A 72,089-nucleotide genomic window follows, 5' to 3' on the forward strand; every position below is an offset into this window, starting at 1 on the left:
CAGGTTGTTCAAGAGAGTGTGGCCCAGCAAGAAGTTCTAAACAAGTAAGTTTATAAACGCTTGAGAAAGAATGGCCAACCAATTCCAAAGCGAACAATGACAACCACGGATCAGCCACCTCCAATAGTGACCGAAAATATCCAAACCCAAAATGAAGACGTACACAACCCGCAGGTAATATTATCGATTTCTAAAAATAATGTTAAAAATTGGTGAATTAATAGTTGTTAATTTATCATATTGTGATTATTTGTAAATGAACAGGTAGTTAACAAGGTCACGGATGATAATGGAAAGCAAAAAAAGATAGAAAGGTCATTGCCAAATCCACAGCCTGTCACACAGCGTCCAAAGCGGACATGTAGGAAATCGGTGTTCACTACCTCACCATACGCCACCGAAACTAGAAGTAAGAGGACTGAAGAAGAAGAACCTAACAAAGAACCCGATGGCGAGGACACAGATAACATGGCAGATGAAGAGAGCAGCCAACCATCTTTTGATATAGGAATTTGAAAATTTGTTATTTACTAAACTCTAGAATAATTGCTCTTAAGTTAGCTTTTGATGAACTTAGCTATTATGTGAGTGAGTGCTAATGCATGAATGTTAATTAGCACATGACACTCATTTTGGGTGTTAAGGTCGTTGGTAGATCCTCTTTTACGAATTAGATTGGAATATTTTGAGTATTAGCTACTATGTGGCCATATTCCAGCTTATTCAAATATGTTAATTGAAATCTTATTTACCAGCTATTTACATTAGTATATCGTGACAAGTTCTGTTAATGTACTTCTTATTTACCATCGAGTGGAGGCCGAGCTCGGGAGGCCGAGTGGAGGCCGAGCTCGGGAGGTCGAATGGAGGCCGAGCTCGGGAGGTCGAGCTCGGGAGGCCGAGTGGAGGCCGAGCTCGGGAGGTCGAATGGGGGCCGAGCTCGGGAGGCCGAGTGGAGGCCGAGCTCGGGAGGTCGAATGGAGGCCGAGCTCGGGAGGCCGAGTGGAGGCCGAGCTCGAGAGGTCGAATGGAGGCCGAGCTCGGGAGGCCGAGTGGAGGTCGAGCCCGGGCGGCCGAGTGGGGTCGAGCCCGGACGGCCGGTCTTTGGCTTCTCGGCCATGGCCCGGCCGTTGACCGGGGGAGGTTTCTTCGGGCCCCCGCGGGCGCTGTTGACCCGGGACGGACCAAGTTCTGTTAATGTACTTCTTATTTACCATCAATTTACATCATAAAACCAGTTTAGTTAAGTCTATTTGTTGAAAAGTAGTTCATAAAAAAGTTATTAAATGAATAAAATAACGTCATAACAACATATTCAAAACATACATGTCTGTGAAGCCTTCATTACATGAATACAAAATAATTCTCATGTACTCAAGATTAACAATATGAATAAAAACATAAAATGTTCAACAAATAAACAAGCAATTATTCAAAAATCTCGAAAATGTAAACAACACAAATTTCACCAGCAAAAATTAAAAATTATTAAAGGCATCTCAATAACCAACTATCTGAGGCAACCCCTTTTGTTATGACCAATCTGGCCACATTTGCCACATCTATGATTGTACGGGTGGAACTTTTCATGCTTCGACCGATACCTCTTCTCTTTTGGTCGCTCAGCTTGACGTTTATAAATGGGAGGCTTAATAACTCGAGCATCAATAGGCAGCTCCCAGTCGACTTCATGAGAAATTGGGAAAACATCTTTCAGATAGGTGACAGCAAAGTATTCTTGACTATAATATGCTGGCACAAAATCAATAGGACGTAAATTTTTCCTATATAAAGCCGCACACGCATGAGAACATGGAAAGTCTTCAAGCTGCCAATAACAACATGTGCAAGTTCTAAGAGAAACATCAACAACTCGACGAATTGCCCCATCAACCACTTCAAATTCATTGTCGTTAATGGCATTAACCTGCAGTTGCGTGTAAATAAATATTGTCAATAGGTTGTAAATTAAAAACAATAATATGCTGTTAATAGCTTGTAAATAATAAATATGCTGTTAATAGGTTGTAAATAATAATACAATTAACAGAAACTGGAAAAGTTTATAACTCACGTTCATGAATCGAGCAGCCTCCTGCGAGTCAAAAAGTATCTTGAACCCTGTTCCTGTAAGTCCTGATTGCATCTTTGGAATTAGCTCCCTCTTCTTGTTGATCCAATTTTGAATTAGACTTCTATAACTCAAAACAAGACATGCAACCGGCCAGCCTCTAGCTTCTCGCAAAACAACATTCAAACACTCAAAGATGTTTGTGGTCATTACATCGAACCTATTCCCCGGAAACTTGCTCCTAGCCCACAGCTCTGGATCGGCTTTGAGAAGATACTTTTTGATTTTTACTTTGTTGTTGGAGAGTATATTAAGCCAATATTCAAACTCTTTTACAGAATACGCTTTAGCACATCTATAGAAAAGTGGCTGAATGTATGTTTTACCAAATTTTGCCTTCACATTACCCCAAAGATGTTGCATGCATATAGCAAATTTCGCCTCCGGGAAAACATTGCCAACCGCCTTGTTAATTGACTTGTGCCTATCCGAAACAAAAACCAAGTCTTTTCGAACACCATACACAATTCGAAGATGATTCATAAACCAAGACCAAGATTTGTCATTTTCAGAATCCACAATACTAAAGGCTAATGGAAACAAATGATTATCACCATCTTGAGCAGTGGCCAAAAGTAATGTGCCACGAGATTTGCCTTTCAAGAAAGTATCATCAACAGATATTACTGGGCGGCAATATTGAAATCCTTGAACAGAAGCACCAAATGCCAAGAAGAAATACCTAAATGTCCCATCAGGTTCAATCTCGGTCACTGTATAAGACCCTACAATACATAACAGTTTGCTGTCTGTTAATAAGTCATTGATTTACAACAAGTTCAGTAAATAACAAAAAAAAATCGAATTCATATTGTAAATGTATATAGTATTTACAGACTATAATTATAGTAAATAAGCTGTAAATAAAAACCTGGATTTTTCTCTTTGATCATTTCACCAACTAGTGGTAAATGACTATATGACTCTTCAAAATCACCACGAAGATCCCTCAAAGCTTCTTTACGACACTTCCATGCCCGAAAATATGTTACCTCCACATTAAATCGGGTCCTCATAATTTCAGCCACAACGGAAGGCGTAATTTGATTTGCCAATGACCCGCGAAAATCATCTTTGACACATTTGCTAATAAGAACAGAGGATGCATGTTTATTCTTGTGCACAATAGATTTACCATAACAAGTATGGTCTTTAACATATGACCTTATGACCCATAATCCAGAATTCTTGCAAACCGATGCATTTAACTTCCAGGCACACTGCATATCCGAACAACCAATACTATAACGCGTTTTACTGGATCTCAACACCTTGAATTCAAAATTGTTGCGAACTGCAGTCATGCCAACAGCCATTTGAAGTACATCTTTGCGTCTAAATACGTTATTAACATTAATTTCAAAATTCATAGGAAAATTCTTCAAATCCGGTTCATCGTACAAAACAATTTCTGCCGGGGGTTCTTCATGACTAGAAAGAGGCAATAAAGCTTTGGACGATTCATGGCATTGTTGCTCAAATAAATTCACTGAAAAAAGGGTAAAATTGCATGAGGAAATTTTTATAAAAACTGCATAAAAAGATCAAAAGACACATACCTGAATCAATTAGAGAAAAGGACGACCATTCATCCATGCTTAGGGACGATTTATTTTCAGGGGATAATTTTTTTTCAAACGTTGAAACCTGGAAAATAAAAAAGTTGAATAAATTTGAATAAGCGTTCAACAAATATCAACTGTTAATATTTTCAATAACGTATAATTATTATTAACAGATATCCAGAATATATTTTGTAACAAAATTAGAAACTAAATTCCTAAAAATATGCGTTAATAAATAACTACATGCACGAATTCAAATTTAAAATTTTGAATCAGAACTTTCTAAAATCTCGCCAACTTGAATATTGAATAATTAAAAGTTGCCGAAATTTTTTTCAAATTTCAAACGAAAAAATTGCCTAAAAAAGAATTAACAAAATCGGTCAAATAAGTAAAAAAAATCTTTCTTAAATGAGCTGCCACGTAATCATCTAGGCTATTTACGGATTATTAACAAAACGTTGGCCAATTTTAAATCGTTACACATTCCGTGGCTTAAGCAACTAATTTTTTGTAAGAAAAAATCCAACAAATCTAGAGCAATTAATAGTTGTGCCTTTTTTTTTTTTATAAAACTTAGTACCTTTTTTTTTTTTTTTTTTTTTTTTTTTTTTTTTTTTTTACATATGTGTACACTAAATATAAATAAAGCATTGCGTTCTTGAAAAGTACCCACTTGAATTCTTGAAAACATTGCGTTCTTGAAAATTGGCTTAAGGTGTTACATTACTTTTTGTTACACAATGTGTACGCTAATGAGTGTTTTTTTATTTAAAAAAAGAAAAAGAAAAAAAAGGGTACATCACCTATTGCCTTCTTATGATTTCCAAGTCTCATGAGATAGAAGAAAAAAAAAAGGAAATCCAACAATATAAGTTTGTAAGCTTTATAATTATTAATAAAATTTACTAGTCGTATTGGTATCTATATATAGAGTTGAATACTCCATCATTAGTTGGACTATGAGTAGGATTAGTTTCTTAAAAAAATTAATACGTTTAAATTTTATTTTATTTTCTAAATGAAGTCTTTTTTTTTTTGCCTCACGTTGAGGAGAGTGAGAGAAAGAGGTTAGACAAATAAGAGCATCTTTAATTGTGCAAAAATAGGGACTTGCTAGCAATTATGAAAAATTTAAAGATTTGTAAGTAACTAGACCACTTTAAACATGTGATTTTAGATCTAGCCTATGTTTGACAATTTTTAGGAATATAGCCAAATGGCTTATGTGGCAGTAATTAAGGTCTGATTTACCCTTATTTATTAACAAATTCGTCACTTTCTCTCTCCTATTTTTTTCAAATAATTTTTTTTGCATAAAAACTTCAAAAATTCGTATCTTTCTCATACGAACTCGAAATTGAGTGATTTCAGATCTTACAAATTCGTGGCGTCGAGATCTTCAAAAATAGACCCATTGTGTTTGATGAAAAATTATGTTTAATGTATTATATTTACATTTCCATTTATTTTTTTTTTTATAAATTTCAATTATTTCCATATTTAAGGTAATAACATGATTTTTCTACATCTATGGTATTAAAAATGATTTTTCATCAAACACAATGGATCTATTTTTGAAGATCTTGGTGTCACGAATCCGTAGGATTTGGAATCACTCAATTTCGAGTTCGTATGAGAAAGATATGAATTTTTGAAATTTTGATGCAAAAAAAATTATTTGAAAAAAAATAAGAGAAAGAAAGTGACGACTTTGTTAATAAATAAGGGCAAATCAGACCTTAATTATTGTCACATAAACCATTTGGCTATATCCCTACAAAATTGTCAAACATAGGCTAGATCCAAATTTCATAGTTTCATTTTGGCTATTTTGCTACATTGCCCAAAAATTTAAGTTATTAGCTTAATCATTGTTGCACATTTTAGCTATTTGCTTGGTAGAGCAAATTAGCTCTATAGAGCAAATTGGTTCTAAACTAAGCTTATAGGTCCCACTTATTTTTCAACCAATGAGAATGCAATAAAATGTAAAAAAAAAAAAAAAAAATGATTAATGCTTAAGCAACAAGATGAAGATTGACTTACCACTAAAGAGCAATATTGCTTAAAAAAATTGTAGCTTAAAAAATTGATTTGACAAATTAAGCTAATATACCATTGAAGATGCTCTAAGAAATTTTGGTGGCGGTTATATAATATCATATAATACAATATCTTGATAACTATATTTACTTGATGATATATAATTCAAAATTGCTAACTATCCTGAGTTATTTATCGGGTTATTTTTTGAACGACTTGATGACATGGATATATTTAATAATTTTATTTTTTATTTTTTTGAGTTTACTAAATTAGTCAGAATATCAAAAGTTAGCTAAAAGACTTCACTTTAATTTATTTATTATAATGTATTATATGATATTATATACATCACCTATTGCCTGCAATACACGGTCACCATTCACCATTATTTTTTAAAAATGATTATGATAAAGTTAAAAAAAAAAATGAACCAGAGGGAATGATCTAGTCGCTGTCGTTGTTGCCGGAATCGTGGTCGTCCTTCTTCTTTCCGTCGTGGCCGTGGCCGTCAGACTTGGAGCTCTGCCGCCGGTGGCCTTGACCTTGCTTGATCTTCTCCATGAAGCCTTCGACGATGGATTCGGAGTAGTGCTTCCTCGGCGATGGCAGTGTGATGTGCTCACATTGTTTTTGCTTTTTATTTACATGTGATTGTTGTTGGTATTTCCATGGAATTATTGGTGTTTTTGTTGTTGGTGAATTTTTTTACATGGAATTGTCGTTGGTGTTTTTTTTTTTTTTTTAACAAGTCTTGGTTGGTGGTTATCAGAACTCGTGGTGGTTATGATTCATTTGTATTCTCTAATCGTGTTCTTGTCAAGCTTAGTTCTGGTGTTTAGTCTTTTATGTTTTATTCGTAGCTGAATAGGAAATATTAAGAGAGAGAGAGAGAGAGAGTATTATTTTTCTTTATAAAATAAAATAAAATATTTGTGTTGAGTTGTTGGGATTGGGATCAATCTTGGTGTACTCCAGACGCCAGAGTCTTCTTACCTTCTTGCTATAGTCTCTTTATAAATATTAGTATCATATATAAGGGCAACCCCAACCCAATTTCTATATTTGGTGTTAATTCAACACAATTTTTGTGTTGATTTAGCACCAAATTTTTTTTCAACTCCAATCACAACACCAAATTTCACACTAAAAATACTATTCACCATTATTATATTATTAAAATAAAACAATCTCTTTATTAAAAAATATTTCAATAAATAATTATAGTGGTGATATTTTTTAATTAAGTGATTAAAATTAGTACTTACCAATATTTAACAAAAATTAAGATAAATAAAAATAACATTACTAATTAAAATATTACATTTAAATGATTCAACATAAAAACATACATTTGAAAGATAGATTACATCGTACTAATTATCAGAATTAGTATATTCATTCCACAAGTGCTCAATTAATGCATTTCGAAGTTCAATATGAGCGTCTCTGTTCTTGATTTGTCGGTGTCGAGCTAAGAATTGTTGAAATCGAGCATCTTCATCGGCTGCCATCTCAACTTCAACATTTGGAACTTCGGCTTGTTCTTCAATGGTTGGATTAACATCGCGTTCATCTTCTATTATCATATTATGTAAAATAATACAAGATGTCATGATATCATGTAACACTTTCTTACTCCAAAAGCGGGATGGTCCGGCCACAATTGCAAATCTTGACTTCAACACTCCAAATGCACGCTCTACATCCTTTCTACATGCTTCTTGCTTCATTGCAAATAACTTTTTTTTTGGACCACGTGGATCGTGAATAGTTTGAACAAGGGTCGACCATTTTGGGTATATGCCATCAGCTAGATAATAACCCATATTATATTCTTTTCCATTAATGACATAATTGGCCGGTGGAGCAGTACCCTCAGCAAGATTAGCAAAAAGATGAGATGCCTCTAGCACATTAATATCATTATTAGATCCTGGTAGACCGAAGTATGCATGCCATATCCAAAGATCATAATCAGCTACAGCTTCTAGAATAATCTACAGCTTCTAGAATAACCCATATTATATTCTTTTCCATTAATGACATAATTGGCCGGTGGAGCAGTACCCTCAGCAAGATTAGCAAAAAGATGAGATGCCTCTAGCACATTAATATCATTATTAGATCCTGGTAGACCGAAGTATGCATGCAATATCCAAAGATCATAATCAGCTACAGCTTCTAGAATAATCGTAGGAGATCCACTACGTCCAGCATATTGACCTCCCTAAGCTGTTGGGCAGTTTTTCCACTTCCAATGCATACAATCTAAACTACCCAACATACCTGGAAATCCTCGACGCTCGTTAATGTGGAGAAGTCTTGCAACGTCATTAGCATTAGGTGCTCGAAGATAATGGCCTCCAAACACCTCGACAATAGCACGGCAAAATCTCTTCAAGCATTCCAAAGTTGCGGACTCGCCTATTTTGATATACTCATCGGTGGAGTCTGCCGGTGATCCATATGCCAACATTCGAAAAGCGGCTGTTAGTTTTTGCAAACTAGATAACCCGAGTTTACCGAGTCCATCTCTTCGTTGGACAAAGTAATTGTCATGCCTTTGCACAGCATCATGAATTTGAAGAAATAAAGCTCGGCTCATTCGATATCTTCGTCGGAACATTGTCTCTGGGAATCGAGGATTCTCTGCAAAATAGTCGTTGAAGAGATTGCGAGCGGCTTGTTCCCGATCACGGTTGATAACGATATGACCAGGAGTAAATCCACGATGAGAGCCTTCGGTATTTAGCATACGATTTAGCATGAAATTGTTGTTTTCAGTAATTTGAGATATGACTTTGTTTTCTAGATCTTCATAATATTCATTATCTGAAGAAGAAGAGGAAGACGAAGAAGAGGAAGAAGATGGTATGTAAGATGAACTACCATATTGAAAATTCATCGTTTTTTATGAGGAGAAGTATACGGTAAAGAAGGAGGTGATATTTTTCCAAGTATGAAACTCATCATTTATAGAAAGAAATAAATAGATCCGGAAACAAATAAATAGATCCGGACCGTTGAATTTTAGATCTAAAATCTAGCCGTTCAATATCTGTCACATCTTGTCTCTGAGCATTATCAGAAACAAACAAATAGATCCGGACCGTTGAATTTTAGATCTAAAATCTAGCCGTTCAATATCTGTCACATCTTGTCTCTGAGCATTATCAGAAACAAACAAATAGATCCGGACCGTTGAATTTTAGATCTAAAATCTAGCCGTTCAATATCTGTCACATCTTGTCTCTGAGCATTATCAGAAACAAACAAATAGATCCGGACCGTTGAATTTTAGATCTAAAATCTAGCCGTTCAATATCTGTCACATCTTGTCTCTGAGCATTATCAGAAACAAACAAATAGATCCGGACCGTTGAATTTTAGATCTAAAATCTAGCCGTTCAATATCTGTCACATCTTGTCTCTGAGCATTATCAGAAACAAACAAATAGATCCGGACCGTTGAATTTTAGATCTAAAATCTAGCCGTTCAATATCTGTCACATCTTGTCTCTGAGCATTATCAGAAACAAACAAATAGATCCGGACCGTTGAATATTAGATCTAAAATCTAGCCGTTAAATGTAGCCGTTCAATTTCTATAAATAAGACTTACTCCTCAACTCATTTCCTCACGAATTCATTATTCACCTCATTTCTTCAAACATGACTTCAAGTCGCAGTTCTTCATACTCTGTTCAAGAAGATATACTCTTGTGTCAAACCTATATTGATATTTCTCAAAACCCAATCATAGGGATTTCCCAAAAAAAAGATCAATTTTGGGCAAGAATTGAAACAGAGTATCACTCAAATGGAATCCAAAAAGTTAGACCAAGAAGATCTTTAGAAACTAGAATGGCAACCATTCTTTCTGCTGTTTCGAAACTAAGGGGATGTATTAACCAGATTGAAAATAAGAATCCCAGCGGTGCTTCGGAACAAGACATTGTAAGTATTTATTTTGTCGATAAATGTATACATTATATTTATTTTTTATTTGTACTAACTAACTTTTTATCATCATTCTTTTATCAATATGTAATAGTTAACTCAAGCGAAGATGTTATTGGTAGAGGATGCCAAATACAAGAGGGGCTTCAAATTCGACCATGTGTGGCCTATTCTTAAGGGAATTGAGAAATTTGCTGGTAACAGCTCAAATACCGAGTCCCCGGGTCTTAACCATCCATCATCGTCATCATTTTCTACCGAGTCACCTGTAACCCCCGGTATGAATTCATTTGATCTTAACATGAACGATCAAGAAGGCACTTGCAATTTATCTGGAAGACCAATGGGTGTAAAAAAAGCAAAGAAACAACAAAAAGATGCTGAAGAATTTAAAAAAATGATGGACAAAAATGAGAGTCTTGTCCGAACTATTAAAGATTCTAATATTGATAGAATTGAAGTTCAGAGACAAAAAAATGAACTTCGAAAGAAAAAAATTGAGCTAGCTCAAATGAAAGAAGAGAATAAAATTTTATTCATGAATTTGGATACTATATCCGACCCAAATATGCGTGAATTTCTAGTAAAAGAAAAAGAAAAAATTATGCAAAAAAGAGCACAGACGAACCAATATGAAGAACAAGGAGAAGGTTCTGAATATTATGGATCTCAATATCGAGCATCTAATTATCAACAAAATCGAGCTCAGGAAGATCAAGCTCAGGGAGATCAAACTCAGGGAGATCAAACTCAAGGAGATCAAAATCAAGATTACACTCAGTATTATAATTATCTTGACGGAACTGGAAATAATTTTCCCCGTTTTTAAATTGTGTTTTAAGTTCTTACTATGTCTTTTAAAATTATGTTATTGTTTTTAGTTTTTATTTTATTTTGTGTGTTTAATTTAAACTTTGTAATCTATGTTTAAATTTTTTATGTTTTACTTGAAGTTTATTTTAATGTATTTTTTGTTGTCAATTTATGAGTTTTGGTGTTTTATAAATAATTATAGGGTTAATATATACATATATATATATATATATATATAATTAATGTTTAATGTGTTATTAAAAGGATTTTTTTTAAAAAAAAAAAAAAAAACTTTGCCGTGTGATACAGTGTCACTGCAAATATAGCGTGGCACTGTATCAAACACTATATTTGGTGATACAATTGCAGTATGGTTGGAGCATATCACACGGCAAATATAGTGATTTGCCGTGTGATAGGAGAAGCTCTAATACAGTCTTTTTATTTTTATATGTTTAAGATTTTGTTTTATATTATAATTAAATAACGAATCTTTTTAGGAGGGTTAGAGAAAGAGTACCACATCTACATCGGTTAAACTTTTTTATTTTCGACATTAATTTATATAATATCATATAATACATTATAATAAATAAATTAAATAAATAATGTTGGTGGCGTTTATGAGTGTCATCTTTTTCAATGATTTAACAGCGTTTGATTTATGAATGTCTTTTTTTGGTAGGTTAATGTTTTGGATGGCAGTTTGAATATAATTGTCATTGAAAATATAAAATAGATGGCAGTCTTTCAGCAAAACGCTACATTTCAAGTGCCACTAAATTAACATTTTTCTAGTAGTGACTTCTAAGTGAGATGGGAATAAAACAACGTTTGGGAATGAAAAGATTAGATGTCGCGATCGTTTGGCTAAAAATGAAAAGGAAATAGTGTATGAATTGTAAATTTGCATTAATTGTGGCTTATTATATTATATAGATATATAATGTTGTTTATCGCACTGTGTTCTTCGACTCATTGTTACTCTTGATGGTTGATGGTGACGATGTTATTGATTGTGAACCAATATTAAAATATTTACACTGAGGTGGAAAAATATATAGATATATCTAACGTTGTTTATCTTAAAATCTTTATCATGTGAAATCAGCAAGATCAGGAAATGTATATGCCGAAAGATTTTATTTCCCCGAAATAAGAACGTTATTCCATACAACACCTAATTCTATATATTCCCTTGAACCTTGATGCTTCATGCATGTCCTTAGCTGTGAAAATACGCCAATCTCCTAGTGAGATTCATGTACCAGAAATTATTATTAATTATTGACATAACCCAACAAAATTTTCGGAACTGACAATATGGCTAATTTTATATTTTCATAACAATTATATGGTCTTGACATAATTGAGATAAGAGAAAATAACCAAGTTTAAAGAGTCAATTGCGACTTAGTTAATTCTCATTACAATTTGGGTGGTCTTTAGCGGACTAGGATCTCAGGATTTTGTGGATATATTCAAGAAATTGTCACGTCAACTTAGGTATCGTAGTCGAATTTTTAAGAGTTAGTATATTCAAACGTGCAGGTCGTGAGATCAGATATTTGGACAAGTTCGAATCAGGGATTTGAGTTTAAAAAAAATATAATCACACAAGATAGTTGCATCAGAGACCTAACACTACTATAAAATTGAGATCTTACAACGTTAAAATACAATTGTAAAATAATTTTACGACGCTTAGTATTCTAGAAGGAATCATCAAATATTGTGGTGCCAAGGACAATGTGGAAATTTATGGCCACGATGATAACAGCATGAAAGAGACCATGGTCCCGTTTGACATAGTTTTGTTTTAAAAAAAAGTGTTTTTAGCTGTTTTTTTTCTTCAAAAACTGACAAGGTGTTTGATAAACTGCTTATAAAACAGTTGTTGCTGTTAACAAAAACTGATTTAGCATTTGGTAAAATAAATATATTATAGTAAAAACACTAAAATAGACATGTTCTTAATAATTAAATAATAATTATTAATATGTTTATTTATATACATATATATGAATAATATTTTGTACGAGGATATTACAGTAATTTATATAGCAAACTTAAAAGCACTTTTTCTAAAAGCTAAAAATCCTAGCTTTTTCATCTCATGTACAAAATCTAAAATCACTTTTAAAGTATTTTGTAGAAACAATTTTATCAAACACCAGATAAACAGATTAGTTTTTTTTTTAAAACAAAAACAGAATTTTTTAATCTCAACCAAACGCAGTCCATATACGCGTAATGCATTGTATTGGACAGGAATAAAATTTTATCATCTTAAATAAGGAAAGAAAACAAATCATCATTCCCAATATTCAAACTCTTTAGAATAAAAATACGTTGGGAATATTAATATTGTAAGAATGTTTTTACTTGCTGGGGATGTTAATATTGAAGATTATTAGCTCCAAATACGACAATTAAGTGGATTTGATGGTCCCCTGGTTTAGAGGGATGAAACAGTAAAATCACATGAGCTTGTGTCCTAACGTGCATGACACGTGCCTTCCTATGGCCACTACTAAACCGACGTGTGTTTATCCTCGTGCTAACTACCGGTCTTATGTTGTATTAGATATGAAGAGATCTTAATCATCCTATAAATGAAAAACAACTCATACTCTAACCTATATTCTTACCTTTTACTCGATGGATAAAAAAAAAAAAAACCTTTCACTCTCATTTTCATTATTTACTTTGTACTTTTCTTATTTCTTCTAAACTTGATGTTTAAGCAGTGAAAAATTTCTTTAGTCGGAATATTCATATATGTAAGCAATAACAAGCATGTTGTAAGATAAAATTGTGACATCAATCTAGTCTGTAAGGACGAGATTTTAGTTTACCATGCAAGATATCAATGACAATACATCGACTTGAACATTGATTAAGCAGCTATATAGAATAAATTTTGTTAATGTTAACCTCGAGAGGACGAAGGTTGAGGAAAATGGAATAAATTGTTATATATTGAATAAGTTAAATGGAAATAAGATTCAAATGTTATATTGTTCATTTTGAAAAATTAAAAAAAGTGCAAAAACTAGTTTTCACTCAAATTGCCAAAGAGTCAAAATGTAATTTTAAGATTTATTATACGATGATAAATTAAATAAATATTATAGATTAAAATTTAATTCTTAGCCATGTATATTAATAAGATAAATGTCAAGTTTATCAATTGATTTTACACATGTCATTTTTCTATTAGTCTTAAACTAATTAATATAGATTAATAAAACATAAAATTGTGATTGGTGGATAACCAAACCACACAGATTCAAGCGTGTGCCTTATGTGGCTCTACGAATTCGGTCAAGAAAGACTATTGGCACTTGGGATTTTGTATATATAAATGCCACTTGGTGATAATTTAAATGACATAGATGTGTACTTAATTGTTATTGATTCATTTTCTCTCAAAAGGATTTGAATTGTTAGCCATGTGACTCTTAAGAGAGAAATTTGTTTTCAGCCATGATGAGGTGTCTCTAGTTGACTTCGTATTTTATAGATCAATGGACACATCTACCCGGCCCGATGAGCCTATATATAAAGAAGGTATCTCGGCCATAATACACAAATTTCACATTCAAAATTGAAACGCTATTTTCATAGACACACAACCACAACCCTTCTATTGAGTTGGCCGATGATTTCAAGTACCAATTTGACTAAGAAAAATGATTTCTAATCACGTAATTAACTTGTGCCGACACACAAACCTTTTGTAGATTCTTTTTGTTGTTGCTCATGCACATCTATATTCAAAACAGAGAGGAGGGTGTGCTCATATTTTGTAAGACTTCTACAATGTTCAAGCATGCTACAAAAGGTTGATACATTATTTATTTATTGCTTTACATATAGACTTTGAGAAATTTTTTTTTTAATTCCGTGTCAAATATTTGTCTAAAGCTTAAGTGTCATTTCTAACATCAATATACTCGGTCCAATGATTGTCCGACCTCAAAATTTCAGCCCAAAGAGGTGTCTAATCTCGGCTTAGTTTCTCAAATTTGCCATATAGTATTCAAAATTTATTGTAAAATATATCAAGGGAATTAGATATCACAAAAGTTTTGTGTAATCTTTCTTTCTTGCTTTCTTATTTTTTTTTCTTTTATTTTAGTTTGGTGTTTTCTTTTATTTATTTGTATTATTTTCAGTTCTATTGTTTGTGATCACGGTTTTCCTCCGTCATAAATTATGCCTATTAATAAAATTTTCATGGTACTGCCCATGGTTAAAAAAAAAAAAATCTCGAAACCTAGATGCATGACTCGCGATGAGGGATCATAAAAATACAGGTTATGACGGCTCATGGTAACACCCGAAGACGTGACTCTTGGGATCCAATAACGGTTAAGAGTGTCTAAGAGATTAGATGTGAGGATGAGAAGCCCTCTCTCTCTAAAAGGATGCAAACTTATCCTTATCAAGGTCCTCTTTGATAACTTAGTTCATATCATATTTTTAAGATGTCAAAAGTGTAATAAAACACATAAAGAAGCTCATGCGCGCTTTTTATAGGATGGGTTTGATGGTTCTCACTTCTCACTCAAATCGTTTGGTTTCTTGCCGCTAGTGTTGTTTCCACAAGTAGAAAAGTGAACTCGGTGCTGACTTGATCAAACGGTGGAAGAGAGGCAACATTAGAGTATGTAGTTTATGTGTTCTAAAAGACAATGATAAAAGAAATGTATTGAAGAAAGACCCGACCAAACATTGCTTGATTCTTTATTGCATCTTCTCTTAAGTCTTAATACACTTGATTAGCTTAAAAAATTAAAGCAAAATTTTGTTGTGAAAATGTTAGGTAAGATTCTTCATTATATACTATTCTGCTATTCGACTTAAGTGCACAAATCCACATACATTAAAGCAGTACGAGACATTAAAAAACAAACAATATTGCACAATTATAGAAAATACCTATAATGTTGTTCAAGTCTACCTTTGATTATTAACATTATTTTCCTACACGGCCGTTTATTTTATCATTCAAAATGATCATGAACACGAAAGCAAGAGAATATAAAAATAGAGAAAATTCATAGCTGGAAGTTTGGTGCACCATGGCGTTTGACTGACACGTGGCCAACTACAAGATGTCTCCTATTTTATCTATAATAATAATAAGCATATACGTATTCATATTTTCTTTATTTATTGTGCCTTCTTTTGCCCGCTTTATTTTTCTGTTTCCCTGGCAAGTCCACCAGACTCAATACTGTAACAGTAAAGAGGCAAGGATTTTGCCTCAATAAAACAAACAGCGCCGATCTCTCGAAAGCTGATGGAAATGGCGATTTAGGGTTCGAAACCACGGATTTCTCGATTTCCTGTCTAGTGATGGAGACTCCATTGCCGGTCGGAGGCGTCGCTGTAATGGCGGGCTCGGTGAGCCCGCTCGAAGCTTCGACGTCGCATTCGCGCGATTCTGATTCGTCGTCTCTGGAATCGCCGATCTTGATTTTCCTTCTGTTCCACAAAGCCATTCGCGCCGAGCTCGACGGCCTCCATCGCGCCGCCGTGGCGCTCGCCACTGACCGCGCCGGAGCCGACGACGACGAAGACGATGCCAAGCCGTTGCTCGAGCGCTACCGATTTCTTCGCGCCATCTACAAGCACCATTGCAATGCCGAGGATGAGGTAGTGATACTGTTCTTCCGAATTCTTATGAGCTTTCACGGATTTGGACTTTTAATTGTTTTGCACTGATTTTCAATTGGATTGCGGTTCTGTTCTTCTTTTTTTTGACAAATTTGAGACATTGAATTTTGATGAGATTAAGGGTTTATAGCTCAACACACATTCTCTTCTACTTACAGTTATTCGCTAGCTTATAGCTACTTCGTTTCAGCAGATTGGTTGCATGTTGAGAATTGTAGAGAGCATTTGCTGCAGAACGAAAGTCTTGAGCTATATGTGTTTTTTCTGTGCCAATGTTTTTCTATTTCCGTTCATATGCTCTGTAGAAGAATCCCTCATATACACGTTCTTATCGTCTTGCTTTTTATGTCAAATACGCGTCGCATGTGTATTTTAATGTGGTTTAAAATTGCAGGTCATCTTTGCAGCTCTGGATAAACGTGTGAAAAATGTTGCTGGAACGTACTCTCTTGAACACAAGGGAGAAGGTTTAATTTTTGATCATCTATTTGAGCTATTGAATTCTGATGTGGAAACTGAAGAAGGCTATTGGAGAGAACTAGCCTCATGTACTGGAGCACTACAGACATCGATCAGCCAGCACTTGTATAAGGAAGAGACACAGGTAGCGTTCTAATTTATATTAGTATGTGTAAGTTTGAGTTTACAATCATCATCTCCTATCATCTTCAAAGTAATAGCCCAGGACTTGTTGATAATATGCTATGGAAACTTCTGCGAGATTTAAGGGTATATTGCTTCACTAGTGCTATGACGACTGAGGAGTGATCTGGAATCCGACAAGGCTAGTTTAGTGAAAACTGGTCATTCTAGAACAATTTTCCATGACTGCCAGAAAATAATTTGTTAACACATGAGGCTTAGTTGAAGTGGTCTAACCCATGGTTCGCTGCCGTCTGGTTCATACCCACTAATGTAATTGAGTTTACTCCTAAAGATTGTAGGGTTCGGCAGATGGACAAAAAATAAAAACAAAAAAGAGAGAAAATAATTGTTTGGTGGATTTTAATGCCTCATTGTTTCATAGTATCTATCACACTTGCCAAGCCTCTTATGCTTATGACTATCATTCACAGGAGCTGGTCTTCAAATTCATACATTTTTTTCTTAACATCATTAACGATAGTCTGTTTACTGAAAATTGCTAATATACTTTGAATTAGCATAACAGCTTGTAATTGGATTTGGTAGGTCCTACCACTGCTCGTCGAAAATTTTTCGTTTGAGGAGCAGGCTTCCTTGGTTTGGCAGTTCTTGTGCAGTATTCCTGTCAATATGATGGCAGAATTTCTTCCATGGCTTTCATTGTCCTTATCATCTGATGAACATCAGGATATGTTAAAGTGCTTAGCCAAGGTAGTACCCAATGAGAAGCTACTGCAACAGGTAAGCCGGCTTTGGACACCATTTTTATTTTGTGTATAGATTTTTCAACAGAAACAGGCTGATATTTACATATATGTTTCTGCTACACAGGTTATCTTTTCCTGGATGCGAGGGGGTAAATCTTGCAATGCACGTAAGACTTGCATAGGCGGTTATAAAGACCAATGCAAGGATTCCAGGTCTAATGCCTCCGTCAGTCAGATGAAAAAGGGACTCTATGCATGTTCATCCTCCGAGATTGGTAAAAGGAAACATATGGAGCAGAATTGTGACCCAAGTCCTTCAATTGTTATAAGTCCAATTGATGAAATATTACTTTGGCATAGTGCTATAGAGAGAGAGTTGAAGGATATAGCCAAGGCCGCAGGGAATATACAACTCTCTGTAGATTCTGATTTGTCTGTATTCAATAAGAGAGTGCATTTTATTGCAGAAGTTTGCATCTTTCACAGGTGCAGTTTCAGTCATGTTTCTCAGTTGACTTCTTATCCTAATTCCATGAAAGAATACTTCTTTCTAAATCATATCGAAAAATAGGAAATCAAACATAACCTTTCCTCAAAGCATTTTTTAACGACGTTGAAGTTTTTGTAAACATTTTTTTCCGTGTTTTTAAAAGCTTGTTTCATATAACTCGGAGGTTCTTGAACTTCTTGTTAAAAGGTTCTTACATGGCTAATGCAAAACTACTTTTATTTTGACTAGCTTTCTCTTGGTTATATTTTTACACCATCAAAGAAAGTAGAGAATATGTGTTTATTTGTTGACGATGATTGCCTAAAACTTGTGAAAACTACTTTTATTTTGATTGTAGTGTTGCTGAAGATGAAGTTATATTTCCAGCTGTAGATGCTGAAATATCGTTTGTCCACGAGCATGCTGAAGAAGAAATTCAATTTGAAAAGCTTAGATGCCTACTAGACGGAATACAAAATGCAGAAGCCAACTTATCTTCTTCTGAATTTTGGATGAGCTTGTCTTCTCATGCTGATCAGATAACGAGTGACGTAGTGAGGCACTTTCAAAGTGAGGAAGCTCAGGTGAGGTCTCTCTTGATCAAATTATTTTTTGGACAAACAATTTAACTTGAATATGACACTGAGTTTAGCTTACCTTGTATGGTCCGTCCTTTCTTTAGCGTCCAAAGTGACCGCAGATGTGAGTAATTTATGTATGTTGCTTTTCATGCAGGAGCAGCAACTTAGCATGTTACATATTTGTTTTTTATTTGTATATAGAAATATTATAATTTATTGAAAGCTTATGGAAATAATCGGATGATTTTATTTCTTATGAGAAAGCCCCTTAAATAGAGGTTACATGGTACGTATGGTTACAAAGAGATATATGATATTAACTCCTAAATATATGCAAAAATCAGGAAACTAAGGAAACTAATTATCTACAGGATAATATCAAATCTTTGACCAAGTAAATGCTATAATAAAAAACCTAATCTGACCGATTCCTTCACTCCCCCTCAAGTTGGCAAGTATATATCATACATGCCTAACTTGGAAATCATCTTTTCAAACATTGGTCGAAACAGTCCTTTTGTGAGAACATCCACAGTTTGCTCGGTTGTTCCTACAAATGGGATACAAATGACGCCTGCGTCCAGTTTTTCCTTTATAAAATGCCGATCCACTTCAATATGCTTCGTCCGATCATGTTGAACCGGATTGTGAGCAATACTTATTGCAGCTTTGTTGTCACAGAATAACTTCATTGGCAATTTGATCTTTAGCTTCAATTCTTCAAGGACTTTTCTTATCCACAGCAACTCACACACTCCATTAGCCATTGATCGGTATTCGGCCTCAGCACTACTCCTTGCCACCACACTCTGCTTTTTGCTTCTCCATGTTACTAAGTTGCCCCAGACATGCGTACAATACCCGGAAGTAGATCTTCGATCCACATCCGACCCTGCATAGTCGGCATCGGTGAAGGCTTCAATTCCCCTGTCTTCTCCTTTTCTGAATAGGAGACCTTTCCCGGGCAGCTCTTTAGGTAGCGTAGTATTCTGTTGGCCGCTTCAAGATGTTCCTCAAATGGACAGTGCACGAACTGGCTTATCATACTTACCGCGAAGGCGATATCTGGCCTCGTGTGTGATAAGTAGATTAGCCTGCCTACCAGACGTTGATATTGCTGTGTGTTGACCGGAACCCCTTCCTTGATATTTCCCAGCTTCAAGTTCGGATCTATTGGTGTATCTGCAGGCTTGCACGCACTCATTCCAGTATCTTGAAGTAGGTCGAGGATGTACTTGCGCTGCGAAACTGAGATTCCCTTCTTTGACCGAGCAACTTCCATTCCCAGAAAGTATCGCATCTCTCCCAAGTCTTTTACTTCAAATTCTGTAGCAAGTTTCCTTTTCAAAGCCTCCATCTCGATCAAATCATTCCCTGTGAGAATTATATCGTCCACATAAACAATCAGAATTGACACTTTACCGTCATTTGAGTGTTTTATGAAGAGGGTATGATCCGATTGAGATTGCTTGTATCCTTGTCGTTTCACGAATTGAGTAAATCTGTCAAACCAGGCCCTCGGAGATTGCTTCAGCCCGTATAAGGCTTTCTCCAATTTGCATACTTTGGATCCGAACTCATCTTCAAATCCCGGAGGTGGACTCATATAGACTTCTTCTTCTAGCTTCCCATTGAGGAAAGCGTTTTTTACATCTAGCTGTCTAAGAGACCAGTCCATATTAGCGGCAATGGAGAGCAAGATTCTTATTGTATTCAGCTTTGCAACTGGGGCAAATGTCTCCATGTAGTCAATGCCGTAGGTTTGAGTATACCCTTTTGCAACCAGTCTCGCTTTGTACCTTTCTAAACTCCCATCGGCATTGAACTTGGGTGTAAATACCCATCGGCAGCCAACAACCGGTTTCCCACGAGGCAACTCTTCAAGCCTCCATGTTTGATTCTTCTCAAGTGCATTCATCTCCTCCATAACAGCCACTTTCCATTTGGGTTCAGATAGAGCTTCCTGTATACTTTTAGGAATGACGAGAAGACACATTTGTGGTGAAGGTATTGAAGGACGCAGATAGACGAGTGTTAGAGACATAGGAAGACATAGGATATAGAGGAGTCATAGTACAAGACCTTTTTTCTTTTCTTAGAGCTATAGGGAGATCACTTTCTAGGATTTCTTTACCTTTTTCATTAACCACTTCCGGCTCGGATTCATGATCTACTGTAGGAGCGATGACAGCCTCTATTTCTTGATTCCGGTTCCTCTTCGTATAAAATTTGTCAAAAGGACTTAAAATCTTCCTCTTTTTTATTTCACCAGATTCACTTTCTTCATTTATAATGTGAGGTGGTTCACTTTGACTTTCATGATCATTAATTTGATCAGTAAGTTCCATACTATAATTAGGATTAATTTTACCATCTTCATTATTTTTTAAAAAATCACCCATTTCATCTGGTTTTAGAAAATCTAACTCTAGACACTTTAAATTTGTATCTTCATTATGATTCTCCCCCTGAAGATAACCATCATAAAAAGCTTCATTTAAAAAAAAAAACAACATCCATGGTGATAAACATTTTTTTAGTTGGATCAAAACATTTATATCCTTTTTGAGTAGGTGGAACTCCTAGAAAAACACATTTTTTACCTTTTGGATCGAGTTTACTTGCTGTCCGAATAGGATTTTTAATAAAAACAGTGCATCCAAAAATTTTCAAAGGCATGGAGTTAATGGTTCGAGAGTTAGGAAAATATTTTTGAAAAACATCTATTAGAGTTTTAAAATCCAATACTTTAGAGGGCATGCGGTTAATAAGATATGTAGCATGAAGTAAAGCATCTCCCCAAAGATATTTTGGAATTTTAGTTGAGAACATAAGAGTTCTCGTAACTTCAAGGAGATGTCTATTTTTTCTTTCCGCAATACCATTTTGAGTTGGAGTATCAATACATGAACTTTGATGAATGACACCTTTTTCAACAAAAATTTTTTGTAAACTTTTTGAAAAATACTCTCGACCATTATCACTCCTCAACATTTTAATTTGTGCATTGTATTGAGTTTGAACCATGTTGAAAAAAAATTTAAAAATGGTTTCAACCTCACTTTTTTCTTTTAGCAAGTAAACCCAACTAATTCTGGTATGGTCATCAATTATAGTCATAAACCACCTCTTCTCATTTGATGTAGATACTCTAGATGGTCCCCAGATATCACTATGAATTAGTGTAAATGGAGACGTAGGAGTATAAATCCGACTAGGATAATTACTTTTATGATGTTTAGCTAAAGCACAAATTTCGCAATGAAACGAAGAAAGGTCTTTATTTATAAAAAGATTGGGATACAGCCTTTTTAAATAAGAAAAACTAGGATGTCCTAGTCTAAAGTGTTGTAAATACACTTCTTTATTATCCGGGAAAGAAAAAATTTGAAGACAAGAAGCCTTTTGACCTATTTTATTCGTGGCTGATCCATCTTCTAAGAAATAGAGTCCATCATGCTCCTCAGCATTGCCAATCATCCTCCCCGTTGTTAGTTCCTGAAAAACGCAAGAATCAGGTAAGAAGTAGGCACAACAATTAAGCTATTTGGTAATTTTGCTCACTGAGACAAGATTGCAAGCTAGGTTGGGAACATGAAGGACTTGTGATAAAGAGATGGAATCAGATATTTTTATTTTTCCTATCCCTGCAATTGGTGAAAGAGAACCATTTGCAATTTTTACTTTCCTATTTCCCGCACAAGGTTTATATGACAAAAAAAGGCTTGAATTTGAGGTCATATGATCTGTGGCACCCGAGTCTATAACCCAAACATAATTTTCTTTAGAGCAAAAATAAGAGGACAGAGGACCTGCGAAGGAACACGAGGGAATATCAGAGTTAGAGACTTTTTGTGTGGTTTGTAGCATCTTTAGGATCTGATCTATCTGAGCCTTAGTGAATGGTGGCTGCTCGGAGTTGGCTGACTGCTCTTGAGAAGTATCGGCCATATTAGCTTGAAGAGCTCTCTCTCTTCGTCTTGTATCCCGCTGGCTTGCCATGGATCTTCCAGCAGGTCTCTTTTGTATGCCAAGGCTTCTTGCAGTGTTCACACCACGGTTTCTTCTTCTCCTCATTTCCGTGTGTAAACAAAGCAGATGTCTCCGGGATCTGATCACCAGTTCCTTCAGTGCCACGCATGATCTTTCTTCGATTTTCTTCGATTCGGATTTCAGAGAAGACTTATCGGATAGAGGGCAGCGGTCTTCTACCAAGAATTCTTCCCTTCACCTCATCAAGATCACGATTCACACCTGCTAAAAAGACATAAACCCGGTCATTTTCCTCACGCTTTTTTTGCCGAGCGCAATCTGCTTTACTCTCCCATGTGTCATCATTGTATTGGTCCAGCTCCTGCCACAGCGCCACCATCTCGTTGTAGTAGGTCGTCACATCTCGGTCAGCCTGCCTGGATTTCCACAGCTTTGTCTTTAGCTCGAAGACCTGCGAAGCATTCTCACGATCAGAGTACGTCTCTCTGATTGAGTCCCAAACTTCTTTGGCCGTCTTCAAGAACATGTGTGGCTTGGCAATTGAGGCTTCCGTCGAGTTGAGAAGCCATGCCATGACCAGTGAGTTCTCCGACCTCCAGGTGGTGTATCCATCGTCTCCTTCCTTCGGCTGCTTGGTTTCACCTGTCAAGAGGCCGAGCTTTCCTCTCCCATCAATCGCAAGCTTGACGGATTGAGCCCACTCTAGATAATTATGCCCGGTAAGTCTATGCCCGGTTATGAGCATAGACGAATGGACGGCTGATGAATGGGATGTTTCCATATTGCTGATTTGGGTAATAGAGGGAGAGGTATTTTGTGTTTTAGGGTTGACCGATTTTTCCATAAGGAGTATGCTCTGATACCATGAAAGCTTATGGAAATAATCGGATGATTTTATTTCTTATGAGAAAGCCCCTTAAATAGAGGTTACATGGTACGTATGGTTACAAAGAGATATACGATATTAACTCCTAAATATATGCAAAAATCAGGAAACTAAGGAAACTAATTATCTACAGGATAATATCAAATCTTTGACCAAGTAAATGCTATAATAAAAGACCTAATCTGACCGATTCCTTCATTTATAGAAACAAAAATGAACCTAGTGACCATTATCTGAATGCACACGTTTAAACCAATTCTACATGAAGAATGAGACATGTTTTAGTATGATCATCGTAGGCACATTAAAATTTGAGAGTAGGGGTCAAGTGGCATCACCCTATTATCAAGAACTTGGTCTCAATGGTATGGATATGCATCCAGGACTACAAGGCTTTTACAAGGAAGGTTTAAAATTGCGAAAGCCGAACAAGATTGCTTAAAACTACTGTATATGTTTCCAGGATAAAGATGTTTAGTGTTGAGTAGATGTTGAATTTTTGAGATCTTCCTGAAAGAGAGATTTAATATCATTGTTCTAGTTTGTTAGTGAATTAAGTTGTCATTTCTACTCTTATTTTCAACGTTTAAATTATTTCCGGCTGTGTTGTTGCTGGTCACCTATGCTACGAAAATAAACTAGTCCCTGACAAAATTGCACTTACAGGTACTTCCACTTGCTCGAGAGCACTTTAGCCCTGAAAAACAGAGGCAACTTCTGTATCGAAGTTTATGTTTGATGCCCCTGAGATTAATCGAGTGTGTTTTGCCTTGGTTTGTGGGATTTCTTACTGAACAAGAAGCAACTTCCTTCCTTCAAAATATGAGCATGGCAGGTAATGTTGGTGCTTCGCTTTCAGCGTGCTTTTTGTATAGCCTTCCAGTTTCTGACATGTCGAGTTATATCGAAAATGCAGCTCCATCCTCAGATTCTGCTTTGCTCACTCTTTTCTCTGGTTGGGCATGCAAAGGACATCCGACAAGTGTTTGTTTATCACGTGTAAACAGCTGTTCCACAAGCAGGCTGAAGGAAACCGAGAATGCATGCTCTCTTCTACCTCCCACATCAGATCTGGAGGATAACGATCAAAGGTCAATCAAGCGCAGAAACTTCTCGACATTGAAAGATAGTGTTCCTTGTCGTTCAGCAGAGACTGAAAATTCCCCCGAATCATCTTGCACGAACCAGCTGTGCAATGTTCCGGGGCTAGGGATGGATGGACATAATTTGGGAGTGAATTCTCTTGCTGCTGCAAAATCTTTGCGTTCATCGTCTTTTGGCCCTTCTCCTCCTTCCTTAAATTCTAGTCTTTTCAGTTGGGGAACTGATATAAGCTCCAACGAGAATGGATGTGCCACACGGCCTATTGATAACATATTTCAATTTCATAAAGCTATCTGCAAGGACTTGGAGTACCTGGATGTTGAATCAGGAAAGCTCAGTGATTGTGACGACTCTTTCCTTCGTCAGTTCACGGGCAGATTTCGTTTGCTATGGGGTCTGTATAAAGCCCATAGCAATGCAGAGGATGACATTGTTTTTCCTGCACTAGAAGCTAAAGAGACTCTCCATAATGTTAGCCACTCGTATACGCTTGACCACAAGCAGGAAGAGAAGTTGTTTGAGGATATTTCTTCCGCTCTTACCGAGCTTAGACACCTGAGCGAATGCATGAACAGCAGTCCTGTGTCTGTTGATGACGATGATGCCTTAAGAAAGTATAACGAGCTTGCCACGAAGCTTCAAGGCATGTGTAAATCCATTAGAGTGACACTAGACCAACATGTTTTCAGGGAAGAACGCGAGTTGTGGCCGTTATTTGATGAACATTTTTCAGTGGGAGAGCAAGATAAGATTGTAGGCCAGATAATTGGTACAACGGGCGCCGAGGTTCTTCAATCAATGTTGCCTTGGGTTACATCTGCTCTTACTCAGGAGGAGCAAAATAAAATGATGGACACATGGAAACAGGTTGCAAAAAACACCATGTTCAATGAGTGGCTTGATGAATGGTGGGGTGAAATGCCTGCCTCTTCTCACATTGCAGCTTCAGAAAATTCTTTATCAGGTTTGAATTCACTTATTGTTCATTAATTTTTAACTCTATATCTATATATATAAACAGATCACTAGGATTCATGAGAGAGTGTGATAATTAGTTTAGTTACAGATCATTAGGATTCATGAGAGAGTCTGATAATTAGTTTTGTTATTTTAGAAGTAGAGTAAGTGTAGATGGAGCTATTGACTGACCTATTTCTTGAATTGTAAGCTGATTTAGTCCAATGATCAAGTGTATTATCAATAAAAGTATTTAATTGTGTTCTTAATTATCCATGGTACTAACACAATGTTTTGTATGAACTTCTCTGCTTCAAATGTTAGGAGCTAGTGTCTCGGAAATCATGGACTGCAGTGATGCCACTTTTAAACCAGGATGGAAAGAAATTTTTAGGATGAACGAAAGCGAAATTCAATCAGAAATAAAAAAATTGTCTGGGGATTTAACTCTGGATCCTAGAAGAAAGGCGTACCTTCTTAAGAACCTGATGACAAGGTATATATGTTCATGCGCTAAACTCTACATTTTATGTCAGTTCTCATATTCTGACGTATTACCCGTTTATATATGTATGCATATACATATATATTATTTTTTAAATAGTCGCTATATAGCATCTCAGCAGCATTCGTCTCCCAATGCTGCCGGCGGCTCAAAGGGTGAAGAGTTACCCGAATGCTCTGCCTCATTTCGTGATTCGGAGAAAAAGGTTTTTGGGTGTGAACATTACAAGAGAAACTGTAAACTGCGAGCCGCTTGTTGTGGCAAGTTATTTCCGTGCAGGTTTTGCCACGACAAAGTCAGTGAACACTCAATGGATCGGTAACTTGGCTTCCATACAGTTTTTTTTCTTTTTCTTTTCATGTTATATCAGTATTAACATTATATGGTTGCTGCTGAATGAATGCTCTTTTCAATAATTTTTTTTTTCAATTTGCAGAAAGGCTACAACAGAAATGATGTGCATGCAGTGTTTGCAGATACAGCCAGTTGGGCCAGTCTGCAGAACACCGTCCTGCGGGGAATTTTCAATGGCAAAGTACTATTGCAGCATTTGCAAGTTTTTTGACGATGACAAGTAATGCATTTTCTTCCCACTCACTCATAAATAAATAAATAAAAGGAAGAACTGCATATTTTGTTTTCTCTGGAAAGTCTCCTTAGAAGTTGCTCAACCGTAAGTTGGAATAGACCACTGCTTCAAAACGGTTTAGCCATAAACCGGTCAGCTCCAATGCGGACTGGTTTTTCAAATCATTAATACTTTTTTCTTCTTCTTTCTTTTGTGTGTGTGTGTGTGTGTGTGTGTGTGTATGTGACTGAATTTTTATTAATTGTCAATTGTTAGGGTGACTAAATTTTGTAGTCTTTTCATCTTGTTATTTAAATTTATATAAAAAGGGTCTAAACCAAAATCAAACTGGGCCGAACCGGTCTGAAATTGCTTTGTCCGGCCCAGTTTTCTCTCCCATATTTACCAAACAGTTTAAATCCAGTCCGGTTTGGGATCGCATACGGAACGGCTTTCGTTTTATGAAAATGTTTTTGCTTGAAATGCCTTACATCTCTCTCTCTGGGCAACTATTCAGCAGAGTGTTTTTGACACAGTTAGATACACGGCTCTGTTGCTGATTAACCTGTTGTGAGGACAGTCACTTGTTCAAAGTCTTCATAAACATACTTTTTTCCTGTGATCAGGGCCGTTTATCACTGCCCTTTCTGCAACTTATGTCGAGTAGGGAAGGGACTCGGCACCGACTTCTTTCATTGCATGAATTGCAATTGTTGTTTGGGTATAAAAAGCCAAGACCATAAGTGCCGCGAGAAAGGTCTAGAAATCAACTGTCCCATATGCTGCTACGACTTGTTCACATCAAGCTTGACGGTCAAAGTTCTTCCTTGTGGTCATTACATGCATTCAGATTGCTTTCGGGTTGGTTCTCTCGCTCTCTACTCTCCTTGCTTTTTTTCCCACTTCTCATTTCTGTCAGAATAACTGTTCAATATGAAGCTTGGCGAATTAATGAATTCAATCACGTCCCAGGTATATACTTGCAGTCACTACATCTGCCCAATCTGCAGCAAATCCATGGGAGATATGTCGGTAGGCTCATTACTATTTGGCTTCACTTTTCTTCTTCTTCTTCTTCTTCTTCTTCATTGAATGTTTATACATATCGACCATAATATTAAATACATTGTTCCCTTGATACGTTTTTGCAGGTTTACTTTGGCATGTTCGATGCTCTAATGGCATCGGAAGAACTCCCGGAAGAATACAGGGACCGTTGTCAGGTACCAATCATATGATATCCTATATTTTTCATAGACTCTCAATAACCAAATTAAAAATATATTGTTGTTTCGCAGGACATACTGTGCAACGACTGCGATGCTAAGGACAAGGCACGATTCCACTGGCTCTACCACAAATGTGGGTTGTGTGGGTCATACAACACAAAGGTGATCAAGGTCGATCCCGATTCTCCATGCTTGACACCCAACTAAATGACCAGGTCATCTAATCTGAACTTGTAGATGTTTTATTTTTTTAGTTGACTTAATTAGATACACCACGTAGGGATTACCAAAATACATACACAGCAGCTTTCTTCCACTATACGAAGCCCGGTGAACCTTTTAATATCTCATTTTGGACTTTATATTTACTATTATTACCAACGCAACTCGGTAAATGTAAATTTGTTTTCTCTTGTATTTTCTAGGCCCTGTTGTAAAGCCTTGTCGAAATTCATTGGGCATTGTATTTATCTGTGGTTAGGCAAGATTTTCGAGTCCAGTCGGGTTTCTTTGTATCTCTCTCTGTCAAAATTGTTGAATGAAAAAGAAAAACTTCAGTGCTTTACATCTGAGTCGAATAGGTTGCGGTTGACACTATTGATGGTGTGATATTTTTTTTTTTTTTTTTTTTTTTTTTTTTTTTTTTTTTTTTTTTTTTTTTTTTCTGCTAGCACTCCATTTCATCATCTTTGTTGTCGCAAATTATCAAAGATTGTTTTTACTTGATGTGTTAAGATTACTATATTACTCTGATGAGGTTGACCTCACGAGTTAGGGTGATTTAATTCCAGTTAATGCTCTCTCAAGCCATTACAATTTGAACCAAGGATTAAAATGTTTATAGTCGATTGATAAGGATTCGATTTCTTAGAAATTATGGCTGCCGATGAAATTGCCACGGAGATTTTGGAGAAGTTTAAATGCCAATTTGAAAAAAATCAGTATAAAACCAATACTTTCACACAAGCTAGATTATTGTTTATTAGTACCAAAACTGCGAGTTAAATAATAATAATAAAAAAAGGAAGAATATAAAAGCAACTGTGTCTCTGCTAAGTAAAAACTTAGTCTATTTCTAACCTCTTTATGGTTCCACGGCCATGGCTGCCTAACACTAGTAACTGAACACCATATTTTTCAACCGCTTCTCATATTTTCAGTTTTGGATCCCCAACTTCGGTAATAATCTCTGCCGCAATCTGCAGCAAGGGAAATTGTGGCAATTTCATTTGTATTTTCACCTCAACAAGACCAAAAAAAAAATCTATAATGTTATTTGAAAAACAAATAGCAACAGAAACTTGAATTTTGAAGAAAATACACACCTCGTTTTCGGCACTGATTTCCTTGGCTTTGTTCAATAGAGCCAATGCAATATTCATGTTCCTTAATTTTAGGGAAACTAATAGTTCAACAGCTGATCACTTAGACATACACACACAAATTTAGTTTTTTTGTGATCACGAAGCAAATAAGAAATGACTTATTTTTATTGAGATAGCACAAGTTTTGAGTATAGGGGAACATACGAGCAGGAATGCCCGTGGAACCGAAAAGCGAAGCTGGGAACGCTGGTTCACTGTACAGTGAAGATGACAAGTCGAGATTGTTTGATCGCATCTCTTAGATTTTTAAGCGACTCTCTCTCTCTCTCTCTCTCTCTCTCTCAACTACTGCTTTTATTTTTTTTAATCATTCCAAGCTAACTTATTGGGCTCTCCAAAGTCGCAACTAGATCAAACCAGAAATAGTTATGGTTGAACTTGAACATGTGCATTTTCACATCAAAACACTTGATGTAATTATTTTAGACACACATATTAACTTGATCCAGCTATATTTCATACAAGTCCAACAAATGCAAAAACCACCTGGTTAAATTCTACTAATGTAAATTATAACCGAAACGAAGATAAAACCCTTTTCCGTGTTCATGTGATGCCATCTGATCGTGTCAATCGTCTTATGACTCAACCCCGTCAAAGTTATATTCTTAAAATGTGTTAGCCCTCAAGTGCATATTTCATATCAGAGGCGCAAAGACAAGAATTACATTGTTGATAATGACGGACAGGGCTTAAGGCCACTTGATTCGATTGAATTAATTTTTACTTTATTTTTTTTATATATACTGTGATACTTATGGTCTGGTCTGTGAACCCAACGTGTCAACGCTGCTCAAAATATTCTCTCTTTTTTTTTTTTTTTTTCAATTGCTGGCTATTCCTAAAGCCTTTTTTTGACTAACACAAGGTAATATTTTATAGATGAAAAAACGACAATTAGAAATAATAGGGTTCCCATTTAATTAGTATAATCCAAATCCAATCAAAATACAACAGTGCAACATGAATCACGATGTCCCAATAACTGGGATTATGGTTTTCTACGAACCACTAAGAAAAATTGTTAGACGGTATGATTTTAGTTCTCGTATATCTTCTTATACTTATACTCTGTGTTCACTGCGCTGCCAAGAACTCAGATAGGCCCTCCATTTTGGACAAAGTGAGCAAGTTTAGATCTAACCTCCGTTGGAATGCGAACAGGTCGGTAGTTCTTATCAAGCCAAACCCCCGTGGCCTTTGCTTCTACAATAGGCTGTGCAGAGCATATCGTTAGTTATAAGAGTCAGCAAAAGATAATGATGGGAAAGAGAATTCGGAACAAGAAAAACCTCCTGATTTGGAAGCTTGTAGATCAAATGCTCTATGTAAAACCGAGCAGCCGACCAGCCGGTTATTCTAACCTTCACAACGAACTTGTCTCCGCTCTATTCATCGTCCACGCCAAGATTAAATTAACCGTGAAAAACCAGTCATTTCTATGGAACTCTTGAGTCAAGCTTCGGACTAATGGGAATAAGAAAACAGACAGGAAAAACCTCTTACGTACTCTTAGAGGAGCAAGGAATTTCATAGAAAGTTCCGACAAGGCTAACGAATCGCCTGTACGGGCAACCTCGTCACAGTTCATACCAATTCTATCAAGAAGTTCGTGACGACCTGACATATTCATACAAATTCTTCAAGAAATCAAGGTTACACATAATTCACAGCTCATTGTTATAGTAATCTCAGAATCTGATCCAAAACACCGCGTATTGAAAGAGTTTGACGATACCGTGCTGGCAATAGTTGGCGTACACGGCGTTGTTCACCACGCCGTACTGGTCCAGTTCGTAATCGCGAACTTTGAGTTCGATTTCCAAATACTCGCTTCCTCTGCAACAATTTCTCATTATTCTCAATCCATCAATATTCAAATGTGTGTGTATTTATATGTGTATATGATTGGGTGTATCGGAATAGCTATACCCGGTGCCATTGCCAGCTCCGGCAGAGAAGGTCCTTGGCCGAGGGAGGGAGCTCCGGAGACGCGGGAGAATTGGCGGCGGAGAGGCGAGGAAAAGCGACGATGATGAAGAAGATGGACGGTAGAGATGGAGCCACGTCGGATGGAAGATCGGCGAGGCGGCTAAGACGGCCGAGTGTAGTGGTGGCATCGTTTCGCCGAATTTTATTTCATTTGCCCCTTAAATTGATTTTTTTTTTTTTTTTTTTAATTTTAAATTATAAGCTTTCTTCTTCGTTTGCGGGGAAAAAGTTGAGGGTTTATCGGTTGACTCGCAAAAAAAAAAATTGCTTGGCTGATTAGCCATTAGTAAACCTGACCTAACGGTAGCGGGACGGGACGGAATCCCCGCTACCGTTAGGCACAATAACGGGAGCGGGACTCTAATTACTGATAATGGTACGAGACAAAAGTCCCGTTAATGGGACTAACGGGACCGGGACTCCCGTTAGTCCCGGCGACAATTTTTTAATTTTTTTAATTTCGGCCGTTGGATCTGCCCAAAAAAAGTAGCCGTTTTTTTTCCCGTTGGAATATAGCCGTTGCTTATTCCGGGAATTTTTTTCTTTTACCCATTCATTTCTAAAATCTATAAATACCCCCGATTCATTCATTTTCTTCACACCTTTCTCTCAAATTCTCTCAATCTCAAATACTCTCGAAACGCTCTCGATTTTAATCTCTAATACTCATTACCGCTTTCAATTTTTCATGGCATCCTCATCCCACAACCGAGGAGGTCGAAGGGGAAGAGCTTCCCGAGGTGAACGAATGCACCGTTTTGAAGAAAATTGGTTGCACTTGTCTCAAAACGCCTCCGACCCAACCACCCAATACTCTTTCGATCCAAATTATGTTGCTCCTACTTTCAATCATTCGGAATTCACCGAAATTCCAAACACCCAAATGCCATATTACCCTCAAATGGATCCCGAGCAAGCTTATCAAGCTCAAATTCCGCCATCCGAAGTGGCTTTTCAAGAATTTCAAGTATTCGAGCAACACTATCGTGAATCCCAAAATCCAAATGAAGAAGAAGATGACGATGAAACCCAAAATCCAAATGAAGAAGAGGAGGAGGAGGAGGAGAAAGAAGACCTACCACCACCACCACCTCAACGTCGAAGTCAAGTTCCACGACCTCGACAACGTGAACAACAAGAGGAGACACAACGATGACGACAACGACGAGCACGACAAGAACAACAACAACAACAACATGAAGGTGCCCAACAACAACAACAACCACCTCAACAACAACAACCACCACGACGTCGTGCTAGGTCCGTTGTGTGGACTTTCTTTTAAGAAGTGATTGCGAACGGCGAAAAAGACGGAAAATGTCACAGTTGTGGCAAAATCTTCGATCAGTGCTCACAACACAAGAGTCGGAACGTCGCTATTGTGGAGTCATCACATGCACTGCCAGGGGAATCAATCTGGAGCATCGTCAAGCCAGGTAAGTCAAATCGATCATGTAAGCTTTAGACGTGATTTAGTAGAATATTTTGTTTCCACCAATCAATCTTTTAGTCATATCGAACCTCAAGGCTTCGTTAGATTCATTAGGATTAAAATCTCGCGCGAGATAGCGAGATGGGGGTATCTTGCGCGAAATCTCGCAAAAATGAAAGCTGCGAGAAGGGTATGAGTTTATCTCGCGAGTTGTTGTATTTCTCGCGAAATCTCGCGCTACTTCTCGCACATCTCTCTCAATCTCGCGAGATATCTTCATTTTTCGTCCGTTATATGTTCATTTTTGCTCAAATCTCGCCGTTTCCGCCATTTTCTGCGGGATAAGTATTGGGGTGTTATTTTAATGTTTTTTAGTTGATTTTTGAATGGATTTTCGCCCGATTTAGACTTTAGATGTTGATTTTTGAATGGTTTTTAATGAAATTATGATATACGAAGAAGAAGACATAGATTTTGATCTTTGAGTATTTGTTCACTTGACTTTATATGGATTTTTTATAATCCGAATTTAGGTAGTTATTCGAATAATTACATGATTTTGTTAATGTTGATGTTGTTTTAAAATGAGTTTTTTTTTTATCCGAATTTAATTATTTATTTTGTTGATTTAGATGTAATTTGTAATTAATTTGATCTACGTTGTGTATTGATTTGTACTCTATTAGAATTTTATGTGTGAAATGTTGAAAATTTTATTTTAAAATTTTATTTTTTTGTGTATTTAAATAAAATTTAATGAAAAAATTGTTTAAATACCCCGCGGAATACTCTTTTTTAGACGGTATATCCCGCGGAATGTAGTTTACCACACGGTACGAGATACCCCGAACGTTCATCAAATACCACGGAATACCACGGTACGAGACGAGATACCCCCAAAATTAAAAGTGCAGTACGACCGCGAGATGCGAGATTTTAATCCTTGCCATTAACCAACTGAAAAATAGCTACTATTCCATATTTTTCATTTTTAATTTGAGATTTAGAGCACAAATATTATTAAATTCGTGTCAATATTAAAAAAATTAAAATTTGACAGTTCTACTGTTAAATAAATTGTGCAAAGACTATAATATTTTTCATAATTTCGTAATAGATCAGAAACACAATTTCAATCAAAAAATTTTGTATATAGTCTGATCACTAAAAAATTTCGTGACACAAAAAAATAATTTTCTCTCCTAATTTTAATAATACAACTCTCATATATATTTGTGTCATGATCTCATTTATTTTATTAAAATAGAACTTAGATAATAAAGGACACGTGTGTTATAGGAAATAAAGTCAAATGCCAATTTCTTATAATTGATTTCCGAGTTTTATTTCATATAGTCTTCATTGAATTTTTTGTGACTTTAATTGGCATGTTACTTAATGAACAAATTTGTTGTAGAAAGGTTGTGCTATATGATCATTATATATATATATATATATATATATATATATATATATATATATATATATATTAATATATATATATATATATATTAATGTTAATTATCGAATCAACACTCTCGAGGCACATATTACGATGTAAGAGACATACTTGCGAAGACCGTGATTATAAAAAGTTAACCCAAATTATCGCGTTCTTTAAAGAGTCATCAGATTTGCTGAGAACGTTGAATCGTTTTTTGTGACCCCAAGAAAATCGATAGGGGTAGAACTCCAAATGTCACAATCCTCTAGGGTTCTTATTGAAGAACAACTAAGGTTGTTTGTCATCGATCTTGGTTTTTCCTTCATTAGATGGGTCGGGTATTCGATTTCCGTCACCTAAAGAAGACAAAAAAAATGTGATCTGCCTGGATGCATAGGGATTTCTCCTGACACACGCTCTGACGTTGAACATTATTTCGAGTGTAAAAATGTGAGGTAGATGATCTAAATTTTTCTCTTGAACTTGAGAGAAAAATAAGTGAGTTGATAGAAAATTTTGGTATAGTTTTTCTCAATTTGAAAAAAAAAATGTATTTCGCTCTTGGGCGTGAGTGGACTTTATATACAGAACTATGAGACACTCAACGACATTATTTTGCTGGAAGCACTCTGTGTAGTGTCTTGTATTGTTTTGTCAAAAATGCGATGTGGGAGATTGTTGAATCCTCTGTAGCACGATATTAGTTTAGCAAAAAAATTTAAGTTAGTTTAAAACTTTCTACAACTTCTTTTTTTAAGATATTCGCATAGTGGTTGTTGATTGACCTAATTCATGAATGATTGACCTAAATATTCGTGGGTGGAAAATGGAGAGATCTTTAATCTAAGGAGAGTTTAGATTGGTAATCATTAGAGAATTGAAGGAGAGAGCAGTTTGACCAGGAGTATGCAAACCCAAGTGTCATTATATCTATGTTATAATAGTGAATTATTTTTCACTACCGAGCTTATACCGTCCTCCAAATTAGGTAAATCGTCTCTGAATTACGTTATTGATTTTCTGTCGTTTATTATGTTTTTACTTTGTTGGTAACTTTCTTTTTATCTTGAATAAATAGATAGTTGTTCAACTCGTTATTTTATCAAGTAATTAAATAATAATCTCATTGCACATTAAGTAATATCTTTGGCTGACATAAACGGGTTCATTTAATTTTTCTTTACACAAAATAATGACTTTTCACATCCTCTAGGGATACTAGGACGTTGATCACCATTTTGAGCCACCATCTATGATATTATTTTACATATAAATATTTGTCAACTAAATACGGATAGATATAAAATAAGAGGTGAACCATTAAACTGAAATTAACAACCAAGCAATCTTCCTTATCTATCTCTAGCGCTGACTTGAGTTTCTGTCTCTTTCATCAAATGTAATAATCTGTATTTTAATGTAAATAAAATAAGCTAATTTATTCTTGAACAGTCTATGCGCAGCCGTTAATCTGGCGTATAGCAAGTTTTTCCGACGTATACCTGATGAAACTATGTACGTATATATATGATGTTGATAAAGACTACCGAAATAGTATTGTTATTCATTAAACGTGGCAATGAGATACACGTAAGCGTCACAAAATTAATAAATTCGAGTTCAAAACTAAAAATGACTACCGAATAATGTTCAATGTTAATTAATTATAAATTTAATACAACAAACAAAACAAGAACCTTAACTTAAAAAGAAAAATAAATTAAGGTATAGAGAATTAATTAGTCTAAAACCATTAACCGTTGATATTTTTGTACCATATACATAGACATTAATTAGCATTATAACAAGTTTTCCCAACGTTTGATAATATCATGATTAAGACAATATTTAAATTAAATTATTGTACACATACCTGATTAAACTTTAGATGTATATGTTCTCCACTACCGTTTCTTGTGGAAATTTTAAGACTAGCAAGATAAACTGGATATTGATGAGTACGTTTTACACGTACAATTCTATCGTTCTCGAGCGTGAATCTAACAAGTTTTCAAGTACATTTGAGGTTATTTTGTGTTATCAAAGTTAATTTCAGATAAAATGTGCTAAATTATTGAGAATTAAAACGTCATGGAAGCTTATTTGAAGTAGTCGGAAGCATTCGGTGGTCAAAACGAGTCAAAGTGAAGGCATTCGGCAAGGAAAAACTCAACTTCCGGTTCCGCGCGCCGCGCATTGCTCAAAACATCTCCAGAAGCTCTAGAATTGTCTTGGCGCGCCGCGCCCCGACTTCCCGCGCCGCACAAGAGAAAAAGCCAAATAATTCCGTCAAAATCATCTCCAGCATCGATAAAAATTTCACTATGGCGCGCTACGCCATAAAGAGGCCTGCTGCGCTGGTCCTCCATCAGCAACTTTTTGTTACCCTTTTTAAAGTTTTTTTGAGCCTTTGGATCCAATCCAAAGGCCTATATTGCTCCGAAAAACACCCATTGACTTATATATTCGATTTTGCAACCTCAGAAACACATTTTTCCCTTTGTTTTAGTTTTTATTTTTATTGTTTGGCTACATTTGAGAGCTTTTGGAAGAGAGAAAAAATGTTCTTTGACGGAATCTGCGCATATGACGAATCTCTTGAACTCAACTTCAATCGTTCTTCTTTCTTATCTTCTTTTATTTATTTTATTACTTTAGAATATTGTTGGACACTAATTTAGTTAAATATGAATTCCCTTTTGCTTTCCTTGTTCATCTTAATGCTTTTAATTATTGTTCTTTGTTTATTGATCATCATGAACATCATTAGAGGTTAGGTTTCTTATGGGGTTGCGATGTAGCCGGGGTTGATAATGGTTGGAAGGGTTCGTTAGGGTTAGATAATGTTTGTTTGTTTCAATTATGGATTGCTTGATATGAATTGTTCTTCATGATTTTAGTGATTGATCACATTAGTGGATAATCGTGTTTTTATTAATGTCTTCATAGTTGATTTAGGTTAGTAGAAAATTCTAAGCGATTGTGTAATCGTTTGAACTATTATCGTATTGCGTATAGGTATTGTAATAGGATTAGAGACCGAGAGCATAACAATTCGGCAACTGCATAGGTTTGATGCACATTTCATTTATGATGCACATTTCATTTATGATGCACATATATTCATAGTCAGAAAAATTTATAAATTCGATTTCAAACCAGAAAATATTTCTTATTTTATAATTTTCCACAAGTGCTTAAATTTCCTGGATATGATCCGAAAAATGATAAAAATTACTTAATTATATAACAGAGAAAGTGGACAGTAAAAACAAGACCATGTATTTATTAACAAAAAGAAATCAAGTTATGAAGAAATGATCGAATCTAATCAAACATGAAGCCGTAACAAAAAAAAAAAAAAAATCAAACCAACGAGGTTATTATTATCAAATTCTAATTAAATCATAATATATGTGTATCATATACATAGACATTAGTTAACATTAAATCATTGGTCAATACTCAGGCAGACCTTTCATGAACTCCAGAAGAGTCGGAGAGAGCGAAGAGTTCGAAGTGAACAAAGGAATATCTTTCGAGTTATGACGGCGCTCAATAGTTTCCTCAGCCGTGACCGTGGACGAGGAGCTCTCCGGCAACGGCTCCGACGAGATTCCGGTGAGTCTTTGGACGAGAGCCATGAAGTCTCGGGCTTGAGCGTGAATGATCTTCGGCGACTGAGTGTAGATTATCACCGGCCGTCGATGCCTTTGATCGGACGGCTTGAATACGCCGTGGGAGTCTTTGTTGACTTTCAGAGGTGATGGGCGTTGGACATTCATCGTTACCCACTTTGATTATATTTGTGTCTATAATTTCATGTACAAGTTCATATATATATAATAATATAGGGATTAGGGAGAGAGGCGTTTGAATAAATTATATTCTTGTGAAGAAGAACAAGCCAGCGATTCTGACCGTTGACATAAATTATGCATAGAATAATATTGGTTGATAAATTAAAAAAGAGAGTTGATTTTTTTTTTATGGAAGCTTAGTTGTCCTTTCAGGAGATTTTGTCGGCGTTGATGACGACTAGCTCGTTAAACTCAACGCTTTCCTTTTTGCTTCGTTTTTTTTTTCTCTCTCTATTATGTCATTTAATTTATTTTTTTGGAAAACCTAGTCGTTTCTCTTTTTGTTTGGATCTCTTCATTAAATATTACTGATACACATATACATGTAAGAGTCTAGACGGAATATCCCAGTTAATTCAACGAAACATTTTGTAGGATTCCGTGGCATGCCACAATGAATTTTGTCATTTAGCTTTTTTTTTTTTTTTTTTTTGTAAATTTTCAATAAATGATCACAAATATCTATTTACAAGACCAAATTCAACATAAATACTTTGAAATTCTCAAAAATTGACCAAATTTATAAGATGCCACGTCACCTAAAAAGTTATTTACATAAAATTTATAAAAAGTTAACTAATTAGCAAATCTTTTAATTTTAGTGGCTTACTTAGGGTGCGTTTGGCGTTGCTTATTTTTTGGTGTTTTTGCTTTTTTTAGAATTTTAAGTCAATTTTTATGTTTGGTAAGTTAAAATAAAAACACTTTAATAAAAAGTTCTGCTTTTTTATAGGCAAATTTTAAAAGCAGATATTTGATACTTTTTCTAAAAGCCACTTTTGTAGGGATTAGTTTCTCTCTCCACACGCTATTTATTTTTCTTTCCGTAGTAGAGTTTCTTTCTGTGTAATTGGTTTCTTCCCGCATCTCTTCTCACAATTCTCTGCAACAAAAAAAAAAAAAAGGTATGTGATTTTTATATTATTTATATGTGGTTACGTACATCCATGTTTACACTTCTCTGTAGTTTTCACTTTTTTGTTTTGCTTTCAATTGCTTCAATCAGTCACATGCTTTGCTTTCAATTGCTTTATATCAGTCACATGACAAAACACATATTTTATTATATAAGCCTTATAACGCATAGTCATAGATAGGCTAACATATTTTAATATATTATTTTATTGTAGTAGTCAATAGGATCCTTGGTCACAACAATGTGTTGCGCTTGTAAATGGCGTTCACTACTTTTTTTTTTTTAATTTTTTTAAAAATATTTTTGTGCAATGTATTTGCTCAGCAAAATTACACCGTTTTCTATCATGTAGAATATAGTTTCCATTTTTAATCTTTAACTTTGGCAGGTTCGTACTCTTGGTACACTATAGACTATACTCGTTGTAGAATTTGTACAATATGAACCCTTAGTTAAAAACAGTATAAACATATTCTAAACATTAAACAATACATGTATTAAAATTGAGGGGTTTTTTTTGCTGTGGTAACATTATTATGCATTATTATTTTAATATGTATATAGGATGTGTACGTTTTAGCTGCTGAAACTTGAATTGATTTGATAAAATATTATAATTAAAATTTACATGTATTATTTTGGCTTTAGATGGATAGCCAAAACAATCACAACCAAGTAGAAAATAAAAATATTAAATCAAGAGTGAAAGCGGTTTGGGACGCGCAGACTCTCAATTTATTTTGTGAGTTATGCGTTAAAGAAGTTGAAGGTGGACAACGACCAGGAACTCATTTTACGAAGGTTGGATGGGAAAACTTGATCAAGAACTTCAAAATTAACACCGGAAAGACGTACGATAAAGTTCAATTGAAAAATAAATGGGATTCTCTCAAGAATGATTGGAAATTGTGGAAACAACTCATTGGCAAAGAAACTGGTCTTGGCTGGAACATTCAAAAGAGAACAATCGATGCAAGTGATGAATGGTGGGACAAGAAATTACAGGTAATTATCAAATATTTAGAATTTATCTACATTTCGTGAGCATTTATCAATCTAAAAATTCATCATTCATTTTACAGATGCACCCTACTGCAGCGAAATTTCGAAAAGAAGGTTTTCAACCAGAATTTGTAGAGATGTTAGATAGGATGTTTATGAATACCACAGCAACTGGTGATCATGCTTGGACACCTGCCTTTGGAACTATTCCAAGTGAGGTTAGCAACGGAGTAGAAGATGTTGCTCCACTTGAGAGTGATAACGAGTCACATGATTCGAGTACCAAGAAAAAATTTAACTCTAAATCAGGTGAATTCGGTTCCTTGAAAAGAAAAAGAGAGAGAAAAAGTGAGAAAATCGGAGGTGCGGTGAAATTATCAGCACAAATTGATCGCTTATGTGAAGCTGTCGAAAAAAGGAGTGCACCGGCAACCACATCAAATGATCAACTTGATTCTAGCATAGCCACTGTTATGAAAATTGTCACTTCCTTACCTGGAGTGGAGATATGTAGTGAGTTACATTTATTTACAACCAGGTTGTTCATGATCAAGGAGAAAAGAGAAATGTTCATGTCAATTGAAGATCCGGACAAGAAAAGGAGTTCCAACTCAAAACATCATGGCAGTGTGTAATTTTGATATGCAATTTACCTACGTATATGCGGGGTGGGAAGGTTCGGCTCATGATGCCAGAATATTCTTAACAGCTTTGCGTGATCCTAGTCTTAAGTTTCCAAAGCCGCCTACAGGTTCGTTTCACATCAACTATACTTTTTCGAATTTTAATAACAATTTATTATTTCTATGTTTTGAAATTTATTTTTATTTCATAGGTAAATATTACTTGGTTGATGCTGGATATCCATTAATTAAGGGATTTTTAGGACCATACAAAGGTGAAAGATATCATCTTCCAGTATTTCGTTCAAGTGGACAACCAAATGGTTACCAAGAAGTATTTAATCATGCGCATTCTTCTCTTAGAAGTGTGATTGAGAGAACATTTGGAGTTTGGAAGAAAAAGTGGAAGGTACTACGCGATATGCCTAGCTACCCATTTCGCAAACAAGTAAAAATAGTTATCGCAACAATGTCTTTGCATAACTTTATCAGGAAGTACGCAAATTATGATCTGGATTTTGAAGATACAACTGAAGATAACATTACTATAGATGATGATCACGACGGCAATGAAGATGGAGAAGGTCAAGATAATTCGGGAACTTTAGAGATGAAAATTTTAAGGGATCAAATTGTTGCAAGTTTGATGGGACAGTAATTTTTATTCGTTTAATAATATTTTTTACTAGACAGATGAGATTTTATTTTATATTATTTAAAAATTATTAAATTATTTAAATTATTTATTTTTGCTATTTATATTAATATTGAGATTTACCTAATATTATTTAGATTTACTTTAGTCTTTTTTGACATTAGAAGCTAATTAAATAAAACTGTTTACCAAACACTAAACAATAACTTTTTAGAAAATTAACTGCTTTTGATTTTGATTAACCAAACAGTACATTATTTTATCTAACAGCACTTTTTAAAAGCAATTCTGAAAGCAGCACAGCAATGCCAAACTGGGCCTTAGTTGATTATTTGTTTTTTTTTCTTCAGCGAAAATATCTAATTTTATTTTTCAGTTCAACAGCTACTTCTATTTCAAATCAACGGTTCAAATTTAACAATCATTTTTTTTTTATTATATGTTAAAACAATTAAGAAAACTAAAAAAAAAAGTCTCTCTCTCAAAACATATGGAAAAAACACAAGCACAAATTAATGTGGCTGAATCGAAATCCCAGAGACAAAATCCTAGCTTTATTCTTTGGATGCAAACTCAGAGAAAGAATATCCATCCCAAACCCTCAATTTTTGTCTCTTCTTTCTTGGTCGTAGTGTTCAATGAGGATAGCGAGGACGACGACGGCACAAAGGATTATAATATATATATATATATTCTCATGAACATATATCATGAACTACAATATTAATAAATAAATAAATAAATTCCAAATGGAATTATTTCTTCAATGGAACTTATTCTCAACCATACGATCGTGTTCATTTGTCTGTCAAGAAAAAAGAAAAATAAACTGAATTTGAGAAAAATTATGTGCGCAACAACAGAGAGCAAATCAGAGGCAGCGAAGGGAAGAACAATCAATTATGTACCAGTCAAGCATTGCAGAGGACAAAATTAATTCTCAATTGTTCTTTACCAATTACACAATGAATCTTGAAATGTTAGTGAGAAGAACACAATAACAATTTTATCATATGGCAAAATGCATTTCAATTCAAACTTAATTTCCTAACATAGATTTCACAGCAACATTTACCAAAGTTTAAGTTCTTAGCTATCTACAAGAGCCTGTCAAAGTTATAACTTTGCAATATTTTTACCAAAACAGTAAATCAGTTTATTTATTTTCAGAATAGAGTTGTCTATAGGTCAATTTTTGGTTTTGTAGTATAGTAAATGAAACTTGAAATTCTGATTAGTCATAAAGACAAGATGTCGCACACAATGTGTTGACAATGCGTTCGACAACTTACTTGAACACAGATAATGGATAATCAACAAACAACGCGATAAATAAGCGACACACAATATAGTTATCCAGTTCGGTGCAATATCACCTACGTCTGGGGGCACTCTGCCAGTTGAAAGGATTTCACTATATAGTAGTCAATAGTACAAGCAAGGTCTTATATGATTACAATACAAAGTCAAAGCCCTAGAAACTATTACCACGAGTGAATACCTAGACCAGAGACTCCCACTGAATTTGAGATTCTCCTCAATTCCACTCTTCGAGCAAACACCTATGCCCGGATGACTTCAATCTTCAAACACACATGAGTCTTCTATTACGTAAACACAGAACCCAAATCACTCAAACACTCAATCTTCTTGAATAGTATTTGGTGGATAACACCGTTCTTATCAAAACACAAAGCCTCCCAATCCGTCGGTCTTGTACGTCTGGAGCTCTAAGTATTTTGAAAAAGCATCGAGGCTGCTAAGGGGGAAGCACATGGCTTTTATAGCAGCTGTACAATCCTGGAAGTGTATCTAGGGTTTCCTTACCCATTCTCGCAAGAATATCACGCAATAAAATCACCAGCGAGACAATCTGGTAAAATCGGAAACTTGCCAGAAATATTGTCTGCGCACAAGAGGAAGGATGTATTACCAGAAGCTGGAGCATGAAGACCGACATCTTTCCATACAACTTGCACTAAAAATAAGGCCAACTTAACGTAACAACAATCTCCCCCTTTGACTATTTTTTAGGCAAACATTTCCAGAGCAGTTCTCAAACAAGCGTCATGACCAGAAAAGAGTGTCAAAATAAATGACCTCGTGTCAAAATAAATGACCCTCATGATGCCTCTCCCCCCGATTGCCTAAAAAACATACCAAAGGCAAGGATCGACTAAGACAGAGGGAGGAAAAACAGTAAACAGTCTGAGCATATACAAGAGAATTGAAGCAAGCAACAGATATATCCCTTATGACCTTAGTTTTTTAAATTCGTCACTTTATCTCTCCTGGTTTTGAATTCGTCACTTTCTCTCTCCTACTTTCTTTCATACATTTTTTTTTCATAAAAACTTCAAAAATCCATATCTATCTCATATGAACTCGAAATTGAGTGATTTCAAATTCTACGAATTCGTGGAGCCGAGATCTTCAAAAATAGATCAATTTTGTTTGATGAAAAATCATGTTTAATACGTCATGTTTACGTGTGTTTGTAATGACTTTTCCAAAAATATTCAATAAATTTTCATTTATTTCCAGATGATTTCCGAAAATTTTCAGTTATTTCCATATCTAAGACAATAACGTGATTTTTCTACATCTATGACATTAAAAAGTATTTTTCATCCAACACAATGGGTCTATTTTTGAAGATCTCAGCGCCAGAAATCCGTAGGATTTGAAATCACTCAATTTCGAGTTCATATGAGATAAATATGGATTTTTGAAGTTTAGATAAAAAAAAAATGTTTGAAAAAAAGTAGGAGAAGAAAAGTGACTAATTCAAAACCAAAAGAGAGAGAAAGTGATGAATCTAAAAAAAATGCTAAATTGATTTAAGGACACTTTTGGACTTTTAACCCATTACCCCAACTGTCACCTCATATATTTGGCTATTTTCACATAGCTTTTTAAACGTTGGTTAAATCTCAAACGTTAAGATTAAGATGACTTAGTTAATTACAAATTTCTTTATTTTTATGTCCAACAACTACTATTTATTCCAAATCAACGGTTCAAATTTAACGGTCATTCTTTTTATTATATGTTTAAAAAAATTAAGAAAACTAAAAAAAAGTATCTCTCTAGAAACATATGGGAAAAACTCAAAACACAAATTAATGTGATTGAATCGAATTCCTAGAGACATGTCCATTGTGAGATTGGTATTAGTGTGAAGGACACGCCTAATCTTCGCCTTCCTCTTCACCTTTTAGGAGATTTTGTCGGCGTTGATGACGACTAGCTCGTGAAACTCAACAGTTTTATTTTTTGTCTTCTAGTTCTTTCGTTTTTTCATTTATTTTATTTTTTGAAAAACCAAGGGGCCGTTTGGTTTAGTTTTCTACACTCGTTTTCTGTTTTTAAATTCTGTTTTTTGATTCTAATTTTTAAATTTAAAAAACAGATTTAGAATTACGTTTCGGAATATTTTAAATGTTGTTTGGTTATGTTTTTCATTCAATTGTATAGAGATAAAATAGAAAACAACTTTTCATTGTTTTCTGTTTTCTAAACAAATTTCAAAGAAAACAGAAACATGATTCTAAATCTGTTTTTTGAATTTATAACCAAACTGTTTTTCTAAAACTGTTTTCTAGAATTTAGAATCAGAAAACAGAAAACAGGAATGGAAAACTTAACCAAACGGGGCCCAAGTCTTTTCTCTATATGTTTGGATCTCTTCATTAAATTATACTCATTACTAATACACATATACATGTAAGAGTCTAGACTTTGGTCATAGACAGAATATTCCAGTTAATTCAATGAAACATTCTGTAGGATATAACGACAATAATACTTAATATTTTGTACTTGATGCTCTTACTACCGCTTTTTTTTTTTTTCTTCAACGAAAATATTTAATTATATTTTTTAGTTCAACCGTTGCTACTTCTTTCAAATCAACGGTCCAAATTAGTGTGAAGCCACGTCTGATCTTCACATCATTCTATAGTTCGCACACAGAAAAGACCTTACAGCCGTGATGATATTAGACAAAATCCTAGTTTAATTCTTTGGATGCAAAGAAAGAATATTCAAATTAAGAATCCCAAACCCTCAATTTTTGTCTCTTCTTTCTTGGTCGAAGTGTTCAATGAGGATAGCGAGGACGACTACGGCGCAAAGGACTATAATATATATTCTCGTGAACATATATCATGAACTACAATATTAATAAGTAAATAAATAAATTCCAAATGGAATTATTTCATCAATGGAACTAATTCTCAACTAAACGATCTTGTTCATTTATGTCAAGAAAAAGAAAAATAAACTGAATTTGAGAAGATTATAGACGCACACAACTGAGAGCAAATCAGAGGCAGTGCAGAGAAGAGCAATCATTGATGTACCAGTCAGGCATTGCAGAGAACGAAATTAATTCTCAATTGTTCTTTACCAATTAGAAAATGAATTTCGAAATGTTAGTGAGAAGAACACAATAACAATTTTTTCATATGGCAAAATGCATTTCAAAACTTAATTTCCTTGGATAGATTTCACAGCAACATTTACCAAAGTTTAAGCCCTTAGCTATCTACAAGAACCTGTCAAAGTTATAACTTCGCAATATTTTTACCAAAACAGTAAATCAGTTTATTTATTTTCAGAATAGAGTTGTCTATAGGTCAATTTTTGGTTTTGTAGTAAGTGAAACTCATACCAGTTTGCTTTGACAAATCACAATAAATTCTTCTGTATTTCATGTACCTTGATCAAATTTTTAAAATAATCTACATTAGAGTCACTTCACTTAAAACAACAAACATGGTCACAGAAACAAACCCGACACACCAAAACAGAACATAATAAAAATATGGTTAAAGCCATCTTTTTTTTTTTTTATAATGCCACAACCAACCCCTCAGGGATGTTCAAATCCACATTTTCAACAAATTACCAAAATCAAATGCAGATAAACCAAATACCATTTCACGAAAGTATGAGTTAGGTTTAAGAACCTTCTTAGATATTAAATAAGAATTTATAAGTTAGTCATATGGACAATGGAAAAATATTTTAGTAGCAAGTAATGAGTTATGCAAGTTTAAAAGGAAACCATTACCAAAGAATTATGAAAGTACTATTCTAAGGGGTTTTTTTTATGCTCCAACAAAGACCGTGATTCAAAATAATAAACCACAAAGTTATAGATGGTCATATAAGGGCTCATCATCAGAGTAACGATAATTGACTCATTTCAAATAAACTTATTTCTAGTTTTCTATTGTCGTTCAGCTCAAGCAAGGTCAATGATACTTAGATCAACATTATTGCAGCTAAAGTATGATTAATAATAATTAGACAAGGCTAAACAATCTCAAGAGTAACAGCTGAACTAGTAGCAACCACACAAGTTCTATCAGCTGCAATAATGTTGGTAAAAAGAATCAAATACAACCAACAAACTTATTAAATTCAATTAGCTTCCATTCACAAGTTGGTAAGAAGAAAAAATAAAATAAAAAAAGACTGAGTGATGAGCTGAGTTATAAAGCATTCATTAGCTCATAGAGTTTGCATAATTACAAGGCGTTAAAAGTATTCCGCGCAATCTAGCTACGTGTAGAAAACGCCATAAAAACTTTTTAGTGGCTGGCTTCAATGGCATTCAAAAAGTGTCATGAAATCGTTTTAATGGCAGATTTTGAACGTCGCTTTTCTACTAGTGTGATTACCTTGGATTGCTAGTTCCATGATTGACTATAGGAATTTGTTGAAGTAGCGAGACGCCTAAGCATTGCTTTAGCTATTAAACACTCTGTCTCATTAGCATCTGATACAATTACCTGTTTACACACCCCAAAACAAAACAGAAAAATCAATATTCTTTCGTACCCTTCCTACGTAAACTCTTCAATCATCAAATTCAACGAACTAATTGTTAGCAATATTACAGATAATATTGATAGAAAATACAAGACACATGCAAGAAAAATAAATTAGAAAATAAACCGGAAATGGAAAAACGGAAAAAAACAAGGAAAGGTCGAGGTCCGTTTGACGGTTTTCTTGAATCTTTTTATCGCCTCCCTACGGGTGCTGGAAAACTTGAGCGAAAGCCTCTCAGGATACAATGACTAGCAGAGGCAAGCTTTGCACCGATACACTTGACTCTCGGCGAACTAGGACCTGTGCGAAACTACCACCACGACAAAGCAAAAGAAAAGAATTTCTGGGGAAGAGAGAGCTCGGGAACAGTGGGGAAACAATGGAATTCGTCTTATGTTCTGAATGAGAGCTGAAGCCTCTTTATATAGGCCAAGGCTACGTCGGTTTGAAGTTCAAAAAACGTCCAGCCTTAAAGGCATTAAACTCAGGCTATTACAACCATTTAACACACCGGTTTTGTATTCAAACCATGTGAACCGTCCATGTAACGTTTTAAGTTTTTCCAGCCTTAATGGCATTAATCCACAGCCATAATGCGCACTTAAAGCTCAAAACCCATTGAATAGAAGCATACAACGGTTGGCTTTCATTCTCAAACGTACACTTCGGTACTTCGTCCGGTCGAGCTCGTCTAGTCGAGCTCGTCCAATCGAGCTGGAATGACTTCGACACTTTGCCCAGTCGAGCTGGAATGACTTCGTCACTTCGTCCAGTCGACCTCAGTCGAGCTCGTCCAGTCAATCTGGAATGACCTCGCCTAGTCGAGCTCAGTCGACATCGCCCAGTCGAGCTGGAATGACTTAGTCACTTCGTCCTGTCGACCTCGTCACTTCGTCCAGTTCAGCTCGTCACTTTCTCATTCACCTTAGGTCCGATTTTGGCAAACAAATATTCAATTCTATAGCCCTCGTTACGAGGAATCCGTATCACTTGGAATTATTCAATTCCGATGAGTGGAACCCACTCAAATTATTGCCACAAATCAGCCATACACATGTTAATAATTAAAATTTTATTAACTTTATTCCAACAATCCCCCACATGAATGAAATTTGAGACGACAATTATAAAGACACGACTCGATGTGGTGATAGATTCTACAGTCAATACCAGTATAGGATAGGTAGGCATGGCCTTTGAACCTTCCCTCGGAAAGATATGCCATCTTTACTGACTACTCAGTAGACACGTTGTCCTTGAACTGTTAGTCGTTTTGTATAAACGATAAACATATCCCCCACTGATATCTCCCTGACACAGGTTCAGTTCTCATGGTTATGTTCATTTTGGCCCCGAACATACGCCTGGTTCTGCAAGAGTTTCTAAAGAATTAAGCCCAATTAATTCTCTTTCGAAGCGGCCCCACTTCTCTCTCACATAGGTGATTCTTTTATCAAGAGTAATCCCGCATTACTCATTCGGAATCTCAACAATCCGATTTCACAGAATCATTAAAAGCTCTAAGCTTAACCTCGTACGGGAGTCACTGTTTTAATATAGGAATAGGACTAGGGGTTTTCCCCCACAGTGACCTCACATAGCATTTGACAATTAGGTTGTCCCTTTGAACCAAGATCTTGGGATCTCCAGTCATCATGGTTGGGTTTCCTTTGCCTTGGCTTTATTTTCCATGGGCTTTAGCCCCATTCCTTTGGATGTCTTCTCTACTTGGTCCCTATTTAACCCTTTGGTTAGCGGATCCGCAATGTTTTCTTTGGACCTAACATAGTCAATACTTATGACTCCAGACGAGAGAAGTTGTCTAACGGTATTATGTCGTCGACGGATATGTCTAGACTTACCATTATACATCACACTATGTGCTCTACCAATAGCAGATTGGTTATCACAATATACACATATTGCAGGCACGGGTCTAGTCCAATCAGGAATATCTTCTATGAAGTTCCTAAGCCATTCAGCTTCTTCGCCACATTTATCCAACGCAACAAACTCAGATTCCATCGTGGATCTAGTGATCACAGTTTTTTTGGAGGATTTCCAAGATATAGCCGCACCTCCCAGAGTGAATACATATCCACTAGTGGCTTTAGAATCTTGAATATCAGATATCCAACTCGCATCAGTGTAACCTTCAATGACCTCAGGATATCTTGTATAGTGTAGACCGTAATCACGAGTGAATCGTAGATACCTCAGCACTCTCACGATTGCTTTCCAGTGTTCAGCACTTGGATTACTCGTATATCAAGCTAGTCTACTAACAGTGTAGGCCAAATCAGGTCTCGTACAACTCATCAAGTACATGAGACTGCCTATCACTCTCGCATATTCAATTTGGGAGATGCATTCACCTTTATTCTTAGACAAGTGTTGACTAATGTCAATAGGAGTTCTAGAGACTCCAGAATCACTCTTTCCAAACTTGTCCAGAATTTTATCAACATAGTGTGATTGATCTAGGAAAATTCCATTAGTCGTACGAGTAATCTTGATCCCTAAAATTACATCAGCAAGTCATAAATCTTTCATATCAAATCTTGAGTTCAAGATATCTTTCGTGGACTGAACCATGCGATTATTGCTACCCACAATTAGCATGTCATCAACATATAAACATAAAATCACATAACCATTATTAGTGACTTTAATATACACACATTTATCACACTCGTTGATTTTAAAACCATTTGACATTATCACAGTGTCAAATTTCCCATGCCATTGTTTTGGGGCTTGTTTAAGGCCATAAAGCGACTTGACCAATTTACACACTTTCCTTTCTTGTCCACGAGCAATACAACCCTCGGGTTGAGTCGTATAAATCTCTTCTTCGAGATCTCCATTAAGGAAAGCTGTTTTTACATCCATTTGATGAATTTCTAAATTTCGTAATGCAGCGAATGCAATTATCAATCTTATGGATGTTATTCTCGTCACGGGAGAATATGTATCAAAGTAGTCCAACCCTTCTTGTTGTCTATACCCTTTGATTACAAGTCTTGCTTTGTACTTATCAATAGTACCATCGACTTTCACCTTCCTCGTGAAGATCCACTTAGAACCAAGTGTTTTACTTCCAGGAGGAAGGTCAACCAACTCCCAAGTATGGTTTTGCAAGATAGAGTCTATCTCACTTCTTATGGCATCTTTCCATAAATGACCTTCAACGGAGTTTACAGCCTCCTTGTAGGTTTGAGGTGGAGCCTCTAGCATATAGGTCAGAAAATCAGAACCAAATGATTTTTCTACCCTTGCTCGTTTGTTTCGTCTAAGTCCCTCGGACTCTATTTCGTCCTCAGACTCATCATCATTTTCTTGAGTTATTTCCTCAATATCGTCAAGAAATTGGTTTGATGAACTGGGTACATCTTCCTTAGACTTATAAGGAAACACGTGTTCAAAGAACGAAGCGGTTTTAGATTCCATAATTGAATCTTTGTGTATATCGGGGTTTTTCGAGTCATACACAATGAATCTATATGCGTTACTATGTTGTGCATATCCAATGAAGACACAATCTACAGTTTTTGGTCCTATCTTCATTTTCTTTGGAGGAAGCGCCATTACTTTGGCTAAGCACCCCCACATTCGCAAATATTTATAGGAAGGTCTCTTTCCTTTAAATAACTCAGACGGAGACTTATCCTCCTTCTTTCGGGGTATCTTGTTCAAAAGGTAATTTGCAGACAAGATTGCTTCCCCCCACATTTCTTGGGGTAACCCAGAACTCAACAACATCGCATTCATCATCTCTTTGAGTGTGCGATTCTTTCGTTCGGCAACTCCATTTGATTGAGGAGAATAAGGAGGAGTGACTTCGTGAATAATACCATGTTGTGCACAAAATGCCCCAAAAGGCTCAATATATTCTCCTCCTCGGTCACTTCGGACCTTTTTAATTTTCTTATTAAGTTGATTCTCAACTTCTAATTTGAACATGGTAAATTTCGCAATTGCCTCATCTTTGCTCTTAAGCAAGTAAACGTAACAATATTTTGTACAATCGTCAATAAAAGTCACAAAATATTTATTACCATCTCTTGTTGGCATGAACTTTAAATCACATAAATCGGTATGGATTAAGTCAAGAGGTTCGTTATTTCTTTCAACGTTATGGAAAGATGTTCTCGTTAATTTTGCTTCAACACAAATTTCACATTTATGTTTTGAGTCAATATTAAACTTTGGAATGCAATCCAAGTTAATCAATTTTCTCAACGTGTCATAATTCACATGACCTAGTCTACCATGCCATAAATTAAATGACTCAATCATATAAGCGGAAGAATTATTCTTATTAATTTCATTGGCCTTGATGGCAATTACATTCATCTTGAACATTCCATTCTTAATATAGCCTTTGCCCACATACATCCAATTCTTAGATTATACAACCTTTTGAGACTCTAAAACCATTCTAAACCCATGGTTGCACATCACAGTTCCAGAGATGAGATTCTTCCTTATATCGGGCACATAGAGCACGTTCGTGAGCTTTAACTCTTTCCCAGATGTCATCTTCAGAAGGACGTCGCTTTTTCCCTTGACGTCAGAGGTGGCAGAGTTGCCCATGAACAACTTCTCTCCATCTTCCATCGGCTCGAACGTGGAGAATGAGTTTCTATCAGAGCATATGTGGCGGGTTGCTCCAGAATCCAGCCACCATTCCTTGGGGTTCGAGTCCACCATGTTCACCTCGGAGACCACAGCGACGAGGAGTTCATCATCGCCCTCCACGACATTGGCCTCCTTCTTCTTCTTTGGTTTCCTACAATCGGTAGCACGGTGACCTTCTTTGTTACAGTTGAAGCATTTCCCAACGAATTTTTGTTGATGCTTCTTCTTCTTGAACGTCCCTCCTTTTGGCCCAAGCTTGTGGGCGGGTTTCTTTCCCCTCGAGCTCTCGCCATGTTCAATGACGTTGGCCTTCTCGGAGTGGATCTTGAACCTCTTGTCAGAGCCACGGTTGTCTTCTTCAATTCGGAGATGAACAACCAAGTCTTCAAAACTCATCTTCTTTCGCTTGTGCTTGAGATAGTTTTTGAAGTCCTTCCACCCCGTGGGTAGTTTCTCGATGGCAGAGGCAACTTGGATGACTCGTTAATGGTCATCCCCTCGGCATGAATCTCGTGGATGATAAGTTGCAGCTCTTGGACTTGACTCACCACGGTCTTCGAATCCACTATTTGAAAATCGAGGAAGCGGCCCACGATATACTTCTTAGAGCCCGCGTCTTCGATTTTGTATTTCCGATCCAGTGATTCCCAAAGCTCTTTGGAGGAGCGTTTGGAGCTATACACATTGTACAGCGAGTCGTTGAGACTATTCATCACGGAATTCTGACACAAGTAGTCGGAATCCTTCCATGCACTAAAACGCCATTAGCACATCACGATCGGTTTCGTCCTCGCGAGGAGTCGGTGGATCTTCGGTCAGGAACCGTGCAAGACCGAGCGTTGTCAACTAGAACAACATCTTTTGTTGCCAACGTTTGAAATTCAACCCCGTGAACTTCTCGGGCTTCTCGGCCGGTATAACGGCGGGCACGCGTGCCACAGAACCGCTTGAACCGTTCATGACCATCGAAGCCATTGGTTGGACAAGACCCGCAGGTCCGTTCCCGGCCGTAGCCGCCATCGAGTCTTGACCCAAGGTCACAGGAATTTGACCAAACATCATGGTCGTCGGGGTGTTCACCACAGAGGGATTCTCGGTGAGGCTCCCATCACCAGTCACATTCGTCGTGTCGTTCGCGTTAGTCATTTTTTCTACAAAAGAAATCAACAATTATTAGTAACCAATAAAACCAAATCCGGAAAAAAAAAATTAGTCTGAAAACTATTCTTCCTCGCAGGCTGCCTTAAAAAAAAGGATTAAAAAGCTTCAAGATTGTTAGCAATATTACAGATAATATTGATAGGAAATACAAGACACGTGCAAGGAAAATAAATTAGAAAATAAACCGGAAATGGAAAAACGGAAAAGAGCAAGGAAAGGTCGAGGCCCGTTTGACGGTTTCCTTGAAGCTTTTTATCGCCCTCCCTACGGGTGCTGGAAAACTTGAGCGAAAGCCTCCCAGGATACAATGACTAGCAGAGGCAAGCTTTGCACCGATACACTTGACTCTCGGCGAACTAGGACCTGTGCGAAACTACCACCACGACAAAGCAAAAGAAAAGAATTTCTGGGGAAGAGAGAGCTCGGGAACAGTGGGGAAACAATGGAATTCGTCTTATGTTCTGAATGAGAGCTGAAGCCTCTTTATATAGGCCAAGGCTACGTCGGTTTGAAGTTCAAAAAACGTCCAGCCTTAAAGGCATTAAACTCAGGCTATTACAACCATTTAACACACCGGTTTTGTATTCAAACCATGCGAACCGTCCACAGACATAATGCGCACTCAAAGCTCAAAACCCATTGAATAGAAGCATACAACAGTTGGCTTTCATTCTCAAACGTACACTTCGGTACTTCGTCCGGTCGAGCTCGTCTAGTCGAGCTCGTCCAGTCGAGCTGGAATGACTTCGACACTTTGCCCAGTCGAGCTGGAATGACTTCGTCACTTCGTCCAGTCGACCTCAGTCGAGCTCGTCCAGTCGATCTGGAATGACCTCGCCTAGTCGAGCTGGAATGACTTAGTCACTTCGTCCTGTCGACCTCGTCACTTCGTCCAATTCAGCTCGTCACTTTCTCATTCATCTTAGGTCCGATTTTGGCAAACAAATATTCAATTCTATAGCCCTCGTTACGAGGAAACTGTATCACTTGGAATTATTCAATTCCGATGAGTGGAACCCACTCAAATTGTTGCCACAAATCAGCCATACACATGTTAATAATTAAAATTTTATTAACTTTATTCCAACACTAACCTCTTGAAGCCCTTTTATGGTTGATTATCTTAAATCGGCTCTGTCAGAGCATAAAGCAAATATCTTCTCACCTTTGCCTCCTTCAGTGTGCATCTCAAATATTGATAAGTATTCCACCGTAAAGGAATACTTATCGGTGGTGGTCGGAGGCGGCAAGAAGGACAGAGGTGGTCTATGGCCATAGTGAGATAAATATAGGGGGGAGAGAGATCGAAGAGAAGATGAGAGGTAGAGAGAGAGAGAGAGAGAGAGAGAGAGAGAGAGAATCGTGGAATAAACCAAGGATTTAAATGTTGTTTTCATTACCGTTTCGAGTCTCCTGATTTACGGAAAATCGTCATACCGACGGAAAACCGAACGAAAAAAATGTGGAAAAAGAAAAATGAAATGCCGTTTTCGATGAAAAATCGACGTGTCGATAGAAAACCGAACGGAAATAATATGGCAAAATAATAAATACATATATATTTGTATATATAGTCCAAATTTAAAACACTTGAAATCATTACTACTTGCACCGTTTAAGTTAAAACGGAATGTCATGTGTCACGACCTGAGATGCCGAATAATTTTTTTTTTTTTAAATTTGATTACAATTTCGAAAACTAAAAACTAAGAAAACAATTAATAGAACTAAAAACAATGAATTGTATGTCATTATATGTCATAAACAAAACCCTCTGCGGATAAACATATAATAAACAATAATGACATATAATGACTATAATGACGTGGGAATTAATGACAAAAACAATTAATAAACAACACCCTCTCTCCACCGATACGACACCGAACCTTCTCTTGATCTCCAGAAACTCCCCGAGCGACGATAGCCTTGCTCCTCCGCCGAAGTCATCTACGCTGTCCTCGTCATCAATTTGCTTCCTCTTGATCTCTCCTCAATAAAAAAAAACATTAGCAAAACAAAACAAATTTTTTTCCTCTCAGGCATTTCATCAAACACTTGGCGCGCAAGTCCAACTCGGCCACATTTCGAGCAGAGCAACAGCAACGAAGCCCCAACGAACCTATCACAGTGAAACTCTAGCTTCAAAGCCCTGTAATGTATCTCAAATATTTTCTTTTCAATCGACTGAGGAAGAAATTTGTCGAATATCTCCGATTACAATCGTGTTCAAAAGAGTCAACACAATGACTCTCCAGTCGACTCGTGGACTCCGAACTCAACTCGAGGAGTAAACTCAACTCGAGGAGCCTTGTGTAGAGTCGACATGAGTGTTGCGATTTTTGCGCGCGCAAGTGCACGTGTCGCTCAAGTAATATTGTGAATTAAGTACGAGTGTCGATCCCACGAGGAACAAGCTTAATTAACAAACAAATCAACTAGCACGAATTGAACTAAAAGGAAAGATGGAAAGATGTCACAAATTATTGACAAGTTTTAAAACAATTAAATAACACAATACTCAAATAAAAGTTGTAAGCAGAAAGAGAGGCTAAGGACCAAGGCTTCACGGGTTTATTCAACGGTTTGGATACACGAATTTGACGCACAATCAATAATCAACTCACTACACTTTGCTAACCATACTCACAGAATAATATTGCTAAATCTCTCTCGAGCATCTAACAACCTATGTCAAAATTAGGAAAATCTTCTCTCGATCTCAATCCCTAACAAAAACATGCATTCATAACAAGAGCATTCACACGATTCTATGGCAACCTAACTATCTCTAGCCTAGGCATGCATCATAGTAATTCAAACCAAAACACTAACAACCTAATCTTTCTCAAGCATCAAGTTGAAGTATAAAATCATGAACAAGGTAGCTAAGCTTGATCAAGCATTAAAAACGGATTTGAATTAAGCAAAGCAATCGAGAATGGAAATTGAATTTCAATATATTAAATCATATCCATAACCGCATCCTAAACCCGCTACGCCATAGTCCTTAATGGAATTAGTTCATGGCGTAGCGAGAAAACAAAAATAAAATAAAAGAAAAAGAAGTAGAAACCATAATTGGAAACTAAATTGAATACTAAAATACGGGAGTTCAAGAGTAAAAGAGAAGAAGAAAACTGTAATTGACGCGAAGTGATGAAGAACGGCTCTCCTCTTTCTCTCTATCTCTCCCAAACACTAAGAAAAACAATGAAAAAGTGCCAAAAGTCCCTAAACAAGAGATTGAGAGGTGTATTTATAGGCCTAGGTCAAAATCCTTGGGTTTCTCTTAATTTTCGGAGCAGATTGGGCAATTAAAAGTGATCCAACGGCTCAGATCGACTCCAAATCCACGTTTCCTCTTTTTTTGTCTCGGAGGACCTCGCGGCGCGCAGTTCTAGGGTCGCGCCGCGAGGTTGACATCCCGGAAGACCTCGCGTTCCGCGCTTCATGCTCGGAGATCGATTTCGGCGATTTTCGGAACCTCGCGGCGCGACCCCCTAGGGTCGCGCCGCGCGCTTTTTCCAATTTTGTAACGGCCATAACTCCTAGCTCCGATGTCCGATTCTTGCAAATAAATATGCGTTGGAAAGCTAAGAGAGAGCTCTATCCAATCATGGAATTGGATCATCCAAAATATTTACTTAAAACTCTCAGAATTGTTCACATGAGGACGCTGTATTTCTTCTTTGCTCTAACTTGGCGAAAAGTCTTCGAATCTTCTCAAAATGGCTCCGTTACTTCACGTGATGCTCTTCTAACCTCCTTAATACCTCATTGGCCTCTAAAACCTACAAGTCTCTCAAAAACACACAAAAACATCACAAATACTCGAGAACAAGCTCGGATTTAGTCGGGAAAATAGGAGTTTTCCGCGTGATTAACGCACCTATCAATGAGGACTTATCGGTCGACTCCTGGACTCAGAACTCAACTCGAGGAGTGACCTCAACTCGAGGAGTTATGTATTGAGTCGGCACGGGGACTTATCAGTCGACTCGTGGACTTGGAACTCAACCCGAGGAGTGACCTCAACTCGAGGAGTTATGTATTGAGTCGGCACGAGGACTTATCAGTCGACTCGTGGACTTGGAACTCAACGCGAGGAGTGACCTCAACACGAGGAGTTATAAAATCTCCATCGAAGCCTCGTTTCGTCCGAAAGTCTGTGTTTGTTGCCGAAAATAATTTGATTTTTCTCTTTGTTGCAGACGAAAATGACCGACTACATAGAATGGAAACGACACGTTGTTGTCGTCGATTTTCGACCGGCAAAACGAGGAAAAATGACATCTTAGCTTTCTTCGGCCGTCTGATGATCGAAAACGGCTGCGCCGCCGATTGTCGGAGAAATTCGCCGGCGTTTTAAACTATGGAATAAACATAATAGAAGAACGATTTTTACAATTACGTAGTTTTTCGATGCGACATGTCGCATCGAAAATCTTGGACAAATTCAAAAGGTGAGAAAGTGGACAATGAGTCACGAGCTGAACTTTGAGGGTAGACTCCATGTACTTGTTATATCAATTGACATTTTTTTTCTAAAGGATCGAGAATATATAATTTTGATAAATTCAAGAGGTTTAGTTAAGGGATTTTAGTGGAATACCACTAACATTTTATGAAACGATAGTAAGATAAGTAACAGTGTCTACACTTGCTTGTGTTCATATAGTTTTGAGTTATTAGGTCCATAGACCCGAGCTGGCTCTGGTAATAAGAGTAAGAATACTCAGTGAATATGTGAATTTTATTTCAAAATCACTACTTTAACACTCTTTGGTTATGTAAGAGAAAGTTTTACATAAAAAAGTTATTAACAATGAAGTAAATTTGAGAAATATCACTTTGATTTAACATAAAATTAAGAAAATAACAAATTTAAACGTTTGACATTGCTAAATAGTCAATGTTTGGTAAATCTTAGGTAAATAGCAATTTTCAGACATAAATCTTAGGTAAATAACCAACGTTTGGTATATAAAAGTGGCTATTTACCTAAGATGTAAGTCTGAAAATGGCTATTCATCTAAGATTTACCAAATGTTGGCTATTTAGCAATGTCAAACGTTTAAGTTTGTTATTTTCTTAATGGACCCTTGATTTAAATAGGCTTTTTGCAAAGCAGTTGATTCAGCACACATGGCCCTCAAAGACTTATGGTAGGTGTGTACTTCAAGTACATGGGGCTTGAATTTGTTATAATCAAAGGTCAATAAGATCGGAGTTTTCTCAAATAGGAAAGAAATATTATATATTAAATATGATCCGATTTAGTGATAATTTGATATTATAATATTTATTAGACTATATCATATTCTATATTATTTTATTCATAAAAAATACTATATCTTATTGTGAGAAATAAATAATATAATGATTATATTATTTATGAGCATATTTAAGAGATATTATATATTAATCTTTTTATAGAATAATATATTTTAATATGAGAAGTAAATAATATTGAATATGGTCTAACTATTTCATTTATTAGGATATCTAGGAGATCTTTTATTTATTCTATTAATAAAATATTATTTCATTTTAAATAGAAAAAGATCAAATAAAATAAAAAATTGACTATTTGGTTTAACATAAATATATCGAGTTGAAAAGCTATATAAATTGGGATCTAGTGCTGAGAGAATAAATGTCCAATATAGCATTTGTCCACTCTTGTAAAATATGCAGCCCTTCCCCATGTGCATGGACGAAATTCCTTTATCCCGTCTTAAGGAATTCGTCCCCTACACTTCCCGAAAGACTAAAAATTATTCTGAGACCTTGTCAGAGTAATTGTGAGCCAATAGAGTTAGTACACACATTGGTCCTTGTGCATCTGGAAACAGCTCAGAAGACTTGGTGTCGATCCACAACGAAGAACAAAAGGATCCCGAAGAACTTGAAGACACCAGCGTAGAACCTCAAATAGCGGGATTGAATGTTAGTATTTCTAATCCTTCTATTTATTTATGCGCATTGATTTTTTATTATCAGTTCATCGATGATTATAATAGAAACTAAATATGTTGTTCATGTTTCCGTAGAATATATTGTTTATGATTCTTTTTCCGCCTTAGTGAATAACAATAATTCCCAACAAATGGTATCAGAGCATAGGTTGTTTCTACTTTAATTCCATCTACAATTTACATGAACTCATGGATGTGATATATGGTATGCAGGGATTTTGGTTTAATCGATCGTGATTGTTAGAATTTTGTTAAACTCAAAATTCAAAGGGTATATGATATTTGTAATTTATTTTTGGTGTAATCAAAGAATAAATATCCTGACACGTGACCTCAAAGGATAGTCCAAATTTTATTTAAGGGAGATTAAATTCGCGAGTTCAACTTGAAGAAGTTCTACTCGATGCATGAGCCAATGACAATCAAGGGAGATCGAGTAAGGCCTGATTTTTGCTACGTTGAAAGCATATCAAGTTGTTTTCAATTCTAAACATGGACCTCAGCACTTGGTTGATGTAAAGAATAATTTCAAGTACTTGCGAAGAACTTGAAGTTTCATGTTTTCATTATAAGGATTTGCCCTAACTGTAACGAGATAAATCAAGTCTGTTTTCAAACACATAAGGCTTCCGGAAAATCCACATCAAAATATGTGTTCTTCTTGATTGTTAATTCTATAGTTTGGAGCAAGAATTGAAGTCTCGCGTGAGATATAGGTTTTCTGTGCGAGTTCTCATTTCTCGCAGTTATCCTCACTTTCGGACCATAAAAAACTTTGGAAATCTCGTCCCTTTTGTCGCAAAATCTGCTCAAATCTCTTATCTTCCTGCACAAGACCTTTGTTTCCCGTTGCGCAGGTGTTCAACCTTGTCTAGATCTTGGGCAATTCCGCCAATCCCACGTGATAAGTTTCAGAGAGAGGTTTTGAATTTTTTTTTTTTTTTTTTTGGTTTTTTAATGGATTTCGAGTTGTTTCCATGTGTATAAGGAACAAGTGATGAGGAAGATCGAAATCTGTGTGTTTGAAGATAAAATTTTTTGGAGTTTTTCAGCCTGATTGACATAACATTAATGGGTCATTATCATTTAAGTTACTGGATTAAATGTTTTGTGTTTTTTGAGAAGAAAAAAAAATCATAATACATTCAACTCATTTAAGAATATTATGAGTAACTAGGCCACTTGAAACTTAAATATTGCTAAATAGCCAATGTTTCAAAAAAGCTAAAAAATGGCCATTGTGATGATGGGGCAATCTGAATCAAAATTATTGTTCTAAAATTACCCTTCATCGTTGTTTTTAAAGCAAATCACATGGCTTTCTTTATTTTTGTCAGACAAACAATTTATTATTGGGAAAATGTTAACAACATCCCCTGTGTTTAATCGAAATGCGAGATTTATCCATTTGATTTCTAGAAATATCAGACATATCTCTTCAGTTGAATATAAATGACATATACCTCCCCTAAAAAAATGTTATATTACAAATTTCACACTTTTCGTTTATTTTTTACTAAAAATAATTTGAACTCCCCAAAATACCCTTGATAAAATAAATATTTATTTACTATTTTATTAAAAAAATTAAAATCTCTCTATATAAAAAAAATCCTTAACTTTTTATAAAGAAAATTTTTTAATTTAATTTTTTTGTATATAGAATAGAAAATAAAAAAAATATATTTCATTAAGGGTATTTTTGGGAGTTCAAATTATTTTTTTGTAAAAAATAAACGAAAAATGATGAAATTTGTAATATATCATTTTTTTAGGTGAGGTATATGTCATTTATATTAAACTGTAAGGATATGTCTGATATTTTTAGAAATTGAAGAGATAAATCTCGCATTTCAATTAAACACAATGGATATTGTTGATATTTTCCTTTTAGTATTTGGTAAAATACGGGTCGATTATTCAACCATTTTAAAAATACTCTTGGTCAAAATTCTGTGAATAATTTTTGTTTGGCTTTTGATCGGAAAAACTCTGGGTAAGCACGGGGTTTAATGGCTTTTAGATTGTTACTTGTTTCCTTGTTATTGATTTTTTTTTCAAATTCATCTGAGTGGTATTCTGTAAACAATTTGGACGAATTTTGTCCATTTAAAAATAAATTGAGCAGCGATATTATGATTGTTATTTTGATCGGAATTGAGGTACGTTCATGCGCGTTCAAGGAAACTATTTTCTTTATTAATTTCTTGTATTTGAGCGGTGATTTGTATATGCAATGTAGTATGGCAAATTATGGGTTGTGTTTATTTTATTTCAGTTGCCAATATCATCTATGTACTTGCATGTTCTTAGAAAATTATGGGTTTTCGTTTACGTTCGTTTACATATAAACGATAATTTGCAATATTAACTGTTTAAGTTTACATATTAACGATAATTTACAATAATTTTTTTTGAGGGAATAATTTACAATAATTAACTATTCATTTACATTTTTTTTTCCAATCAAATTGTTTGAATGCCAATGTTTCAAATCAGGTTTCACCAATCAAACAGGTGGAAAATGCGAGAGGATGAGACCCAATAAAAGAAGTAGTAAAGCATAGCCATTTTTAATAATTTAGATTTTGGTGCTTAATTTATGTTTGACCCTAGATTATTACTATCAAATATTTTTATTTTCTTGTACTGAGTGGCGGATCCAAACTCGGAAGGAGGGGGGGCCAAAACTGAAATTAGGCTGTAAAAAAAAAAATAATAATAATAATTTTTTAGCCCAAATTTTTTTTTTTAGGGGGGGCCCAGGCCACTTGAGCCCACCACCTGGGTCCGCCCCTGCTTGTACTCATATTATTTTTCATCGAAGTTTGTGTTTTAAATTTGGTACAATACATATAATTCATAAACATGTGATACATCGATGCTGAATATGATCGACATTGGAAAAATATACTTAATTAACGATGATTAAAATGCTCATAAGTCTATTTGCGAGTATTAACAGTATTGTAATATACCACATACTGGCAATGTAACCAAAGATCTTGGAGAAAATCATTTTCGTGCATTAATATTTTCAATTGTCCTAGTCCAATTTATGTATGTGATATTGATGGGTACAATGTACACTTGATTCATTAAAATGTTTTATATCGATGTTCAATGACCAACTTCGGCTAATATATATTTATTAACGATAATTAATGGTTAAATTTATCTATTTACGAATATTATTGTAATCCAACACAGACTTGCCATGTAACCAAAACCCTTATTCCGCGTTTTTAATAGATAAAATTGACTTTATTATTTTAATTTTAAATTTAATGCTTAATTGATTAAATTAATAATAATTAGTTTATTTATTTTCTCGACTATCGCGAATGATATTAACGGCTCTTTATCACATAATTTAAAATTAAAAAAATATAATTTCCGTGAAATATTAGGCTGGAATTAGATTTTAGGGCAAAAAGTCTTTTTTTTTAATTTATATTTTTGTTAAGTGCTTCGATGGCTAATTAACTAAAATTTACAAAACGTTGACTATATAAAAAAATGTATGTGTCATAGTGGTTATATAGCTAGAGCGCTTGTGACGACCCGACTTTTCGGACCGTCTTACTTATCTTACTTTTTAAACTTTAGAAAATTCTTTAGAAAACTTGGTGGAATTTTTTTTTACAACACATCGAATCAAGGCGAACTAAAATTTTAAAGATCTTAAAAATAAATAAAAACATTTAAGAAAAATATGATAATTGCATATTGAACACTTCATGAGAAGTACTTAACCAAAATTGAAAATAAGAATTTAAAACTAAACATAACGGCAAAAATACTAAAACATAATCCATATTCTAAGTCTTAACTAAAATAGAAAACTCTTTGAAACTTCATAACTTGAAATAATTGAAAATAAAAACTTTAAAATTTATTTCTTAAAGATCTGTAGCGGAAGACTTATTCTGTAAATGAAAACCATAACCCAACCCTTTCGCTATCGACGCCGCTAGTCCGCCCTGCTCAGTTCCTTGTAAGATATTCACTTACAACACAGACGTATATTTTTTTCCGAAGAGATGAGCTTACGCTCAGCGAGAATAATATAAAGCTCACAAAATAATAAGAGTAATGCAATGCATGAACCGGTTATTAGTATTTTAAAACTAATTGATAACTTGATCTTTCTTTTCTTGATTCTATCAACTTTTAGTTCGGGGTGTCCCTAGGGTAGTCGTACCAATTTCAGTGTACACTTTAGATACGAAGAGGTTATAAAGTCCCACACTTCGCTTTATCTTTTAAACTTATTAGGGCCTCGGCCCGAGAAATTTCCCCATTAGAGCCTCGGCCCGGGAAACTTCTCCTTAATACCTCTCGAGGCGATACGACTCCCTTACTTATCTTTATCTTTTCACTTTTAAAATAACATTACATACTGATATGACATGTACATAAAAACTTTCAAACATATGCTCTTACAATACATGACTAAAAAAAATATAAAACATGTACATTCTCAAATCAACTTTAACTTAACACTATATAGTTGACCAAACATAAATCCAACTACTACAATCTATCACACAATCAAATAAAGAAAAACTTACTCCAACATATAAAGCTTTAAACAAACTATAACACGAATTTCAAATCATCATATATAATTTTAAACTAATCTGTATTATAGTGAGATTATTCTCACCTTCGTTTCGGAAAGTACGATAGTTGATCGTGGACGACTCGGAAAAACTAGACGGCTCGGAAAAGTTAAGCGGCTCGGAACCTAATCGACCGAAAAGATTTTCAGGGAACAACTTAGAAACGGATTTCAAGACATACTTTAGATTCTGGAAATTTTCAGAAACGACATCCAACGTGAAATTACGAAAATACCATTGGTTATTAAGGTTTCGGTGAAAAACTAAAACTCTGAGAAAACTTTTGTAAAAATTCCAGTACGTATAAAACATAATTTTGATTACTTTTTGTAAAGGCACCACGGCCAAAATAATTTTTTTTTTTAACTATTTATTAAAAATAAAAGAAGTGCTAAAATCTAACTTTAAAATTTTTGCCAAAAATTGTCTGCCCACCGTTTTTTTAAATAATCAGAAAATATTATGTATTTCATAAAAATATTTTCGATTAAAGTTTTAGATATAAGACATTTAAACCTAACTTTTCCAAAAAGAATCAACGCAAAACCAAAATTTTTAAATCCACAGTAAACGTTTAAAGTCTGAAAATCGGAAATAGGTCTCAGGTCTGCGCACTGATTTAAAAATAATCGGAAAATATTCTTTGTTTCATAAAAATATTTTTCGATTAAAGATTTAGATAGAAGACACTTAAATCTAACTTTTTCAAAAAGAATCAACGCAAAACCATACTTTTTGAAACAAGTGAAAGCGTTTTAAGAAACCGTTTTCAAGGAATCCGAGCAAGATAAAAAAGAAAACATACCTATTTAGAGCTACAAATTTCCAAACAAAGAGAGGAATGGAGGAGAGAGAGCAGAAAAGAAACGTGAAAAAAGGATGGTATGTATATATAGAGTTTGATTAAACCCTAAAAGCCCAAACCTAACCTTATTTCTATTATTAATATATTAATTATTAGTATTATTATTACTATTATTATTACATATATACGGGTATGTATATGCTAACCCTATAATGCTGACTACTAACGTTAACATATAATTTTTTTTGTATAATATTATATTATATAATATTACATACTCATATATAATAACTTACAAATTAATTGTAAATGTATAAAATATATATAATCATATAATGTATATATAATACATATATATACATTAACTTAGTTATAATATATAACTTATATATAATATATATACATAATTTGTAATCTAAAGAGTATATTAAAACTCAAAAACAGTCTAAACCACACATAAAAAAAATAAAACTTCATAAACTACCACATAAATAAATCATTCAATACTACTTTATTAAAAAAGAAATATAAATGTCACTCGAACACCAAAATTTTAGCTTTTTAATTAAGCTTAAAATTTGGGATTTCACAGCGCCCCTAATCAAAATGGGTATTTAAATGGTCATTTGAGAATTTTTTTTTTAATTCCACTAGGTAGATGAATAAAACTCATTAAGAATGTCTAGCATTTAAGATATATAAGTTATTATGTACTTAATTTTCTCAAATATATTATTTGATTATGTATTTAATCATATTAATAAAAAAAATAGATGTACTAAAATTACGTGAGCGTCAAATTAAGTTATATTACTATAATTATATTTTATAATTGATTTATTTATTTATTTGGTTGAACACAATATTATAGATTGCCATAATAATATGAAATAAATTATCGATAATATAAAGTAGTAATTATTTACTTTCTATAATATTTGATCACTTAATATCATTGAGTATATTAAAAAATGAATAGAACAATGTAAATATATATTTATAAATCACATATAATAAGTTAAATCAAACTACTGATCTTCATATTAGCTAAAGTTTTACGATACTATTAATATATTTAGTAATTTTTTCAATAATATAATAAATAAGATATATCAATTAAATAAATAAAGTATTTGTTACAACTAGTCAGTCATCTCCTTCCTTTTAAGGATCTAGCCAAAGTTTCATTTTATTAGTAAAAAAACTCATTCGGTGAAAGTTAATTAAATTAACTGAATAATTAATTTAATTAATTGAACAGTTAATTTAATTAACTTCAGTTTTGTGGGCTATTTTCTTAATAAAATGAAATTTTGACTATTTTTTAAAAGGAGAGTGAGCTATTGGACCACTGGTCTAATTGCCCTTAAATAATTTTGTATATTTTTTATTATAATAATTTTAATTTATTTCAATTAATAATAGGGCAGTGTATCTAAATAACCAAAATACTTTGTTCTCGACCTTTTTGAAAGATTTGGCAAAATCTCATTAACCAAAATTAACTACATAAAATGTACGAATATACCCTTTTACACGTTGCCTTATGAAAACAAAAAAAAACCAAAAAAATAAATTATAATATACATAATTAGTACCAATTTTCCGTTTTTTATTTGTTATTGAACTTAATAAATTTTAGTAAATTTATGCTGCATTGTTTAGTTTTGTTTATTGCTTTTAATTTGCAATTCAAACGTGTATGTATAACAAAATCATAATGAATAATTGATTGTAAAGCGTGTACAAATTTTGGTAAATTAATTACAATTGAGAAAAGTTGGGTATTTCGCAATTTGTAAATCTTAAACTGCTTTTTACGAGTAATTTTTCTCAATGACATGAGTTTTAATTTTTACATCACTTACATCATATACTGTTTAAATGGGGATAATCGAATGCGAATTTATCAGTTTTTTGTTTGGATCACTTTTCTTATGTAACTTTCCGAATGATATATCAAATGAACATTTCAAATTGCTAGTTTGAATGTCTAGGTTTTAGTTCAGATAAAAGAGCCAATTAAGATGGTGCGACAAACATACACTTCTTGTAAGTATTATTCAGGGACAATCCAAATTCGTTACACAATCCAAGTATTTTTCACTCCTTATAATAACACTCTAGATAGATTTCAAAAGTTATAATGTGAGATGCTTGATATAAAATCGAAGATGGATGCGGTGCTCTCACAAACCATAATTAGTGGGGATCGTGTTATCGTTGATGTTGGAGACCGGGTTGGTGAATAAGATCACGTCATTGTGGAAAAAGAAACAAACACGGGAAACAAAGAACAAAGTGTTAAAAAAAGCAATAGCATTCGTGGAAGTTGGTCATTGAATGAAGGATTGCCACAATAGTCTTTCGTCCGGACACCAAATTCATATGACTGTGACGAATGCGGTCTCATGATTATTGAGGACTGGGGAAAGAAGACCATCTCTGCGACTGAGTTTGGATGAGTAGTTTACCGACAGAGATGGTTCAGGGTACACCTTTGGGTGATGAAATGAGTATTCAAGTTGCTATATTTAAAAAAAAAAACTTTGCTTTCAATTCCGACGTTCCATGCTATAAAAGTTGAAGAAGCTGTGGGAAGTTTCATAGCTTGGTCCCGATCCTAAAAATTGCTCACAAACATCGAGCCACCCTTCCATGGAACAAACCCAGAAGATTTCTTACAAACTGATCTTGCCAAAGTTTAGATTTCTAGCAGACTAAGAAAATACATCCATGTTAGTTGGTGATAAAATAATTCATGTAAAACTGTGGAAGACGCTTTCAGAGATTGGCATCCCAATCTGTTTCTAAGACATTTCGTGCATCATGAATTTGAGAAAATAAGTCTATCATGCTTAACGACTTACATGAGGTATTTAATTTTAAACTTTCTTTTTAAAATTTCTAAATTTCCTTTTCTTTAATGATGTATTCAATTTTTACACTAATTTTTTTTATTAGTTTCCTAAAAACTCAATTGGACGCAGATCACTGGACCGACCATGTAGGTTTTATACATCCACATTTGTATTCTTATCTACATGATTTATGAAAAATCGAGTCACGAATATCACCAAAATGATGATCAACTGCAAGAGAGGAAAAATATTGCTCATGCCATATAATTAAGCAGACCATAGGATTCTTGTAGTTCTCAATCCTTGGGGGAATTCCGTAAAGATCTTGGATCCCGTAGACGGTGGTAAAACTTTTCAAGATCTAAAGAAGTCGATAACAAGACAAGTCTTTTTTATATTTTCATATTTTTTTAACGGATAATATAGGTAATTTCTTGTTGGTGTAAATTCTAAACTTTATTTTGTGTGGAGTATCTTTGTAGGGTTTTAGAGAATTCAAGATTATAAACATAATCGCACGAAAAAAACAAAGTGACCACATTTACACTTTTCAAGGACCTCCTAAACAACCGGAAAGTAGTGGGGTGTGGATATTACACTCTACATTATATGCGCAACATGATCAAATTAGGTACGGATGGTCTTCCTAATAAAAAAATTATTCACAAAGTGAAAAAGATGAAGTTCGACTAGAACGGTGTGAACATCTCTGGGAAGTTTTATTACTTTTGAATAGGGTAGTTTGTGGAATATGTTTAAATTAGACATATATGCACATCAATTATATTAGAATTTGGAACATTGGTAGGACTTTCGGACTGGAAATGAATGTTGATTTTGATTGGTTTTGGTGAATATTTTGAGTTCGAGGAACATTGGTAGGACTCTTGGAATGGAAATGAAAGTTGATTTTGATTGGTTTTGGTGAATATTTTTAGATCGATTTACGTATTGTGGTTGATTGATTTGAATATGCAGTGACAAACATTACTCGGCAAATGCAGGTGATTTCGAATTAAACCGGTTTTTTTTGTTCAAAATGCATTTTGGACTACAATTAGAAGACTTTCGTTGATAAGTGCAATTCATTCACACTTATCATGATTCTTTAATTAAAAAATCAACGCTTTTTCTTAGGTTATTTAATAGGTTTTGGTAGTTTTTAGTGCTTTTCAAGTACATGAGAGCAAGAGAGAGGTATGGGGCAAAAATGAGCGGAATCAGAACTGAAATGCACAAGATACGTCCCCCGGAAGCTAAAGTCAAAAGTGGAGAAAAGTCAACCACAGAATCCGCACGTCGAGCATGACAGGGTGCGGACGTGCCCATAAGACTAATGTAGACGTGGCGCGTGAGGCCAGGAATGCGTCGCGTGATGTGTCTAAACCTGATGTAGACTAGGCGTGCGACGCGCCCACAAGACTAATGTAGATGCGAGTTTTATCCTTTCTATTACAAATCTACCTAGATCTATAGAAAGACTAGGGGATCGGTGTAGTCGTTTGAATCCTATATCCATTGGGGTTGTTTGTTTTAATAGGATCCAAACCGAGAGGTGTAAGTTCGTCAACTAACTAGGTTACTAAATACTCAAGAGAGATTAGTGGATATATTTGAGGGGTGAGACTAAATTTTCCCGTTCTACTTGAGCGCAATAGCCAGCCAAATCATTGAATCAACAAAGTCATGTCCCTTGATTTTCTTATACATTTGTTTACCATTTACTAGAATTCTTGTTTGCTAAGCTTTCTAACGACACAACAACCAAACCCCCTTTTTTATAGCTTTATTTGTACATTAAAAAGGAAAAGAAACTACTGAGTTCAAATATCAAAACGTTTTTGTCCTCGTGGGATCGATATCTGTGTCTTGTGCACATTACTTGACGCCACACGCGCGCTTGTGTCGTGTAGGAATTTTCCACATCAGTCGTACAAAGTAGAGATTAAAAAACGAAAAAAAAGCAGCAATCCCCACCACGGCAGCAACAACAAAAACTACAAATGACGCTGCCACATCGGAATATTATCCGCCGATGCGCTTTTAATTAAAAAAAATTAAAAAACTTTGGATGAAAATTAATAATTGTCGTCCCAGACTCACCCGCCATGGAAATGTTATGGCTATGGACGATAGTTTTTATCTTTCGTCCAACAAGTCCCCGCTCAGGCGATATACTGTTGCTATCATGTTTGGACGACAATTTTTAAATTTCGTTCAAACATATCCCACCGCGGTCTTTATTTATCATGTTTGGATTAAATTAGACATAGTAAATTTTGGTCATAAACTAGTGTGGATGTCATAATTTAGGAATAATCCCAAATAAGAATAGCAAAGATACAAAATCCTAGGATGGGACCATAATTTATAAGAAGTTGCATGTAATGGTGTTTTTTTTTTAAACTAATCTCATGAACATCGTGTTTAATATTTTTTTTATCACATTAAATGTGTTTTTCAAGTTGCAAATAATCATTTCTTATAATGCTTACACGTTTTCTTAAAAAAAAAACTCTGCTATTTTAGACTACATATTAAATTTTGTTTACTACATAACATCTTTATTTTTAAGAAAAGTAATCTCAAATAATTGTTAGCTGAAAAAGCAAAACAATACTTTTTTTTAAAATATATAACTCAGCGGGACTGCGGGAGTGAATTTGATTTTTTCATTATTTTATGATTTATCTCACCAAGAGTTCAGTGTTTGTTTGTAATCATTCAAAGAAAGGTCTCCAAGAAAAAGGAAGCGTTTTCAGGTGCACAAGTTTTCACTTCGTAAAATATGCATACATCCTTCTATTATTGTTTAACCCCAAATCAAAACCAAATCATCATAAAATATAATCATGACAAGAGGAAGGAAACAAATCTATATCATTAAAGAATATCATAATACCCCACCGTCCAATAAAATCTCTCTCTCTCTCTCTCTCTCTCTCTCTCAATTTTCATATGCTTTATTTCCCACCTTAACAAAAAACAAGGTCAATGATATATATATGAGCATTCGCACTAACGAGCAATATTTCAAACACTCAAACCATATTTTTGTGGTAATTAGGATAGCCTAGTGATAATTTCACACCACTTCCTGTGTCGAGGTCGTGGGTTTAATCCCCACTGCAGCAAAGCTGCCTTAAAAAAAAACCATACTTTTGTGATTTCGCAATGGACTGTGTAATATAATAGAGGTCTAAAATACCGACCTCGGTTATAGAATATCAATGGATTTTATCTCAAAATCAATTAATAATGAGAAGAATAAGTCATTACGCTTTTATAAATTTTTGTTAGTTTTCATTTATTTTCAGTATGAAATTCTTAACATGCTTCTTTAAAATGACGATTTTTGCGTTTATTCGTTTTGGGCCGAATCTCAATGACTAGATCAGATATCCGTGAACTTAATAAGTTATGATATCGTGTGAAAATATCAAAAGATTTCATCTCAAAACCAATTAGTAATAAAAGTAATAAATCATGGTCTTTATAAATTCTTATTAATTCTCATTTATTTTCAATGTGAGATTTTTAACCGCTCTTAAACATTTATGTACCCAAAAAAGTCTCATGTATTGTTGGGATATGCAATATATATGCATCTAAGTAATTGACTATTTTGAGTATATATATATATATATATATATATATATATATATATATATATATATATATCTTCTAGAAACGAAATACATAAAACAAAAAAACATAGTTGTTTTGCTTTGCTAAATTGGAATGCATTATTATTGGATATGCTTTTGTGCTTGCACCTTAAGCTTATTATTGTAACCAACAAGACTCTCCCTAATTGTTCAACAAAATATCCCACGTTTCTTGTTTGATTTGAAGACAATTGGTTAACAACTTTCCAAGTAAATCTCTCTCTCTCTCTCTATCTCTCTCTCTCTCTCTCTCTCTCTCTCTCTCTCTCTCTCTCTCTCTCTCTCTCTCTCTCAAACATCATGCATGATTGATGATATATTCATCAACCAAGAAACTACCTACTGAACCACAAATGTGTACTCTCTTAATTATGGGAGACAATGAAAGACTATGGTGTTTGACTTGGCACACTATCTAGATTGGCATCCAATCAAACTGTTTGGTTTCAATTTGTGGGGAATAGATTGGCATGCATGTGATTGGTCCCACACATATAACTCCATCAATATCTTTCCTAGTCAAGATCTGAGGTGAAAATAGGCGCCAATATACTCTAGCCCATTCCTCAAGTTTCTAACTAGAGGGTTAGTTGGAAATTCCCAAAAAAAAATTACTTACGAGACTCTCATCAATTATAATCTATATAGGGATTTGTAGGCATGAGGCATCTATCCATGTTTCACCTAATATATATATATATATATATATATATATATATATATATATATATATATATGCTGGGCTCGATACTCAACATACAAATTTAAAGAATAATTTGTTTTAGATAAAGTTTGCGATAACAAGCTTAGGATAAGGTCTGAAAAGATAAGTAAGAGTAATAAAGCAAATCAACAGTATAAAGCATATAAAAGTTTATGTCTAAATTAAATTAATATATTTATAAAAAGTATAATATTTAATTTTAAAAAGTAGACATAATTTATTAAGCAATCTCTACCATATATTTCTATGCATATTAAGTCCCTTAATACTAGTTCACATTATGAAGTAAAACATTGAACATCAAGTCAAGAATGCTTAAAAGAAAAGGATGAGCCAGTTGCGTGAATTGAAGTAAATGCACCATAAAGGTCATCTTCTTTTTGTCGCGTTATTTATTAGTGTATATATATATATATATAGTGTATATATATATATATATATGCCTTTTAATTATATAATCATTTGAACTATAACGTTTTGTATAATAACTAATTTTTTGTTAATTTTCTGTAAATAGCACCTCAATTTATTAACGACACTCAAAAAGACAAAAAGACTTAAAATATGCGGGAATTTTTTTAGGTATTTTTGTTTTTTTA

The 72,089-nt window shown here is 34.9% G+C and overlaps 7 protein-coding genes across 7 annotated transcripts; 3 read left to right on the forward strand and 4 right to left on the reverse strand.

Moving 5' to 3' along the window:
• Positions 1-1,510: 1,510 nt before the first annotated feature.
• Positions 1,511-3,727, reverse strand: LOC149401908 (uncharacterized). The gene is made up of 6 exons (XM_089609349.1): positions 3,691-3,727; positions 3,296-3,351; positions 3,003-3,099; positions 2,075-2,856; positions 1,843-1,927; positions 1,511-1,752 (listed from the first exon to the last, which is right to left on the reverse strand). Exons 1-6 carry the CDS (start codon positions 3,725-3,727, stop codon positions 1,511-1,513), a joined length of 1,299 nt encoding a protein of 432 aa, XP_089465475.1.
• A 3,366-nt stretch (positions 3,728-7,093) lies between these two features.
• On the reverse strand, positions 7,094-8,650 carry LOC149401909 (uncharacterized). The gene is made up of 2 exons (XM_089609824.1): positions 8,032-8,650; positions 7,094-7,651 (listed from the first exon to the last, which is right to left on the reverse strand). Exons 1-2 carry the CDS (start codon positions 8,648-8,650, stop codon positions 7,119-7,121), a joined length of 1,152 nt encoding a protein of 383 aa, XP_089465950.1. The 3' UTR covers positions 7,094-7,118.
• Positions 8,651-9,566: 916 nt separating this feature from the next.
• Positions 9,567-10,534, forward strand: LOC149401910 (uncharacterized). Its single transcript, XM_089609350.1, has 2 exons — positions 9,567-9,702; positions 9,800-10,534. The coding sequence occupies exons 1-2, from the start codon at positions 9,610-9,612 to the stop codon at positions 10,532-10,534; spliced, it is 828 nt and encodes a 275-aa protein (XP_089465476.1). The 5' UTR covers positions 9,567-9,609.
• Positions 10,535-15,675: 5,141 nt separating this feature from the next.
• LOC149401911 (zinc finger protein BRUTUS-like) lies at positions 15,676-28,436 on the forward strand. The gene is made up of 14 exons (XM_089609149.1): positions 15,676-16,185; positions 16,601-16,810; positions 17,398-17,592; positions 17,683-18,044; positions 18,407-18,632; positions 24,175-24,343; positions 24,425-25,576; positions 25,894-26,065; positions 26,174-26,392; positions 26,511-26,648; positions 27,269-27,503; positions 27,615-27,674; positions 27,794-27,865; positions 27,941-28,436. Exons 1-14 carry the CDS (start codon positions 15,886-15,888, stop codon positions 28,076-28,078), a joined length of 3,648 nt encoding a protein of 1,215 aa, XP_089465275.1. The 5' UTR covers positions 15,676-15,885; the 3' UTR covers positions 28,079-28,436.
• A 1,717-nt stretch (positions 28,437-30,153) lies between these two features.
• LOC149401912 (acyl-acyl carrier protein thioesterase ATL3, chloroplastic-like) lies at positions 30,154-31,488 on the reverse strand. The gene is made up of 5 exons (XM_089609323.1): positions 31,189-31,488; positions 30,995-31,095; positions 30,767-30,876; positions 30,549-30,644; positions 30,154-30,472 (listed from the first exon to the last, which is right to left on the reverse strand). Exons 1-5 carry the CDS (start codon positions 31,374-31,376, stop codon positions 30,353-30,355), a joined length of 615 nt encoding a protein of 204 aa, XP_089465449.1. The 5' UTR covers positions 31,377-31,488; the 3' UTR covers positions 30,154-30,352.
• Positions 31,489-37,582: 6,094 nt separating this feature from the next.
• Positions 37,583-37,909, reverse strand: PDE337 (VQ motif-containing protein). Its single transcript, XM_089609351.1, has one exon. The coding sequence runs from the start codon at positions 37,907-37,909 to the stop codon at positions 37,583-37,585; it is 327 nt and encodes a 108-aa protein (XP_089465477.1).
• Positions 37,910-39,548: 1,639 nt separating this feature from the next.
• Positions 39,549-41,183, forward strand: LOC149401914 (uncharacterized). The gene is made up of 4 exons (XM_089609352.1): positions 39,549-39,905; positions 39,983-40,529; positions 40,579-40,653; positions 40,738-41,183. The coding sequence occupies exons 1-4, from the start codon at positions 39,549-39,551 to the stop codon at positions 41,181-41,183; spliced, it is 1,425 nt and encodes a 474-aa protein (XP_089465478.1).
• The last annotated feature ends 30,906 nt before the right edge of the window (positions 41,184-72,089 follow it).

Source organism: Urtica dioica, chromosome 3, assembly GCF_054948205.1.
Source record: "Urtica dioica subsp. dioica isolate 48M chromosome 3, U.dioica_male_clone48M_v1_H2, whole genome shotgun sequence".
Classification (NCBI taxonomy): Eukaryota; Viridiplantae; Streptophyta; class Magnoliopsida; order Rosales; family Urticaceae; genus Urtica; species Urtica dioica.

Bases quoted from the DNA above. Each gene is read 5' to 3' on its own strand.
- LOC149401908 (XM_089609349.1), bottom strand. From the start codon at position 3,727: ATGGATGAATGGTCGTCCTTTTCTCTAATTGATTCAG. The intron at 3,100-3,295 runs GTCATATGTTAA...CGGGCATGGAAG, and splicing joins TCTGGATTATGGGTCATAAG to TGTCGTAAAGAAGCTTTGAG. The intron at 2,857-3,002 runs GTTTTTATTTAC...TATGTATTGTAG, and splicing joins GATCAAAGAGAAAAATCCAG to GGTCTTATACAGTGACCGAG.
- LOC149401909 (XM_089609824.1), bottom strand. From the start codon at position 8,650: ATGAATTTTCAATATGGTAGTTCATCTTACATACCATCTTCTTCCTCT. The intron at 7,652-8,031 runs GTATGTTGGGTA...TTAATGTGCTAG, and splicing joins CGAGCGTCGAGGATTTCCAG to AGGCATCTCATCTTTTTGCT.
- LOC149401910 (XM_089609350.1), top strand. From the start codon at position 9,610: ATGGCAACCATTCTTTCTGCTGTTTCGAAACTAAGGGGATGTATTAAC. The intron at 9,703-9,799 runs GTAAGTATTTAT...AATATGTAATAG, and splicing joins GTGCTTCGGAACAAGACATT to TTAACTCAAGCGAAGATGTT.
- LOC149401911 (XM_089609149.1), top strand. From the start codon at position 15,886: ATGGAGACTCCATTGCCGGTCGGAGGCGTCGCTGTAATGGCGGGCTCG. The intron at 24,344-24,424 runs GTAATGTTGGTG...TCGAAAATGCAG, and splicing joins TCAAAATATGAGCATGGCAG to CTCCATCCTCAGATTCTGCT. The intron at 26,649-27,268 runs GTAATGCATTTT...TCCTGTGATCAG, and splicing joins AAGTTTTTTGACGATGACAA to GGCCGTTTATCACTGCCCTT.
- LOC149401912 (XM_089609323.1), bottom strand. From the start codon at position 31,376: ATGCCACCACTACACTCGGCCGTCTTAGCCGCCTCGCCGATCTTCCAT. The intron at 30,877-30,994 runs GTATCGTCAAAC...TGAATATGTCAG, and splicing joins CGCCAACTATTGCCAGCACG to GTCGTCACGAACTTCTTGAT. The intron at 30,473-30,548 runs GTTTTTCTTGTT...TGCTCTGCACAG, and splicing joins ACAAGCTTCCAAATCAGGAG to CCTATTGTAGAAGCAAAGGC.
- PDE337 (XM_089609351.1), bottom strand. From the start codon at position 37,909: ATGAATGTCCAACGCCCATCACCTCTGAAAGTCAACAAAGACTCCCAC.
- LOC149401914 (XM_089609352.1), top strand. From the start codon at position 39,549: ATGGATAGCCAAAACAATCACAACCAAGTAGAAAATAAAAATATTAAA. The intron at 39,906-39,982 runs GTAATTATCAAA...TTCATTTTACAG, and splicing joins GGTGGGACAAGAAATTACAG to ATGCACCCTACTGCAGCGAA. The intron at 40,530-40,578 runs GTGTGTAATTTT...CGGGGTGGGAAG, and splicing joins CAACTCAAAACATCATGGCA to GTTCGGCTCATGATGCCAGA.